Source organism: Talpa occidentalis, unplaced genomic scaffold (assembly GCF_014898055.3).
Source record: "Talpa occidentalis isolate TD23 unplaced genomic scaffold, MPIMG_talOcc4v2.1 talOcc4.7, whole genome shotgun sequence".
Lineage (NCBI taxonomy): Eukaryota > Metazoa > Chordata > Mammalia > Eulipotyphla > Talpidae > Talpa > Talpa occidentalis.
In genome coordinates this window covers 79,397,329-79,469,417 of record NW_023605083.1, presented here as the reverse complement: position 1 = coordinate 79,469,417, position 72,089 = coordinate 79,397,329, and positions in this window count along the sequence as shown.

Here is a 72,089-nt window from a genome sequence, read left to right as displayed (position 1 = left end):
AGTGGCCTCAGTGGCTTCATCTCAGGTTCTGTGTGGTCACAAGCAACTCACCCCATACCCACATCTCCTCTTTCTGGTCCCCATTTTTGTGAATACCATCTCTCTTCCGATCAGCAGTGATAAGTTGGGAGTCTCTACTGAATTATTTTCCCTCCAGGGACACTCATATTCAGATTGTCCCCTTCTCCCTCCCCCATCCTACTCCCCACACATTTCTGTGATTAGAGCAGCTAAAGCCCACCTGGCGCATGCCTAATTGTCTTCAGGAACGTACCACTGTTACCTTATTAAGTCTCAACTCTGAGGCTTGCTGTTGAGAGTTTATAAAACATGATCTCGGTCTATTTCTCCCTATAATCTGTATCACAGAAACATGTGTAAGTCACTGCTCCTACAATATAGTGATGCTTAATTAGTAGTAGTAATATATGCAACTGTGTCATAAGCATGTTACATACACTGTCTTATTAATTACTCACCGCAACCCTGCGGAGTAGAGAGTGTGCAACCTGAGGACCACATAGGTCCCTGGGCTCAGAAGGGACCCGTGCCTGGTTTAATGTTCTGCTGCACTGTGTTGAAATCCTGAATAATTTCTGAATAGGGAGCCTTGCATTTTCACTTTGTCCTGGATCCTGCAAACTATGCAACTAGTCCGGGAACGAGGTTCTGTTACTATACCCATTTCACAGATGTGAAAATCAAGGCATACAAATAACAAGTCCAGGAACTCTTGCCAATATTCATATGTTACACTGAAGGCCTACAGTATGGCATACCCTTATGAGATGCTTATTATGGGCTATCCATTCAAGTCCCCTCTGTTCATGCTCATACCTATCTTGCAAAAGTAGGTGACATTTCCTACCCTTGAAGTCCAATGATTTGCTCACAATCACATGGCAGGTAAAGTGGAAATTCAGCTTGAGTCCTGTCTGACTTCAAGCCCAGTGGTCAACATTGAATAGGGAACAGAGATTCCCCAGAGACCTCTAAAAATAAAGCCCAACTGCACTGTGTTCTGAGACCCAAGGAAGCCTCCTCCTTCATCTTAAGAGCTGTTCCACTCTGAAAGCAGCTTCTCAACATGGGCTGTGGCTGCTGCTTTTCTATGCAATGCAAGGGAGAAACAGAACAGATTGCTGAAGCAATTAAACCATCACATGAAAAACCCAGAGAGATTGGGGTGGGGGAGAGGAGATGCATTTCTTAATGGCCTTTCTCTACATTTAGCCTGAAATGCCTCAATCTCGAACCCTTCCACCAGGCAGGTAGAGGTGAGAGCAGAGAGGGGGCTTCAGCACCACTGGACTTCTGTGCCAGGAAGCAGCCACCTGCCAGCTTGTGGTCCCGTTAGCACCACATCTTACAGGGCTCACCATATGGCAGGATGGGAAGCCCAATCATAAAACAAGCAGTGAAAACCACACGACAGCCTGTCTAGGTGAAATTGGGTGAGATTATTCAGTAAGGATGTCAAATCAACAATGGGGAGCTGGGTGTCCCACGAGGTGCCAGCTGAATTCAGAGGCTACAAGAGGCAGGGTAGGCAATGATATATGGATAATCTTGAGGTCCGCCCTAGTTATGGAAAGGCTTCCTTCCTCTCACTCGCTTCACTTCAGAAGTCAGGCAGTGGTGTGTGTGTGTGTGTGTGTGTGTGTATACTGCATCTTGTGTGCACAAATACTTTTTTTTTTTTTTTAGTGGGACCCTTGCCAGTGGCGGGGGATTGAACAGGCGCTGCAGAGGCTGCGGGCAGCCTCACAACCCAGCGCTCAACCACTGCGCCACCAGGGGAGGCCCCATGCACAAGTACTTTAAAATGGACTTTAAAGAACAGATCTGCCAGGGCCCCACTCCTAGAGATGTTGATTCATTCTGGAGTGGGTCTCAGACAACTATGTTCATAGGAATCTCCCCAGGTAATTCTGAACACAGCCAGCGGAGGAAAAACTTGTAGACATAATGGGCATATAGTGCATTTGGAAGTATGGTCTTTATGTTTGACTTTTGGTCCTTTGCTTTCTGAGGGACTTGGAATAGGTACGTGTGTATCTGGAGCCCTGGTTTCCCCAAATAGAAGGGAGCATGAAATCCTCATTCCTGGCACATAGTCAGTGCTCAATAAATGTTGTAGATTGACTAAATGGATATAGAGATGAGTAAACACCTCAACAAGTGGCAGTGTTGGTTCCTGCACACATGGAGGATCTGCTTGGTTTAGGCCTGGCTGGCCCAGTAGTAAACTCTGATGCAGGAATGAAGCGGTCTGTCTGTGAGTTGGTTGGTCCCAAGAAGCATCAGCAGAGGAACTGAGAGATGAGGAGGGGGAGGGACAGAAGCAGAGGGGTTCATTCCTTGCCCTATTACCACTGTGGACAACTGAGGTGCAGCCCCATTGAGACCTCTGGGAAACCACACAGAATATGCTGTGCATTTATTCTCCAGCTCTCATCGTCACCGGCTCAGGGCTACTCCCGGGACCTTAGGTCCAGGGCACTTCTGTGTCCTGCTGCGGGCAGAATTAGTTGCAAGAGTTTGCTGTGGGGTGTCGTCAGCAGCCAGTGCAAGGTGGGTGCCAAGGTGATGTGGGTGAGGCAGTGAGAGCACCTGCCCCACTGCTCCACTGCCAGGCATCTCTCTGCACTGGGCAGGAGGCCTGGGAGGAAGCCCGCTGGAGACTAGAGGTCCAAGCACTCCTATACCACACAGCTGCCAACACCATGAGGGTCTAGCAGAGTCAAGACCTGTTTATCTCAACTTGCCTGATTCCTCAGCAGTTCTAAGACCAGGTCAGTGTTTCTCAACCTCTGTACTGTTGACATTTGGGCCAGTTAATTCTTTGTTGTGACAGCTGTTCTGGGATTATAGGATGTTTAGCATTATCCCAGGCCTTTACCCGCTGGATGAAAGTAGGACCTCCTGTCGTGACAACCAAAATTTGTCTCCAGATATTGTCAAATGCCCCCCCGGGGTGACAGGTCATCTCCAGTTGAGAACCACTGAGGTAGATGAACACCTGATTCATCCCCTGGATCCTGGCAGTTTCACATTCAGATCTGAGCTGTCGTTTTCTCCTGGCCAGCCCGTGACTCTGCTCGTCTCTTCTCAGATGGATGCTGTGCTAGGAACACATCCAGAGGCAGGCAGGCAGGAACGCAGCTGTGAAACATGCTGTTCCCCTACAGAGCCAAGCCCTGAGCAATAAGTGGGGAAAGTTAAGCAGCAGCAGTGGCATCCATGGTATCAGCACTGATGTTCAGTTGTAAGGACCACAGGCTGAGAAGTCTGGCAGTTCTGGCAGAGCAGCCCACACTGTTATCAGTCCCAGAGATCCATGGGACCAAATATGGAGACAGAACCAAGGAGATGGACGACTGACCCATCCTGTGGTTCTAGGTGCCCAGTGAGGTCGTGCAGCTCTCCTAATGTCATACTTGGAACAAGTGCAGAGACAGCCAGGAAAGGACTCCAGGCTGACTCACTCCAAATTGCTTGCTCTTTTTATTACACCGAGTGGCATCCTGGTTAAAGGGCGGGCCTGAGGATCCCCCACTACCCACCAAGAGAGGAGCCAAGTTCAGAATAAACCCAGGTATTGTGAATCACTGGTGCTGACAGTCACCTCGCTGGTCTTCTGTCCTCCAAAGAAACAGTCAGCTTGATCCTACAGGGCTTTATTCTCCCCTGTCCTGCCTCCTCCGCTCCCTTTTCTTTATGCTTCCCTCTAGGATGCTCATGTAATACGTGCTCACACTCAGTGCCATCCAGTCCTCTGGCAGAAATGATTCACAGCTAAACCCAGAAGCCGGCTAAGCACAGAATCCAAAGTTGGGCGGTGGGGCTCCGAGCCAGCTGTGCTATCAGCACCTCACTACTCCTCCTGCTTTTGTTTGCTGCTTGTCACTACAGCAGCCCACCTGGTCAAAACAAGATAAAGCACCAAGCAGGAGCAGAGAAACCTCTGTCCCTGGGCTGGCACCTGAATCATCTTCAGGAGACCTGAGCAGGGATGTTTGATCCCTGGGAAAGGGTTATGGCAAGTCCAAAGGCTGCAGGGAGAGCATTTTGCATACACATGCACATCTCCCCCACACCCCCCCACACACATACCAGCCTGAAAGTAGCAATTTCACGCATCCCTGTCCTGGCTCTGTCATTCACATGTATAATTAAAATTCCCCTGAGAGATAAGACAGATGAAGAGGAAGCAAGGGATCATGTTGACTGGAATTAACTCTCCAGCAATGCAAGATTGTGTCAGGACCTGTCTATCTAGGTGTAAGGACACAAAACAGAGAACTAGAAAGTTTTTTGACGTGTGAATCTACCTATCTCACGTGTAGTTATGAAAAATCATAATCCAAAGAGATTAAGGTGCTTTAACACACCCCAGAGAGCTGGGACCCATGCTTGGGCACCCACAGGCGGTGCTGTGGTCAGTCAGTAAAGAAGGAAGGGGCTGGAATTCATGGTCTGTCTTCATGTAAACAGGAGTCACGATCCTGTTGACATCTGTAATAATTCTGCTCCAAGACTGACAAAAGTCGCAGAGGTGACAGCAATAGCAGACAGCTCATGGCATTTAGAGTCATCAAGTGCTTTCGCCTCCCTCACCTCAGATGAGTCTCCTAACACTGGAGGGGGCACTTGAGGAAACTGAGGCTCAAATAGGTTGAGTGACAGTGGAAACTCCAAACTACTCATGACAGACCTACAGATGCCCAGCTGATATGATCATATCGTAACCAGCATGATATCCTTTTCTACCAACCAAGGTATAAGAGCTCTTAGGGCCAGGGAGTTGGTTTCTCCTCATTTCTAAATTCCCCAAGGGTCCCAGTGAATGACCTGACACAGTTGGTCATCAACAGACATCTAGTGTTGGGCTCACTCACATAATACATGGCAGAGACTCGGAGGAAGCAGGAAAAAGTTCTTGTGGTTCTTTATAGATTCTAAACTCTAAAGGAGGCATTTTTCTCTTTCTTTAACAACAAAACAAGCAAATAGGGATTGACATTGCTGGAGTGGAAGTGATCTCCAGCCTCAGTAATTCTTCTAAGTCCTTTACTTGACACTGGCCCAGCCCTAGTATTCCTGAGTAGACTGCGTGCTTGGAGGAGTGGCAGAAAACATCTCTTTTCTGGGGGGGGAAAAATAACTTTATTGTCTGAAATTTGCACCAGCCACACCCAATCTGATGTCTGTGATGAGGCCACCACAGCTTATCAAAGATTTGTTTGTAAAACTAACTGCCCCCCAGGGGCCTCCCCACTGGCGCAGGGTTAAAGACAGCTCTATCAAGCTATTGCCAGCCACTGTAGCACAAGCTCGATCCCGGCTGGCCGGGGAGCAATCCACATGGCAGGGAAGACCTCTCCTGCTTCACCTGCTGCTCTCCTCAGCTTGTATTTCAGTCAGTCTGCCTGTTCTGTTCCCCACTCTGTCTTGGTGAATCCTCTCAGTCCCCGCACCTCTGGCTTGCACCCCAGTTCTTGTATGCATGAATAAATCTTTAAAAAAAAAAAAAAAAACACTAGCTGCCCACCAGCTGATTTTGGAGAACACAAAAAGTCCACTTTGATGAGGGCTAAGCTCCCAGTGTCATTACATCCTGTCCAGGCTTGGGCCCCACCATGTACAATATAGAAGGGTTGTAGTCAGCGAGAGCTAAAGGAAAGAAGGCAAAACCTTGTCAAACATTTTCTCTTGAGTCACAATTACCCTCCCGCACAAATTGGGATGGATGGTCCAACATAACTAAGCCTGGTCAGGTGCCCAGCATCAGAGTTACGGTTGGGGCTATCCCTGAATGCAGCTCACCCACAAGGAGAGAAAACCTCATGTCCGAGCCCAATTGCTGATTGTCCAGAGTCTTCCCTGTCCCCTCCCTGGCTTGGTGAGCAGTGTTTCTGGGGCTGAAGCTGGAGCAGAGACCTTCTCAGCAGAGCACCCAGCACTGAGCTTGAGCCCAAGTCTCTGACATTTCCAAAGGAGGAACAGAGGTGGTTAACTTGAAGGGGTCAGAAGTATTGAACAGATACTAAATATCAGAGATCCAGGACTCAGGGAGTCCAGGGAGCACCAGCCAGTTAAGACATCAGTACAGCTGCTGTGGTCCCAAGTCTTCCGTGCGGGAGGGGTGTGGGCAGCTGATTGTGGGGTGGAGATGGAGTAGAGAGGAGGGACAGCTGAGCATAAAGAGCCCTGGCAGAAAGGCCAAGCCTCGGTGTTCACCATAAGAGGCCTTGTCTTGAGGTCCAAAAGCACTGCACTGTCCAGTAAGGCAGGGATGCAAATTCTAGAGTGAAGATTAGGCAGGCGGGAGTGCTCTAATTTTCAATTACTGTGTTCACACCAAATGGAGCTCGCCACTCTCCCTCTACTCTGGGGTATATTTGACTTTGAATCACACGACCTGCTGAACATATAGACACAGAGAGCAGTGACTTGGTCCTGCTCATTCATCCGGCCAGGCTGCCATGGGGCGTGAGCTGCAGCCCAGCATTTACACACAGACTTATTAAAGCAAATAGGATTTGGCCTAGATTGCAAACAGGCCCTCCTTTGGGTTGGCGTATTTGCTGTGATCCTTCCAGCGTTTGCTGCAGAGCACATGTCACCAAAAATGAGCCTGTTGGGCATCTCTGGGTCTCAGAGCTAGCTGACCAGGCCCATTCCCCTGGCCCCCAGAAGTCTCTAAATATTTGCTTAAGACAGGGGACATTCTCCATGCATCATCCTGTCTCCAAGAAAAGACAGTTCTGATTCCCTCCCATAACCTCCTGAAGAAGACAGGTACTGCTTCTATTGAGATCTACTCTCTATTCTCCTAATCTTCTTCCTGACTTCAGGGTACCCATCTGAAAAATGGGCAGATTGCATGAGGTGCTTTTAAGGTTCCTTCCCTGCAGATAGCCTGTGCTCCCTGGGAAGCACTGAGAAGTGGGGAGCTCTCTGGGTTAGGAGTCAGGAGTCCTGAAGCTCAGTCTCAAACTTCTCCTTTCCTTAGTCACAGATCGTGAGTTAATTCCCTCCCAATTCCTGAGGCTCAGTGTCTCAGCTACAAAGTGGGGGCACAAATTCAATGATGTGTATTCCCTTGTCTTAGTGCTTCTTTCCAGCAATCATTGTGTGTGTGTCTGTGTGTGTGTGTGTGTGTGCACAACCTCAGCTGCCCTTGCTTGGCAGTCACCTCCCTATCCACATGGCTGAATTTTCCCCTGGGGTGTCACCCTCCCATGTCCTGCCATGCTTTCGGAGTGTCCATCAACATGTGCTTACTGGAAGGTGGGCAGGAAGCTCAGGCAAGCCCAGAAGCTTCTTCATCTCCAGAAGTTGACTTGAATTGAATGCTCTCAAGATAGAAAGATCGGAGCCTGTCTGTCCATGGAGCGCTGATGGAGAAACTGCTCATGAATTCCTCTTTCCTAGATCCTCAGAGGTTCCCAATTCCTCTCCTTCCTGAGGCCACTGATTTTATTTTTATTTCCACCCATTCATCTGTGTGCCTGAGGCCAGTAAGTCTGCTCAAATTCCACCTTCTCAGTGCAGCTTTTCCTGCTCTCCCTATTCCTAACAGCAGACCACCAGCTTTTCCTTTCCTGTCTGGCTTCATTTTTCTCCATAGTACATATGACCTTTAAAAAATCTCTACTGTCTAACATACCTACATGTTTGTGCATTGGCCAAATCATCCCGGGAGAACATAAGCACCCTGAGGACAGGCATTTGATCTGCTTTGCTCATTGCTGTGTTCACAGGGGTCAGAATGGTATCTGGCACATGGTAGGTGCCCATTAAATATGGGTGAACATAATTAAGTATGAAGTGATGCCTGAAAGTAACCACAGTTGATCTGGGTTCTGACCCTAAATGATATTGTTTCCATTTCTGCCCCCCTTCAATCTCTTTCAGGCTAGGAAACTCTGCTGATAAGGGAGCAAGAAGCCCAAACAAAAGCAGGGATCACAGTTGATAGAGGGGACCCTCTGAGTGGGTCCTGGCCCATTCCTCCTCCATAGCAATGCGGCTTGCTCCTTGCCCTCAGCTTGCTCACACCCCAACTACTGAGTCAACCTCTGGAATCCAAATCACATACATTCAAGCAACCTCAACTTCCTGCGCTGCTTGCTGAGGAAGTCAGAGTTAAAAAAAGGACAAAATAAAGACCAGTCTCAGTGGGCTCGAACCTGAAAATCAATTTAATATACAAATTGTGGGATTTAATTTCTCAGCACCCATGGAATCAAGGTCAAAGAGAGAGAGAGAGCATTTCAGGCAGACTGACCAGAATCTGTTGACTCGACTGGAGGATTGACCCAGCTCTATTCTCTGGCCCCACCAGTAACTCCTCCTATGTCCCATCTTGACCTGGGCTCCCCATTACTGACCTTCAAGGTCTCCTCCATGTCTCTACCCAGGCTCTGCTTCCCCCACTCAAAAGCTCCGAGAAGGTGTGTAAGGTCAGGAAGGGCCACGGAGCAGGTTTTCTGATCCAGCAGACCGGGTAAGGGAGGAGTCAGAGTCCTCAGTGGTTTTTGCAGGTCTTTTATTGGGATTTACCCGGCATATGGCAGGCAGGAGTCCTGGGGGGGCCGGGAGGCTGGCAGTCCTCCCAGCCCCCAGCAAATCCTCACTCTATCTGGGCTCTCTGGCGTTCTCTCTGCTTCTCTTCTTCTCTCGGCTTCCATTCATTCTTGGCTTCTTCTCGGCTTCTACTGGCGTCCCCGTGACGCCGCCCTTAAAAGCCCAGTCTTAGCCCAGATGAATCCCACCTACCTATGCCCACACCCTACTCCAGGTGCCCGCCATCAGGCATGCATTCAGGACCGCAAGGATCCATCAGCTATCCTGATGGCGGGAGGGCAGAAAAGCCTGACATTTTTTCCTTATCCTACAAGGTGAGTGACATGTCCAAGGTCATTGGCTCACCAGGAGGCTGCATTGTTCTAGCTCCACCAGTTTGCCAGAGAAGAGTAGGTAAGATAGATCTCAAATCCCCCTGGATGAATTTGTTCTTGCTATGATACCCTTAAGAACTGGATCCTGAGATTAGGTGGTCTGGGGCAGAATTGGACAGGGGAGGGGAGGGGAGGTGTTGGTGCCAAAGGAAGGATGGAGAGGAGGGGCCTCAGCTCAGTCATGCTAATTTTGACATTTTCCTGGGCCTCTGCTTGTCATCATCAACTTATAATTTAACCTCGTTGTGGAGATGCCTCTGGAATGTCAACAAGGCTTGCTGGAATTTCATTACAGCCCCGCAGCTGGCCCCTGGTATTTCTGATACAAATGATGTGCAGCTGTATTCTGGCCCCACTGGCTTTATCCCCATCTAGCAAACGGCAGTATTAGGCACACTTAATCCAGAGAGATATTCCACACACCCGAGAAGAGGGCTTGTCAATTCCGCCAGGGGCATTTCCTATGGACTGTTCTGCCTGAGCCAATTAACCTAGAGTAATTGCTGAAAAGCATTAGATATGGATGATGGATGCAGGGGACTGACCCTAGGGGTGACTGGAGGGAAAGTGTGGAATAATGAGACTTCCCAGTGTCTGCACAGCGCTTGTCGCTTTCAGAGCACCTCTCTGCGTCATTGCCCTAGCCCATGATGTAGGCTAGGGACCTGGGATTTTTCCCATTTCACAAAAGTGGAAATTCAACCTCAGAGAGCAAAATGATTTCAAGTTCACAAAAACAAGGAAACACAAAAAACGTAGGCACAAACTTTCCACCTAGATGTTGTGCTCATGTATTTGTTCACCCAGCCATATTTATTGAGCACCTACTATGAGCAGGCTTTGTGCTTGGCTGAAGGATATGACCTGGAAGCTTCTCCCACCCTCCACCTCTTATTTTGGCCACCAAAGTTTCCAGAAAAAGCAGAACTCTTCAAAACTGCAAGTACCCAGGAGTGACAATGAGTTTTCAGAAGAGGTGAAGGTCCAAAGACAGAGATAGCTTGGCAAAACGACAGCAAGGTGAGGACAATGGAGGGGAGGCAGACACACGGACATAGAGGAGAGCACTGGAGACAGAGGGACAAAGAAGCATATCCGCTGCCGCCAAACACGCACAGACATGAAGGCAGAGATGGGACCCAGGGCCAAAGAAGGGGCACATAGAGCAGATGGCCAGGAGCTCCTCTCAACCAAACTGGCCAAGGGCAGCCGCTGTGCTAGCCGCTGTGCCTCTCACTGACTATGTGGCCAGGACATACTGTTCAGTCTCTAGACTTGAGTTTCCTCGACTTTAAAATGAGGGTGTGTCACAGCCTCTGCATATAGGGTCACAGACACGGTTAGATGGGGGACGTTCACATCAATGTTTGGAACCACGCATGCCAGCGCCCATGTTCACAGCAAGCTGCAGAGATGGTGAGGAGTGGGTGGGACTGTGGATGAGTCCCCTTCCTGACTGAGTTTGTGCCAGTGGTCGCAGTTTGCCAGGAGAGAGGGTGACCCTGGGCACTGGGTGGCTGATGCCGCAAACCCAACCTTGGGGAGAGGGAAGATGTGGACATGGCGGGAAGGGAGGGGGCTCCAGGTGGGAAAGAGGCGAGGATCTGACCCAATCAGCAAAGTCTAGGTGTGTGGCAGGGAGTGGAGCTCCCCCAGGTACCCTCATTTGCATGACTTCCAAAGATGAGTCTTAGATAAAATCAAAACCTACGAAACCCTTAGGGCACTTTTATAGGTGAAGCATTGGAGGAAGGCCAGGGGCAAGGAGAGAAGTGGAGCACCTTGGTCATTGTTCCGAGGACAGCGGGTTCACAAACCACTCCCTGGGTCCCGGGTCCCCCACCCTTAGCGGCTTCCCCACATGACAAGGTGGGCAGCAGGCAGCAGGAATGCAAGACCCCCTCTAAAGCTTGGCACCCAGGCCATTCTGCTATTCCATTAGAGAGGGCACTGGCCTGGCACTTCTTGGGAACATGAGAGTGGCTCACTGCCCTGCCAGCCACCTCTCTCCTTCCTTCCCCTGCCCAGGAAGGCCCAGTGCCGCAGCTGCTCTGGGCCCGGCAGCAGGTCACAGAGATACTGCTCCTGGGAGCTCTCCACTTCCCTGGGGCAGCTCACAGAGAGGCCATCTGAGCCCTGCCTTGCTTACCTGCAGTCAGCCAAGCTCCACCAAACTAAGGAGTCCTTTGGCAGGGAGCAGCAGCCCTGTCTACCACAACCTCCTCAAGCCCCAGGGTGTGCCCTACATGGCACCTTCACAGTCAGAAGAGATGGAAAGATCCTGCATATTAGAAAAGATGCAAAATTTCAATTCTCCTACCTTTCCCTGCCCCCACTTTTCTTCTTAACTGCCCTTTTATATACTCGGACTAGTCACATTGGTCAATGCGAAAGTAAGTGGAAGCTCAGGGATGCCAAGACCATTTCTTAAGGTGACATAACTTATAAATGGCCTACCTTGACCCACAAGGCACAAGCCACATGTCCTATCTGCAGTCCTTTGCTTCCCTGCCCCAAACAATGGGAACTCAGGGAACTCTGTCTCATTCAATGGGCTTCCGTGTAGAAGAGCCACTGGTGGCCCAAAGCAACTAGCTCTCCCTGTGTCCACTAGGCCTCCTTTCTGTGTCAAGTCAGTGCAACAACAGCCAGTGTCCAAGCCACTTAGTATTCCTGGGAGTCTGAGCTGAGCTCCAGTCAGTGTGAACCTTGCGGATTGTCAAGACAATAGCAGTAAGGGGTGTGGGCTTGAAGCCAAGTCAGATAATATGAAACTAATAATAATAAAAAAAGAGATGAAATACCAGGATACAGGAATGCATTAGAGGACAGACCCACAACACAAGGGCTAGTTGTTGCTGCAGGGGGATGGAAGGACACCTCCACCAGCAGTCCCATATTTTCAGGGCGCAAAAGCCCGAGGACAGACAGAGTTCAGGCAAGTCTCTGCACAGGGAGGAGGGGAGCCAACCAGGACTGGTCTTCACGTCTTTCTCCCATTTCATGACATTTGACCAACATGAGAAGGCCAGAAGTCCCCTAACATAGAGACTTCCTGGGTGAGGTTAGGACATCCAAAAAGGACTAGTGGATCCCAGGAAAACAGAAGACTAGGAAGGAGTAGAAGGGGATTATAAATATGAATATGGGGACTGCAGGGGTTGAGGATAAGAAATCTGGAATGGGGAGGTGCTTTGCTAGAACTGGGGTAGGTGAGCAGCAGGTGGTAGTGGCTGTAGGGATGAGCTATCCAGGCACTTCTTCAGAAAGGAAGGCCTGACTCCCTCTGCTGCTGGGGGCAGTACAGCCTGTGGAGATCTTCAGCTGCCAGCCCCTACAGGATTTGCCTCAGTTGCACTGAGATGCCTGCTAAGACCCTGCTTCTTTGGCAGGATAGTTCATGTCCAATACTGATAGAAAGGAGGGTATTGAAGCCTGAGCCCCTCACCCCAAACCGAGACAGCTCTGAAGGGTCATTCCATCTTCATAACCCCCCACTGTCAGCGAAGGTATCCACAGAGCTGGCATTGCATCTCAGCTTCTCCCTCTGCTGACGCCACCTCCTCCTTTCCCTTCTGCAAGTGTTATCTTCAGCATACTCACCTCCCTGATTCACCAACTGCAAGAAAATCTGCCTGCAGAGTCTCCATCCTGGGAGGCCTAGCCTGTGACACATTATCTCATTTAATACTCACAACTTTATGGCATATATATTATTTTTCTCCACATGTTTTAAATGAGGAGTTTGGTTCAGAGAGGTGCAACAATATCCTAGGTCACACAGCCAGTAAATGATAGTTCTAGTCTGATGCCAAGCCTGCGCATTTTAACCACTACTTTCAGGGAGAGTTAGGGCCAACCAGAAGGCTGAGGATCCCAAGATGCAGATAGGCTTGAGTATTGGGGCGTCCATGGCAACCAATCAAGACCCTTGACATCTAAGTAAATAGGAATCTTGGCTAGATCAGTCCCCCTAGTTGCAGACAGGGCCTGCTTAAGGGCTGACCCAGTTCAGGCCTGAAGCCACTGCTTAGAAATTGCACCAAGCCAATCCCCAGCCGTAATTACCACCACACTTGCAGCACTGGGCTGAGAGCTGGAAATAGCTCTGTATTTATTTACCCTGCAATTACATGCTACATTAAATGCTCTGCAAGAACATGGCGATCACCCTGCAATTAACTGGTCCCTGCTTCCTGGGCAAGAGAAGGCTGGAGACAGTTACTGGGTGAAATCAAGTGCTGCCTGGTTTCTTAATGGGCCTGGGGGTCACCTTGTAACTTGTGCTATTGGGCCTGGCTGGAGGCTACAGCTCTGAGGAGGGAGGCTATCTTAGTTTCTACGAGAGGAGTTCACACCCCATTGGACCTGAGCCAAACTTTGCTGAGTTCTGTGAGAGGCCTGACATATAGGAGCCATCTAGAAGCACCTACTGTCCTCTCCTCCAATGCCTCTCAAAGCACCCCTACTTAATTTTTGGAATTTCTGGATCATCGCTCAACCAGTCTTTGCATGAGCTATTTCCTGTCAGGTTTACCTGGTACAGTACTATGCCATTCAAGATTCAGCTCATATTGCCTCCCTTGCAAACTATTTCTTGAAAGAAGATTATATAGGCCAGTGAAAATCAGACAGACCTGGGATTAAATACCAGTTCCACTGCTTAATAACTGTGTGACTTCTGGCAACTTACTTGGCCTCTCTGAACCTCATTTTGTGTGTGTGTTTATAGCTGTACAGACTCCCTGACATCACATGCATATGCATTATATACATGCTTATATGCTTATATGTACACATATGTACATATATACACCCAATGTCTCATATTTACAGACAGATGATGGCAATATCAAGGTGCCTAGTACACAATAGGTACACATTAAATCTTTGTTGAATCCATGTACCAATGAGTAAACCAACCAATCAAGTCGCTAGAAGTAGTTAACTAGGAGTTAAGAGTACGTACACATCCATATTTATCTCTGTGGCTCCCCATTTAACTTCCTACATATAAACATGTATACATGGTATTCAAAAACCTAATATGCAAACATGATGGTAATTGGTCTCTAGTTGCCTGGAGATTCCAGAGAACTAGTTTCTCAGGCTGTGAGAATAGATTAAGAATGCCAGCAAAAGGCATTAAGAAAAGAGTTAAGTATATATTTACTACCTCTGTCATTTTCTCCTAATTATGTCTTGGCAAGCAGAATCTCCTGGATGAGCCTTAAATCTCAGTGCCTTTAAAAATATAATAATAAATCCATGTGAAGTGGAATGTTCCCAACAGCTGAAAATGCCCAGGAAAGTGTTCAATCAGCGAGGGCCCCATGAGCCAGGCTGGCACCAGTTCCGATTGTGTTTGGGCTTTTGAAACCAGACATGGGGCCAGAGAAGCAGCAGGGGAGCAAGGGACTGTCCATGTCCTACCACTGACACACCTTTGAGTCCAATGAAACTCACCTGGAGATACTGGGCCCCTCACCTGCTGCCAATTTCCCATGAGGCTACCAGAGGAGGAGACTGGGGGTGAAATGTTTGGGCCACTTTTTGGAAGAATGCTTGATCTCTGGATTGTGAAGCCAGAGACCATCCACTGAACACCTTCCATGTCTATGGTTCTCAAGTGGGTACCACCCTGTCCTTGGGGACATTTAGCTAGTGCAATAGGGGTTGGTGCTATTGGCACCCAGTGGGTAGAGGCCAGTGGTATTGCTGAGCATCCCACGTTGCCTGGGACAGTTCTCCACATCCAGGAATTATCCAGCCCAAAATGTCAATAGCGCCGAGATTGAAAACCCTGCCTGCCTGAAATGGGAGGTTTGGGACTGGCTGTTTTCACACTGTCTATTATTGAGTGTTGTCACACAGTTTTCAGACCTCTGTATGTTCTTGTCTTATCTATTTTGGCTTTTAATGACAAGAAGCCCCCAGGCACACACATGCTCAGAACAAATGCACAGGTTTCCTTTATTGCAACTCCGACTCCTCTTTGGCTGTGTTGCTTTGATAGAGATGAGTAGCCCTCACCCGTGGAATATGTGCACACCTACCGCCCGTGGGTACCTGCAGATGCCAGCTCTTGCTCTCCTCTTGGGGAGGAGACTATGCTTCTCTCACCAGTCTCTGTAGGCAAAGCAAGGCAGCATGGCTGGCAGCCTGTTGCTGCTGTATCAACTGACGAGGTGGGAGGGCCTGAGTGACTCCTGTCTACCAGATGATCAGTCCTTATCAGGCACCTTGACTGTGCAGTGGTGATTTCACTCCATTCCACCCCAGGCCATCACCCACATTACCCAAGCAATTATTAGGCCTACTAGTTTCTAAGATTCAATCTCTTGTCTAGAACCCAAAGGTCCCTGGTACACAAAAGAGACATCTTCTGAGAATTTTCTCACATCTGCACAACTGCTCTACAAGCCAGATATCTGTACGCCCCTTACACAGCTGGGGAAAGAGCTTCCAAAGGACTAAATGACTCGTCTAAGGTAACACAGCTAAGAAACATTGAAAATGAGATGCAAGCACCAGTTCCCTTGGCTGCAAGACACATGTTCTTGCCACTACAACTGGCAGCTAAAAGGGAAAAAAGGAAGGGGAGATGGAGAGAAGAGAAGGGGGTGTTTTGAGCTTTACAATAAGGGAGGAAATAGGAAGAGCCATGAACCACCTCTCTGACCCTGACCTCCATAAGCACCAATCCAGTGTCTAACATTTGTGTGTCTTCCCATAGGGCACCAGGAACTCCAGTCTCTAGAAGGAGATACATTCTAAGAAGGAGAAGGAAAAATTGTTTGAGGACCAGCCACAGACACTATGACTATAGATGTGGGTGATGGGCACAAGGGATTCACGGCTCTAAGAGGAGGGAAGGTTCTTAAGAAAAGCCTGGAGCCACACTGACTGGCTTAGGATATGCAGGGGTGTGAGGGAGACCTTCCACCTCAGTCATCTCCAGGAACACCTGTGGAGTCCACACTGCAAGTGGGTATTAGGGGAATAATCTGTACAGAGTAACATCAGCTTCTCTTTACAGGGCCCCTGCCCATGACTTTCGTCTGATTCAGAATTTCTCAACAACTGTCCCCCACAAAGGCACTTTGGAACTTGAATGTGCTTACAGCGATGGTGTGCATGTTGGTCCAGGTGAAGCCTGCCTTGCTGTATCCCTAACAAGTTCCCATGTACTGCTGCTGCTGCTTACAGGCTGCACACTTCAAATGGAAAGGTGTTAGAATACTGCTTCAGCAAGATGCTAACAGGTCCTTAAGGGAAACTGAACGAGTCCAGAGGTGAAATGCTTTGGGAAACACTACATTAAGTTGAAGTATCTGAAATGCCAAGGGCAGGGGGCGCAAGAAGATGTTAAAAGATGTTGAAAGTCTTGATGGGAAACAAGAGATTCCATAGTCAAATACTTTGTGGAGAATGTGGGTTAAATTAAAGGGGATCTCTTTATTGTAGGACTTCAGTGCCTTTATGTCACAGATGTAAATCAGATCATGTCACTCCTCTGTCTGAAGCTGGTGATGTAAAGGCCTGTTCCAGCAGGCACAGGGCAGGTTCATTATAGATTCAGGCTGACGGATAAAGGAGAGTCCCAGAGCCCTCAGTGGATTTTTCAGGCTTAATGCTCTCTCAGGGAACAAGGTACACAGGCACAACAGGTAGGGAGGTCGGCATGCAAGGAGGAAAGCACAGGCCAGGCAGGGGGGTGGCTGGGAGGCAGCCAGGCAACTGAGCTGCCCAACACCCCCCCCCATGAATCTTTATGCTCTTTCTCTAGGCTCTCTCTGTCATTTTCTCATGGTCTCGCTTCTTCTGTAGTCATGCATCCTCCAGTAGCCATTCTCTCATAGCTGTCCTTATATCCCTGGGCTCTAGGCTCAGGTGTGCATACTTGCGCATGCCCACACCCTGCTCCAGGTCTCCACAATCAGGCAGGTGTGCCCTGTGCCCACACTCCCAAGTGCCTAGTGCATCAACACAATCAAGGCTGCAGCTGATGGCCACAGAGACTAGCGGTACAAAAAGCTTGATTAAATCTTTTGCCCTACAATCCTCTAGAGGGGACTTCACTGATTCCTACTCTCCACTGCCCCTGGAACACTGGATAGTTACTCCCCTGTCTCAGGGTCTTTGCCTCAGGTTTTACTCCATAGTCAGTTGGCAATTCCTTTGCCTCTTTATTTGCTCAGATGCCACCCTCTAGATTCGCCTTCCCTATCCATTTTATGGACTATACAACCTCTGGTCTGAACATTTGCAATCCCCTTAACCCGTTTGAACATTTTTTATCAAGGTATTTTCATTCAGCACATCATACAATTTCATCATTTATGTTTATTGTGTCTTGCCTACTAGATAATAAGCCCCATGAGAGCAAGTCTTTGTTTTTTCTCATTCCTGTATTACAAGAGCCAGCTGTACAGTAACTACTCTAAATATTTGCTGAATCAGCAATTGAACAGCCATCCGATGTGAAATTCTCAGTAGGAGTGGAATCTAGCAAGCATAATTCCCCAAAGGCTTCTAACCACAGATACTATTTCTTTCTTATTTCTTTTCCTACAGAGCATCTCAGCATGACCACTATTCCTAAACGCACATTTTCTAGGAAATGCTGCTACAATAACACACCAAAGAGCCAGCCTTCATCCATTTTCCTAAATCCTTCTGGGCCTATTCATATTCATCCCCTGCCAGGTCCCAGGGTGATGAATTCCATAAGTTTATTACCCACAGTATAAATTTATCTTTAAATCTGTAAGAACAATGTCACTACTCACCCTCCCGCAAAGTGCCCCCCAATGCTTTGGGGGAGAAGAGGCCCCAGGTTTCACACCAAGCCTTTTAAGCAATAGGTGCTTCACAAATACATATTTAACCCTCCAAGTAATCCTCTGAGGTGAGTTTTAATCCCCCATTATACAAATGAGAACATGAGTCTCAGAGAGATTAAGTAGCTTGTGGAACTGGAATTCAGATAAAGGTCTGCCATGCTTTAAAATTCAGACTCTCTCCACAACACCCATATGGCAAACTCCACAAAGCAGTGTTTGGCAAATGCCCAGCTGCAGAGTCAGAGACCAGAGAGCTGCCCATTTGTCCAGGGGGGCTTCCTTATTAGCAAAAGCAGCAGCAGCACTAGCGTTCCTTAGGACTTTCTCTGCCAGTCTTATTCTAGGTACTTCACATGTCTTAAGTTTTTTAATTCCTACAACCTTACAGATGAGGAAACTAAGTCACAAAGCTACGGACTGGCAGAGAAGGTTGTGCCAGAATTAGGAAAAGGAAAGGGTCAAGCAAGACACTGCCACTCCATGAGTCTCCGAGCCTCAGGCTCTGAGTGATAACCTGCTGGGCCTTCCTTTTCTCTGGGGTCTTTCCATAACCCCACTCTTTGGGCCTGCCTCCTGGCTCTCTGATGCACCTCTTTTCTTCTTGTAGGATAACTCTCCTAGGGATGGGGACACAACTTATAGCCTTCTCCCTCTGAACCCCCAGCACCCTTCTGGCATCTGGTCTTCCCAAATGCTCCAAGCTGGCAGCCAGGACCTGGCAACAATGGCAACAATAGAGACTAGTAGTTGACATCTGGGTAACCTGAGACTCAGAAGGGTGAGTGACTTCCTAGTGGCACACACTGTTGGTAATAAACCTGGACTAGGACAGAGGCCTTGGAATCTCATTCCAAGACCCTTTAATTCACTTACCAACCAACCAGAAAACATTTTCTGAGCACCGACTATGTAAAGTACCAGGAGCAACCCAGAAGATTCTGCTCTGCCTTCAACTGTCTTACCATTTGTGTTTGTACCTAGTTTCATTCATTTTTTTCTTTTTTTTAAGATGTATTTATTTATGCATATAAGAATTGTGGTACAGGCCAGAGGTCCAGGGGGGTAAGAGGATTCACCAGAGACAGCGTGGGGAACAGAACAGCAGACTGACTGAAATACACTGCTGAGGGGAGCAGCGGGAGAACCAGGAGAGGTCTGCTGCGCCATGTGGGTCACCTCCCTGTGGACAGCTTCATAGTGCTGCGACTTAACCCCTTGTGCCACCAGGGAGGCCCCATATATTTCTTTATTCAATAAATCCTTAGCTCCAGAAATAAAATAATCAAAAAGATAATCATGTCTAATGGAGATATTTAGTTTTTAATTCATTAATTTATTTTCCCCAGTTTCATTGAGGTACACTTAACATAAAACATTGCATTAGTTTAAGGCGCACGACACATGATTTGTATATGTATATATTGTAAAATAATTAGCACATAAGTGCCCTATCATCATCCATTAATTTAATAAATAACACAAATATATTTGTGATAATAAATAGTGTTAAGTGCTAAAAAGAGATATAGTCACAGTTCTATGACAGCATATAATTTATGAGGGAATCAGGAAGAAATATGACCTAGTCTGAAAATCAAAGAAAACTTCCTTGAGGAAGTGGCATTTGAAGTACAATTTAAAGGGTTCTAAGAGTACTTTAGGCAAGAAAGGGATTGAGTGAGAAAGCATGTGCGAAGGGAGCACCGGAGCAGAAAGAATACAGCACAGCTATAGAGCATAATAATATAGTATAGTATAGTATAGGCTATACGCATAACACATTAAATAGTAGGCTTTTTCTAAGGAAAGCAATTAATGTTCATTAAGGACCACTATATGTCCATCATTTATCCTAGCATGTAGTGTTTTTTTTTTAAAGATTTATTTTCTTTATTTAGTTCTTTATTTAGTTATTTAGTTATTTATTTATACAAGCACTGGGTACAGTCAGAAGCGTGGGAGGGTGAGAGAATTCACCAGAGCCAGAGCGGGGTGCAGAGCAGGCAGAAGGACTGAAGGACACTGCTGAGGGGAGCAGCAGGCGGCAGGAGAGGTCTGCGCGCCATGTGGGACCCTCCTCCTGTGGCCGGGAGCAGCCGGGGATCAAACCGGCGCTGCAGAGGCTGCGGGCAGCTTCGCAACCCAGCGCTCAACCGCTGCGCCACTGGGGAGGCCCGCATGTAGTGGGTTTTAATCCCATTTTACAGTTGGAGAAACTGAGACTCTGAAGTTTTAGGCTTACAGAACAGTAAGTATCTGCTAAGTTTGGCCAACCTGCTCAGATTCCTCTTAATTATTTCTGTGTGCCTTTCCTCCTGCTAGTGGGATTTTTTTTATTATTTTATTTGTTTTGCCTCTAGAGACTTGTTCCAACTGTTCTCCTCAGAGACCTATCCTGGTGGGGAGATATATTTGACAATAAAATAGATCAATTTTTGCCACTGCTCCCAGAGACTGATCAGTGCCTGGGAGTAAAATGCCCCCAGAGTGACTTTTAGACAATGAAGCCTGGGTGCAGAAGGCCCCACAACTTGCCTAGGGCTGGAAGCACAGGGAGAAGCAAGCTCCACTCCAGAGCATCCTGGTGGGAGCAGGCTTAACTAAAACTCAGCTCCAGACTGGTGCCTGCCCCACATCCCCCCTTCTCTGTGCTGCCTCCCCATTTTATGTTGGTTTCTCCTGAGATCCTTTTTTAGTAAATCACTCAGACAACAAGTCTCACCTCCAAAACTCTTTCTGGAGAACCCAACCTAAACATAATCCATGTCTGCCTGAATTTGAAACCCTTTCTCTTGCCAGTAAGAAAGGATGATTAAACAGAGCAGCCCAGTTAAGGATAAAATGAGTAATAATGATAAGAAGTTCAAGAGCAAGGAGGAAGGGGAAAGCCTCAAAAGATGTGGTACATATACACCATGGAATATTACTCAGCAATCAAAAAAGATAAACACATGCAATTTGCAGCAGCATGAATGGAGCTGGAAGGGATCATGCTCAGTGAAATAAGCCAGAAAGAAAAAGAAAAATACCAGATAGTCTCACTCATAGCAGGAATCTAGAAAACCTAAATAAGGGACCAGGAAAAAGAATAACTATAAGAAAGAAAAAATCAAAATCAACAAGCAACTATAAACCAGAGACACACTACGGGGGGACGGGGGAAGGAGGGGTTGGGGTCAAAATAATGGGGTTGCAATTGTATGAGGAATATAAAAATAAAATTTAAAAAAAGGAAAAAAAAGATGTATGACATCCCAGTGAAACATCAGAGAATGTGCAGCTTATAAGCAGGCATCCAGGGTGGGGAGCTATATTTGACAATAAAAGCATATTGCAATGCTGATACAGGGTCTCACAGAGCAGAGGGCACTGTGCCATCCCAGGGCGCAGTGGGAAGTAAGAAAAGGAGATCAGGGCCAGACAGGAAAGTTTCTTCAGTTTCAGGTAGAGGAGGAGTGCAAACTGGCGGAAAGAATCTACCCTCAGGTGGTAGACACACCTCAGTTCTGATGCTACGCCCACTCCTGTGCTATGTGACCCAAGGCAGGTAATTCCATTCACTCAGCAGTGAAATGAAGGAACCACTGCAGATGTCTATTTTGAGCATTAAATAAGACTAGCACAATGAAAACCCTGGCCCACTGTAGAGATTCAAATGACACATTTTTTTTTTCTGTAAGAGGATTCAATACAAAGACTTGGATCAAGAAAGTGAAATACTCAAAATAACATTTTGGAGACATTTCTATTATGGCAGAAATGTGACAAACTAAAGAGACAGCTGGGGGTCTGGAGACCTATGAGGAGGTGTTTTCCAGAGACAAGTGGGTTTGGTGATTAAAAAACCCAACAGAGGGAAGCAAACAGCAGAGGGTGAAAGAGGGAAGAGGCACGGACAGCGATATTGGCAAGGACATTAGCAAACAATTGACTTGAAGGAGTTAGAGAGTCTGGAGCCCAAATTGTCTTTGAGGTTTTGATCTAGTGACTGTATAGGGATGAGTGAAGAGGCACTGGTTTGAGGGTGAAGGTAAGGAGGTTGAGTCAGTGTATGTTGAGCTTGAAGTTATATCCGGACATGCAGAGAAGCAGAAGCATCTGGTCAAAAGAGCCAGAAGGACCAAGGTTCAAATCCCAGGCCTGTCACTTACTGGCTGTGTGACTAGCTAAGTTTCCTCTGTGAGCCTCCAATTTCCCACCAGCAAAAAAAAAAGAGAAATATTGGGTTGCTGTAAGGATTGCTGCATATAAAAATGGCAACTCATAAACTGATGGCTGCTCAACAAATGCGAGATTTTTTTTTTTTAATGTTTATATGGCATCTTGGGGGTGGCCGCGGAGCTAATAGAGTAGATTCAGAAAGCGGTGGACTAGAAGGGACAGCTGACACATAAGCACAGCTGAGATCAGTTTCCTTTTGGAGGAAAATGTCCTGTCTAAGACCAACAGGCACGGATGACAAATTTTAAGTTAGTTGACTACTTCTGTTTTCTCCTAAGGAGTACAACTAGATTTAGTTGTACAAACATTTACAAGCCAGATACAGTGGAGAGGGGAGATGAAAGAGAATCAGGACCCCAAACTGTCTTTGAGGTTTTGACCTAGTGTTTGAACGAACAGGGATGAGAAGGGCACATTGAAAAGCGGGCAGAGTGCAATGTGAGAAGACTGCTATGAAGTGCCCAAACCAAGTGCCAGGGTACACAGGAGGGAGGGATTCATTTTGCTGAAAGGATTTTGAGAGTAAATAACTAGAACATTCTAACCTCTCCAAAAGCATTAAACACATATAATTATTGTTCAAATGAAATAACTGAATAAAAGCATTCACCTAGTTATTCAAAGATGATAGCTCAAAGACAAGGAACTCTACCAAAAATCCTAGCCCCAGATTTCTAGATTATGGTAAAAAGAGTACCATAAAGTACGTAGTTCTGGAAGTGCAGGATTCTCTAGGTTTCAACTCAAGCAGTTGCCAAACCACATGGGTGATCTGGGATGTAATTAACCAGGGTCGGTCACTGCTTTTTATGAGTTCCTGGGTGTGAAGCTTGGTGTCGACTTGGGAGAGAAAAATATTTTTCCCAATTAACTGAAATTGAAATAGCCAGTGCAGAGACCAGGATGATGGAGTTAGAAGGAAGAGACATCAGAGAGGGATAGTGATTCACAGAAGGTTTCCCAGCTCGGGAGAATGAGAACAAAGTTCTTGACTCACAGTGTAGCACTCTTTCCAGGAGCCCACACTGCCTCAAATGAATCATGAACTTAGATCTTCCAGCCCACACAGTCACCAGCTGCACACACAAGCATATATATTCCCAAAGTGAGCCCAAAAGGGCCTCCTCCGCATGAAGTCAAGGTCTGCTATGCTCTTGGCAATATTCCACAAGTGGAGTACTCAGTGTCACCCCACAGGGTCTGGCCTTCAGGAGACCACAATGCAGCAAAGAATTCCCTGAGGGAAGGGCCTGTTGGATTCCCCAGTGTTCCACGAAATCGCCTCACCTGATATTCCCTGTCAGCTGAGGCAGGAAGCTCTGTTAATTTCATTAACAACTTAATAAGATTATTAACCACTACCCAGTGGGGGCAGATGTGGTCTTTCCTTTTGGTTATGGGAACACATCCATTTTTCACACAATTACAGAATGAGAGGATCATCACTGGGGCTGCCAATTGTGGGCTTATTAGGAGCAATTTAGACACGAGATTGGATTTTCTTTCTGCACAGAACCTTTTGTTCAAAGCACATGAACTGGTGTTCCTCATATTAGTATATTAATAAAATGTTGTCCACTAGGTACTTGATCTTTAAGTTGGCCCCATGGGGGAAAAGAGAGAAAACAGCTCTGAGAAGCAGGCTGCCTGGCTTCTCATTCCAGCTCAGTGACCCCAGCACAAGCCACTTTGGTCTCTGGGCCTCTGTTTCTCATTATCTACAGAGATGGTGTTGGACCAGGTCAGTACTGAACTAAAGACCCACAGTCTATCCACAACCCTTTAGGAAACCTAGTAGAATTATGTGTATCACTGTGCTATTGTCACACCAACTAGGTAAATTGTGACTTCTCTTCTTTGGGGCAGAATTCTGTCTTCTCAGTATGAAACACCATTTAGTGCAGCCTGATCAGATGCTTTGATTGACTATCAATGACATCATAGGGATTTGGAGACCATTAGAAAAAAACAAAGGCAGCAGGTGGGGGGCGGGGGGAGCAACTGAGGAAATTGATTTCTAAGGGCTGTCTCTAGTCAACTATTAATTTGTTGAAGCTCAGCTTCTCTGACCCTGCCAAACTGAATTACTTCTGTGTTTCCAACACTCCTCACTTAGGATTTCTGTTAACTGTATACACATATGTCTTCTCCCAACAAGGCTCTGCCTGTCTTAAGGATGTGGGGTGAATTCCAGTTATCGTCCTACCCAGGGGTGTGCTGGAGTCACTCACACTGGCTCACAAGAGCCAATTACATGCAATTCTTCCTAAATCTGAGTTCAGTGATTTCATGAAATCCATCAGGGTGGGACTATTTATAGCAGGGAAATTGAAAAGCACTACAAATCAGTACTTTGTTTCTTCCCAGAAAGCTGGTTGTTAAATATTTACTAGAACATCACAGACTGTATACCAAATGCTTAGTTTTTAGGGTATACTAACCACATAGATGAATTTTGATGAATAAATGAGTGACCACAGTCAGCAGACCTAGGGACTGACCGGTTGTATAAGTGAAATAGAAAGCTGCTCATTAATGTGCGTCAGGGTTACAAACAAGACAGGAGGACTGAAACCTCAACTGTACACTAAAGCCACCAGATTACTAGGACAGGGCAGGCTTGAATCCCTAAGATGGGCCTTAGACATCAATGTTTTCCAAATTTCCCCATGTGATTCTAAAACACAGTCAAGTTTAAGAACCACTGACCAAGAGAAAATTCCTAGATGAATCTTAACCCATTTGACACCCATATTCAAGCTCCCCCAATGCCCACAGGTACCCATCATTTTAATGGAGAGAGACTGAGTCAGGAAGAGGGATGGAATTTCATCAGTAATAGCACCCCTTCCTTGTCATAAAGGGCTGCATTTGGAATGGTTTTGACTGGCTCATGTCCAGCATGATGATTTAGTTGGATGGCTATGAAAGAAACTCTTTTAGGTAGCCAGAGCCTAAAGACAGTTTCCCTGCAAGGCACTCATGCAGGCCCTTTACCCCCACCTCCCCAGGCTTGAATGCCACTGCAATTCCTTCCCTCCATAGCCAGCACAACTACTTTTTTCTTTGAGGTTCTCTGGACCTATCTGCAAGACGTGGTGGCAAAAGCATGCCCTTTGAAATCAAACAGACTCTGAGTTCAAGCTCCACATCTATTTAATCGCCATGAAAATTTGGCAAGTCACTTAGGCTCTCTGAGCTGCATGGCTGCCACTGGAGAATGAGTTTGACAACAATGAGATAAATGGGTACAACCTACCTGGCTGTGTTTAGTATTGGAGACTGGAAATGGGAACGATCTGAACCAGGCTGTCAGTCTACTTTGCTCTGCCCTTCACTGCCATTCATTTTGGTCAAGTCACCCGCTTCTGACCCTCAATTCCCCTCCTCTGAAAATGATGAAGTCTGACGGGATGCTCTGGATGAGGCTTTTCAAGTTCTAGAGGAACTTAATGTCTCTGCCTCACATCCAGCATTTATCTGCCTTCCATGGTGATTGATCTTCTTCTATATACAGCCTGTCTCTTCAACCAGATTAGAGGACCCCAGAGAGTGCTGAATGTGCCTTATATGTCTGTCTCTCTCTAGAGCCCAGAACAGTGACCTAAACTTAGACCATTTATCACATTAGGCTCCTATCACCTTCACTCTCTTTGGCTTTGTGAGTGCCTCATAAATGAAGGGGCTAGCTTGAGCTTATTACGGAGCTGTCTGATGAGCCAGCCTCAGGGCTCAGCGCCCCAGCACACCTATAGCTTGCCATTGCTACTTGTAAATTATTCAGTATGTGTCAACTGCCAGCAAGGACCCATGGATAAGTTTTCTAAATTATAAGAATTATGAAATAAATTACAAATGGATTAACCATGGGATTTGGGTAATGTTCTTTCACTTGGAAGGAGGAACACACACACATACAAAAACAAAAAAAAAAAAACAAAAAAACCACCATGTGATGTTAGAAGTAGTCAAAGCAAACCACTGGAAGCCACACCATGCTTGGGGACAAAAGGAATTTTCTCTGCCCCACTCCTCTCTGGATTCCTAAGTCATAAGCGCCTCTCGACAATCTCTACTCAGTAATTGCTTCTTTCCCTAAGTGATGTCAGAGCCAATGTGTTTTTTATTTCCCCTTAAATGAGAATTTGCTAGCGGGCCTGTATTTTTCCTCTCCTAATAACAAGTGACAGCAAAGTGTGAAATTAGCTATAACAAGCACCAAAGACTGAATTTTGCAAACTCCCAAACAAGCTGAGAAATCAGTAGCTGACCCTTAAGATCCTCTGGCATCTAGTGGTCAACTTGACCTTGAACCCACCAGAAGGGGCCCAGATAATCTCCTGGCTCAGACACACTTCGATTTTGGAGTTGGGAAACTGGTGATTCTATAGCTCCTGGGAACTTCCCTTGATGCCGACACTGGTCCATTTGATCCAAACATCCCAAAAGAGGCAAAAGAAAGGGAGCTTCTTGAGAAGAAATTTCAACTATTGGTCCCTGGAGGTGATCCGCAGTGTGATTTGAACTTTTCATATAGAGAAACTTCCTGGTGGTAGGGAAATTAAGGAGATCTTGAATGTGTTAGAGAACTCCACACTCTTCAAAATTGGGCAAGTGTATGAAGTGGGTCATTTTTCTGTGCTCACTTCAAAGTCCAATCCTGACATACTGATCTGCAAGACTTGAGACTCAGAGCACAGCAGACAGAGTCTCCCTGCCCTTCCTCCGCCACCCCTCCCGTCTCGCCTCCTCCCCACCCCCTAGACTGCCAATCTCTCTAACTCAGCCCCACTCACATCCTTCAAGATCCAGACTCTTCTGGGCCTCCCCGGCAGCAGGTTGAGTACAGCACTGTGAAGCTGTCCAGAGCCTCTGCAGCGCAGGTTCGATTCCTGGCCGGCCAGGGATATTCTCACATGGTGCACAGACCTCTCCTGTCTCGCCCGCTACTCCCCTCAGCAGTGTATTTCGGTCCTTCTGCCTGTTCTGCTCCCTGCTCTGTCTCTGGTGAATTCTCTCACCCTCCCATGCCTCTGGCCTGTACCCCGGCTATTGTATAAATTAAAAAAAAAAAAATTAAAATCTTAAAAAAATGTATTAAAAATAATTCACTGTTCTGAAAATGATGCCAACCCTTTCAGGAAGTCTTCTCTGGCTCATTCAAGATTTGAGGTCTCTATTCCTGTTCATGATGGTATCTCAAACTCACAACCCACCCTTCTACACATTGCTTAACAATAGGGTCCTGCAAACCACGTTTCTACTTTACCAACTGACTCCCCATTAGGCTTTGCCAATAGAGAAAACTAGAAGGAGGAAGGAAGGAGGAGGAAGAAGAAACTGCCTCTTCCAGCTGGCTTCCTGTAGGAGTCCTGTCTGTTTCCTCTTTCTGTCAGTATGACCCCAAGTGATGCTCCTCTATCCCCGGACAGTGTAATCCGGTCTCGTAACATCAGTGGGAGCCAGGTCTCAGTTTTCCCCACCAGTTTCAGAAGACACTTCCATGTGCTCCCTCAGAAATACCTGCTTGGTGCTCCCTCCTCAGAAGTCCCAAGATCACATGCTCCCTGCTCCACACTCAGAGCCACTAGCACCAGAAGAGAAAGGCCCCCTCCCCGGAGGACTGAGTTCTAGCTCCACACTTCTAAGTTTTCATTGCTTCAACATCATTCTGTTCCCCTGTACTAGGTGTGGTGGCTTTTTCCTGTAGTTGCTCTAACTTATTTTTCTTTCTTCATCCTTTAAATTACCTAGTTAACAATTTTTCCTAGGTAGTAAACCTTTTAATTTAATTCTCTTTGTTAAAAAAAAAATAGTATAGCTTCTTTCTCCTTACTAGTTCTAGACTGAAACATCTACATATAACCCATGACTTACAGCTATCAAAGTGTGGCTATTATCTATGATTCATCTCATGACAGTTGTTCTTTCTATTCTAGGGACAAAAGTAATGTCTGACTCAATAAACACCAGTGCATTTGTGAATAATAGAATAAACAGAAGAACAAATGATGGCTCTAAGAATCAACAGTTCAAGGTATGATTTGTGAAGCTTCTCCCCAGGCCCTCTTGCTGGGATGGAAGTTGGGCCAATTTCATCCAGGATTGTTAATACAAAAGACCTTGAAGAGCTGTCGAATCATGCCCCAGTTAGTTCATGCAAAGCCCAATGGATAAAAGAACAGACCCTGGAGTTTTAGAATCAAATCCTAGCTCTGTAACTTAAACATTGTAAAACTTTGAGCGAGCAACTTAACCTCTTAGACCTCAGTTTTCCCACACATATGATATGAAATGTAAGACATATTTCAAAGGATTCTTATGTGAATTAAATGGAAAAAAGTATGCAAATGAGGCTATTGTAGTAGATGGCACAGAGTAGAAACTAAATATTTATGTCATTTCTCTTCCCCTCTGCCATCTACCTATTGACTGTTGCTACCTAAAGCATTAGTGAAAATTAGAGACTTCATTTTCCAAAGATAACCAGAAAGGCAGATTGTGATCCGTCTTTATCATCATCATCTTCACCATCATCTCCACCATCTTCATCACCACCATTATCATCACCACAAATCTATCATCACCATCAATCATCAACAACAATCTCTCAACACCACCACCACCACTACCACCACCACCACCATCAAGCTAAAATTTAAGCAAAGCTAGGCACTTTGTATATTTTCCTTTATATACTCTTCAGATCAATATTTTTCTCAGCATTTACTAGTGAGAGAAATTTCAAAGGTTAAGTTATTTTTTTTAAAGATTTATTTATTTATTTATTTATTTGTTTGTTTATTTATACGAGCACTGGGTACAGTCAGAAGCGTGGGAGGGTGAGAGAATTCACCGAGCCAGAGCGGGGAGCAGAGCAGGCAGAAAGACCGAAGTACACTGCCGAGGGGAGCAGCGGGCACGGCAGGAGAGGTCTGTCGCGCCATGTGGGACCCTCCTCCAGTGGCCGGGGAGCAGCCGGGGATCGAACCGGCGCTGCAGAGGCCGCGGGCAGCTTCGCAACCAAGCGCTCAACCTCTGCGCCACCGGGGAGGCCCTCAAAGGTTAAATTATTGCACAAGGTTCCATATGCTGGTCAATGCTGTGAACTGAATCCAGTTCAGTTTGAGTCTAAGATGACCGCGCTTCCCTCACGCTACCTTCTGACCTCTATGAGCAAGAGTCAGACTCCTCCCATGTCCTCCCAGTAAACACCAAAGCCTGTGTGCTATTTCTGTAGCACTGGCACTTGGGCTGACTGGCAGCCCTCCTGGCCTTTCCATTCCTGCCCATATCCACAGCAATGCCTCACCTCAGGCCTGACCCTGTGGGAATCAGAGAGATGCTGGCATCTGTGGCCAGAGTGCTTGAGCAGGCACCTTCCTCAAAGACCCCTTTTTCCTTCCTTCCTGCTCAGGTTAACCACTGGGCAGAACCCTTTGTAAGAGACTTGGATGAACATGTTTTCTTTCTGATACTTAGTGGTAAGAGAAGGACTATAACATGGGTGATGGGAGAAGAGACAGGAACTCAGGCCACCAGTGTATGCTGGTTTTTCTGTCACCATCTTTGGAGCCACCTCCCTAGGAAGAACAAGAGTTCCCAGGAGACAGGGACATAAACTTTATAATTCCTTGGCCACCACCCCTTCTTACCACTTCACTTGGTAAAGAACCAAGCACATGATTGACTTTGACTAGAAGCAGCTCAGGAAGCAGTAGTGGAGAGAGTAAAGGGGACTGGCTTGTTCTGTCACTGGACTGTTTAGACAGGCCATTCTCCTTCTCCTTGGGCTTTGCTTTCCTGCCTTGAAGCACTAATGTGCTGGAGTGGAATGGACAAGAGCTGTAGTGTAGTAGAGACCTGGCTTTGAGTCCAGGCCATGGTCTTTTCTGTGTCCTTATACAGATATATAATCTCTCCATAGGTCAATTTCCTCCTTTGTAGCATGGGAATGAGAAAAGTCCCTGCCACATATGGTTATGATGGACACTGAAGGTGTGCCAGACCTAGAGCAGGCATGGATTGGCCTCGGTGACACAGCCTGGCCCCTTCCAAGCTGTGCTTCTGCTGACATGAATGCTCTCTCAGGTCCGTGCGGCACTCAGTATGTCTCTGCAGATGACACAGATTATAGCGCAGACCCTTCAGCATGACAGTAGGAGGAATGGGAAGAAGGTCGGGGGGAGAGCTCCTGGGGTCACTGATTTTCCCTTTCTTGCATGAATTATTTTCCTTGTGACATGCTGTGGGGCCACAGAGAGGGGTCTGGAGGAGGCACTGAACATCCATGTCCGTGCATGATGCAGATAAATGAGATGTTCTTCCCTTCCGGGGTGGGGATATGTGGCCACCATCCTCCTCCACCGCCCCCATAATCCCCTGTTCATTGTCACCTGGAGAGATTCATTTGGGGGGGGTAGATTTTAGATCCATTTAGATAACAAAGCTAGGAAAAGGAAAATCATTCCGATTCCTACTTCTTCCTTAAACTCACATCCAATGGTCTTCTTCTCTTCCCCCATAGCACCCCACTGATTGCTCCTCTCAGTTCCTACTCCCTCTGAAAAGGTTCAGGTAAGTCTTCTGCTTACCCCCTGAGGGCCCCTCTGCCTCTGGACCCAGCCTGCTCTGACCACTTCCCTGGTCTGCTGCTGGGTGGCACTTCCTGGCTAATTCCCCTGCATATAAATGGTCACTTACTTGATTTTTGTTTTACCTTCAAATTTTTCTAATTGGATATATGTTATTTTTATACTTTTTTAAAAGTTCTTAAATGCTAAATTCAAATCTGATCTTTCCTCACCTTAACCCACTTTACTTTCTCCCCATTATCTTCAGGATGACCCTGGGTCTCTTCAGAACTGCTGCCCACTTTTCTGTCTCATCTCCTAAAGTACCTCCCAAGAGTTCCTGTGTACACATCCCATAAAGATCCTTGCTTTGCTCCAAATCCCTCACCATCACTTGCTTGCCACTCCCCTGGTCATTGTTCATATTGATTCTTCTGCCTGGAAAGCCCTGACATGGTAAATCTCTATTTAGTCCCCAAGACATTACGAAAACATCACTACCCCTAGGAAGTCTTCCTGATTACACCATAGTGGGCCATGATGGCAGAGGTAGCGACTGTGCCTTCTGATGCTGAAGTATCACATATAATGCCCACTGGAGAAAAGACGGAGCTCTAACTGTGATCATCAATTCGCATGTCCCTTAACAACGCATCATGAGACCTTTGAGACCAAAAGCTTTTGTCTTACTTCTTTACCTCCCTGAGGCCCTTCAAACAGGTGTGTGTTCCATGCAGGAATGTACTGAACTCATCGGGTGATTAAGCAGTCATGGCTCTGCCTCCTGGAATTTACAGTCAAGTGGGAAAGTTAGACCAAAAATGAACAGGCTAGCAACTAAATAAGAAATTTAAATGGGAAGCATGTTATCAAGGATGCAAATGGCACCATGATAAAAACTAATGGCTAACGGGTAGAAAGGAGTTAATTAGGATTCTCCTTAGAGGTCTCTCTGAGATGATTTTTTTTTTTTTTATAAGCACTGGGTATAGTCAGAAGTGCGGGAGGGAGAGAGAATTCACCAGAGCCAGAGCGGGGAATAGAACAGACAGACTGATGAAATACACTGCTGAGGGGAGCAGCAGATGCAGCAGGAGAGGTCTGCACGCCATGTGGGACCCTTGCCTGGGCAGCCCAGCGCTCAACCCATGTGCCACCAGGGGAGTCCCCTCTGAGATGACTTTTAAGCTGGAATCTTCAGGATCTGAAGGAATCACCCAGCTGAAGATCTGGGGAGAGCTTTCCAGGAGGAAGAGTCAGCACATGCAAGGGTTCACGGGATGGAAAGAGCTTGGCATGTGTGAGACTCCGGCAGAAGGCCGGGCGGCTGCAGCATGGAGAGCAGTGCTGAGCACAGGAGGAAGGGATGGGGAGAGAAGGGGGTGCAGAGCATGAATTTATCTGAGGTGCCGTGGAAGGCATTGACATGTTTTAAGCTGGGAAGTGACATAATTGAATTTGAGTTTTAAGTGATGACTCTGACCTTCAAGCTTCTCACCTGAAAATGGGGTTATATAACACATATTTTTCAGGGTTTTCAGAGATGGGAGCCCTTCTGGAGATGTTGACCTCTAAGCTAAGATCCGAAAAATAAAAAGACAGCCACATGAAGACAGAGGGCATGCTTCCAGTATTTGGCATATAATGTGAATTCAATCATGGGGTTTTGTTTGGCCGATTTTCTTTTGTTGTTTTTGTAGTTTGTGTTGCAGATGAATGTACGAATAGCTGAAGATTTGCTCAAGGTCAACACGATAGGAGTGATCTTTACTTATTGCTGGCAGCTAACACAACCTGACCACTCAGTGCTGAACTCCACAAATGGAAACAGAGTGCCTTGGGAAGCGGGCCACTAGTTAGAGCCATCAGGTTTGACGGCCTCCTGACAGGAGAGGATGTGGCAGACCCCCGTGCAAAGGGCCCTTGAACTAAACTGAGCAAATGGCTCCATCTCAGGGAAGGTAAAGAAAAGCCCAGAAAGGGGAAGTTGAAGGGGTCAGAACCAAAACTGGTGGTTAAGTCTGCTAAGCTACATCTGGAATTCAGTCCCCTACACCAACTCGTCCAAGGGGACGACTCCAGCATTGAAGAAAGAGTCCGACGGGGAGCCTCAGAGCTGACTTTGGCCAGACTCACACTTCAGCACCTTTGCTGTTGTTAAACTAGCCGCTCCAGGGAGATGGCTGAGCTGGCGGAGTGAAGGGAAGTGCGTGCCCCTTGACTGCCAGCCTGGCCCCCAGCACTGCTCACTCAGGCAGAATAAGCACATCGCCAAGTTCTAGGTTGGAAAATGCTGGATGAGCTATTTGCACTAAAACTGAAGGTAGTGCTCAAGGGCCCAAAGACATGACCTTAACATGGAAGGAAACTCAGACCCTGACGGGAAGTGAATGGCCCAACATCACTGGGAATTCATGGCTGAGCTGGCCTGGGAGCCGGGTCTGCTCACTCCCGGCCCAGCGCTCTGCCTGTGCCAAACCCCTCTCTGCACTGCTCTGAGACCGCAGCCTGGCTCCTACCAGACCAGGCATGGCTAAGGTGGTGTCTTAGCTTCCCCATCTATCTTCTTCCCTGTTCTCATTAGGAGGTTGCCAAAGTCACCAAATAGAGAGAGAGAGAGAGCAAGAGAGAGAGAGAGAGAGAGAGAGAGAGAGAGAGAGAGAGAGAGAGAAATAAAAAAACAAAAAAAGAAACACAACAATAAAATGTTTGCTTACTCTGGGAGCACACATGCTTTACAATTGCCCATTAAAAGAATATTTTGTATGTCTCACATAAGAAGAACCTCCCACATAACACACATACACACTCATCCCCCACAAACAGGCACACACACACGAAAGCAGACAGAGAGAAGAGAAGCGAGGTGTGGTCTTAGAACTAAATTCCTGTCTCACTGAATTTACCAGGCTACATGGCCTTGGTTCAGTCTTCGAACACACTATTCCTTTGACTTTAGGTTACTAGGTAGCTAATCCACTATATACTCTTTAAGCCTAGATAGGACTGGGGGTCGGGGGGACTGTGTGTGTGTGTGTGTGTGTGTGTGTGTGTGTGTGTGTGTTCCTCATTTGGTTCTTTTTGGCACAATTGATGGAGGCAGGTATTATTCATCCCACTTCACATTTACATTTATATTTAGTTATTCCCCAAATATTTATGTCACTACTTTGTGCCAGACACTGACTGCGTAGGGCCTCTGTTCTCAGGGAGCTGACATAGCATTGGAGAAACTGAAGACCGCAGAGTAGGAGTAACCTGTCCAAGTTTGTTCAAGAGCAAGCCATACCTTGAGCATGAGTCTTTTTATTCCAAATCTATGCCATGAACTTGTGTCTTCTTAAGAATAAAGACTGAAGCTAGGACAAGACAATCTCCAGAGAAATGACTCATTCATCCGCCTGTCCTTCAGCATCTTAGAGCGAGTCTGCAGCAGGAGGGTCATCTCTCCTTGCAAGAGACAGGCCTTGCAGCTGCTCTCTGTAGCCATGGCATTATCAGAAAGCAGAAAAAGATCAACAAGATGAACTTCTGTGTGTGTGTGTGTGTGTGTGTGTGTGTGCGCGCGCGCACGCTGGAGGGGAGAGAGGATGATCCAACCCCAGCTGGGCCTTGGACTCAAGTGCCTTTTCAATTCCTCTGAAGCATGGAGAAATGTGCTGAGGAGTCATAACTACCTAGAGATTTGCTATTGGGACAAGGGGAGGACCTCCTCTCCCACACATGCACACTTCATCTCCATGTTGGAGTGAGAGCTCCAGAAACCCCAAATTGCTCTGGCTGGAGCACTGAGCAGGCCTGGCCTCAGCACCAAACATCTAGCACCTATGACTCTTTCTTACTAAATGGAAAGACCCCAGCTCTCCTGCCCACCCCAAGCATGTGTACTACACAGTTTGCAAAGAACATCTGTATTTGTTTTTCAATTGTGAACAGATTGTCATCTAATTGGGCAGTGGAAAGGGTGGCGAGAAGGGCATTTGGGCAGGCGGGGAATATCTGACCAGAGCTTCACACTTAGATGTACCTCAAATTTAGTGTTTTGATTTCCAAATGAGGATCCAGCTACATGGATCTTGCTATTTCAGGGCATTTGAAACATTGACTCACTAAATGCAAATATTTAGCACAGTCTACCATTTTTTGCCTGTTTTATGTCTTGTTCATAATCCCTCAGAATAGAAAATGGGGGTGCTCAGGGCAATTAACTTTGAGAGATCCTGACAATACCTCTCAGAAGTCAATAGAACAATGAGTATCACCTTCACTTCACAGATGGGGAAACCGAGATCTAGTTACCAGCTCAGAACCATCTAGAAGAACAACTGGGTTCCATGTGGCTGGTAGCACCCTAGAGATTCCCCCAGACTGTGTTGTCAAATATGGGAGCAATCAGCCATGTGTGTGTGCTTGCAATGTGGCTTGTCCAAACTGACAAGGGCTGTAAGCATAAAATACATATCAGATTTCCAACACATTGTGCAAAATAGAATGTTAAATATCTTGCTCATAATTTCATATTTATTACATGAAATAAATCATGTATTTTTACATGAAATAAATTGCATGAAATAAATCATATATTTTAAATCAAATATGTATTTGGATATATTGATTAAATACATCATTACTACTAGTTCTACCTCTTCATTTTCACTCTTTTAAAGGCAGCTATTTAAAAAAAAATTAATTACACAGGGCACTCACATTATATTTCTTTTTTTTTATAAGATTTATTTATTTATTTATACAAGCACAGGGTACAGTCAGAAGCGTAGGAGGGTGAGAGAATTCACCAGAGCCAGAGCGGGGAACAGAACAGACAGACTGACGAAATACACTGCTGAGGGGAGCAGCGGGTGTGGCAGGAGAGGTCTGTTGCGCCATGTGGGACCCTTGCCAGCGGCCGGGATAGAACCAGAGCTGCAGAGGCTGTGGCCAGTTTCACAGCCTAGAGCTCAACCGCTGTGCCACCAGGGGAGGCCCTCACATTATATTTCTATTGGCTGACGGCTGCTCCCAGGGAAGACATGCCATTTGTCCTAAGTATGTGTTGGTTATATTGTTAACAGAGGTCATTCCTGCTGAATGTTTAGAAACAACCTTGGTTCTTTCAGATCAACTCTTGCCCATGTCAGTGAAAATGACCTGAATTTGGGGTCTGTTATAGGCTAGAACCTTCAGAACCCCCAGCCGTGTTTCTGAATTCACTGACATTCATCAAACGAGGTCAGGGCAGTACATTCCCCCCAGGGAATGGGGGTGGGGGTAACATCTTGGCTGAGACTGTCATACTAAATGCAGGCTTACTCCTTATAAATCACCTTGATGTGCACCCAAATTAGATGGCCAAATGAAACACCAGGCGGAAATGAAAATCCAGCTGTGACGATGGCTTGAATCCTCTCCGACCAGCTATGTGGAGGGGGCTTGTCTCCCATGAGCTGTGAGCTCTACTGTTTCGTGGGAGGTTCCATGTACCTGATCCCTTCCCTGCATAGGTAGGCAGCACTGAGTCATCCCTCGGCTGCTAGGGTGCTGGGCACAGGGCTGGGTGGGGACCCTGGTGACCTTGTCATTTCTCTCAGAGTATTTCTCGGGGCCCAGGACCAAATGAGTCTCCTGGGTACCTTTGATCATGCAGCCTGGGAATAATATTTTTACACAACCAGAAAAGTTCTTAGAGGAAAAATAGCCATCCTTTGTGGTTGAACAAGCCACAAAGATCCCTGTGAGGAGGACCTTGTAGGGTGATCTGAGCCATGTATCCCTATGCTGGAAGCCCAAGACAAGAAAATTCACCTGGAGCTCAGGGCCCAGCAGATTTTGTCTTTTGTTTTCTGTGACCTTGAGTGAGTTCCTCCATGTCTCTAGAGTTGAATGATGCCTCTTTGAACAACTTGGGAGATGTTGATCTAGATGATCTCTTTTTATTTTTTTTATAAATTATTTTATTTTATATAATTCCTACATCATTTTTCATTTTTGCATAATGTATGAATTTTCATTTTGGTTATATTCCCCATAAAATTCCCACCCCCCCCCTTATTCTGACCCTAATCCCTCTTCTCCTCCCCCCGCCCCCCCACTGTAGTGTGTCTCTGATCTATAGTTGCTTGTTGATTTTACAATAGCTAAGCTATGGAAACAACCCAAATGCCCCCAAAATAGATGACTGGATCAAGAAGATGTGGTACATATACACAATGGAATATTGCTCAGCAATCAAAAAAGATAAATTCATGCAATTTGCAGCAACATGGTTGGAGCTGGAAGGGATCATGCTCAGCGAAATAAGCCAGAAAGAAAAAGAAAAATACCGGATGGTCTCACTCATAGCAGGAATCTAGAAAACCTAAATAAGGGACCAGGAGAAAGACTAATTGCAATAAAGCAGATGATCTCTTTTTAAACCTGATCCATGCTCATTCCAACACACACAGAGACACACAAACACACAAACATACCCATACACAGATAAATGCACACAAGCACACACATAAATGAAAGCATGCACAAAGCACACACACAGATACAGAAATACATGTGCATGTACAGAAATACATACACACATATACAGACTCACACCCATACAGACCAATGCACAAACATATTCCATGAAAAATATGACACATGCATCCATAAAAACACAGAAACACACACAAACATTCATTTGTACATACAAGCCAAACATACAAAAATATACACATAAACCCATAGATCCAAGCACAAACATACATATATAGACATACATACACACATTAACATACATATCACCCACATAACCAACTGCATTCATGTGATTACAAAAACCTGAACAGGGGCCTCCCTGGTGGTGCAAGGGGTTAAGATTCAGTACTGTGAAGCTATCCGCAGCCACTGCAGCACAAGTTCGATCCCTGGCCAGGGAGGTGACCCACATGGCGCAGCGGACCTCCCCTGTCTCATCTGCTGCTCCCCTCAGCAGTGTATTTCAGTCAGTCTGCCTGTTCTGCTCTCCACTCTGTCTCTGGTGAATCCTCCCACCCGCCCCCGCATCTCTGGCCTGCACCCCAGCTCTTGTATGTACAAATAAATAAATCTTAAAAAATATAAAAATTAAATTAAATTAAATATATATATATATTTAAAAAAACTGAACATTTAACCAACTAAATACCCAGGCTCTAAAATCCATCATGACCCATATTCAGAGGGCTGTGTCTTGGCCTCCAATTAGACACACACACACACACACACACACACACACACACACACACACACACACACACGCTATAGTCCCTTCTGTTTTATGCCCATCTTCTCCTTGACCCCGCTCCCTCCCTCCCTCCCTGTCACCCACACTTTATGCCCCAAATCACTCCCAAAGACAAGAACAACACTCTCTGCCTTGCATGTAACTCCACACATCTGGGTCGCTGGCAATACTGCCATTCCTCAGCCCAATCCATAGCACTGTGCTTTCTATTTCCCCCTCCAATTGCTTCTTCTCTATCACCCACAAAGGTACATCCGGTCTCACATATCATAATACTCCCCCACCATCCTCCCTGCACCCTCTCCCTGTCCTGTCAGCTAAGCCCTGAATGAGAGGTGAAAGCCTTGGTCTCCATCTCCAACCCCCCCAGCACTGCTTAATCCTCTGCCTCTTGAGCAAGAACGGAGCTGGCCAGGGTACTCCAGTGGCCAAATGCGATGTACTCCTTTGAGTCCTCAACTCACAGCCTTTTTGGTATCTTCTGGCCCCAGTGCTAACTCCATCTTACCCCTCCTTCTCTGAGTGTTCCTCTTAGCCTTCATCCTTTTACCCTATATGTGCTGGGGCCCAAGGTCCTGGCCTCTGCCCTCATGCATACCTGAGCCTCAAAGATGCCATCCCAGGTTCACAGCTGCCTGCTAGATCTTCCCTCTTGCATCCTGCAGACACCCGTGTAAGAGCAGACTGAACTCACTGACACTGCTCTGCTCCACCATCTTCCCTCCTTCGTTCTCTCTGTTTGGATTGTTTGCACCACTCTCCCCACCTGGTTCCATACCAGGAGTCTGGAAGTCAGTATAGATTTCCTTCTCATCTCCCTTAACCCACTGGATCCAAGTGGTCATGAGAACCTGAACACTTTACCTCGACCTGCACGCCTATGCACTGTGGCCATGTCCAGAGCCCTATCTGATGCCTCCAGTTGTATGTAACATGTCATCCCCTGGCTGCCATTCTCCCTGAAGGACACAGTCCAGGAGATTTAGACACTTTGAAATCTCCCCTAGTTTCTTGCCCTCTCTGGCCCTTCCTAACATATACCCAAGAGGGCTGCCATTCCTGACTATTTCAGACTCCCAGGTGGTGGCACCTCTCCAGCAACTGGCCTGAGTATATCACACAGGGCAGCCCTCCCTGCTGTGCACCCCATTAGGGACGGTTCCCTAATCAGCCCTCCCAACCTCCAGGCAGGTTAAGGACCCCTGCCCTGTGCTCATAGTGTCCTGTATACATTTTCAACACAGCCCTCATGCAATCCAATATCACTCTATGTCTGAAGTTTTTCCTGCCCACAACCTTGAGCTTCTTGTGGCTAGAGACTGATTTATTTATGAATTCCCAGTGACACACACATTAGCGATAAACAAATGTTGAATGAATGAATGAATGAATGAACAAATGAACAAGGGAGACTAACTCAGCCCAGGGAAAGATTTCAGGTCCTGCTCAGAGTCCCGTATTTCGCCTAGGAAGGTCAACCTCTAGTTCCGGTTCTTGGTGACACCTAGCAACAGTTGCCATGACAACTGAAAGCACCATTTTCCCAGGGCAATGTGCCCCCGCCCCCCTCCCCATTCTTTCCCCACCTGGCTTGGCAGATCAGAGGAGGCAGCTCTCATGCTTTAGGAAGCAGCGGGAAGGACAACCTCTGTGAAACAGCTGGTCATGTGGCTGGGGCACAAACCCCCTGGGGCAGGGGTCTTGAAGAGGAAAAAATTGGATTTGATGGAATCAGATGTGCTTGGAAGCTCCAGGCAAAAGGACGGGAGACAGGCAGGCCAACTGGCAGTGGCACCCTAGGGTAACCAGATGGAAACTTACAAGAGGGGTTCCCCTGTTAGCAGGGAGACATGGGGGTGGATACGCTGTTCCTTGGCATGGGTGGAGTCTGCGGCAGAGTTGGGAGGTTGGAGAGAGTAGACCTGAGGATACACTGTACATAATGTGCTATAGAGTCAAAGTGCTCTGCCTTCCGGGTCCACTCCCTTCAAGATCCTCAGCAAGGACCATGCACCAGGTCCCAGCTGTCCCTGAGGCAGCTCCAGGCCAAGTGTTTATATGTCCTGCAGTTTCTAACATCAACTTTTAAGAATCATCCCCTTCACACTTAGAGTTCAATGTCAGCAATATCCCCAAGGGGAGAGATTGAATGTTTTAATCATCACTCATCCCCAGTGGCTCACACAGTGCCTGACACTCAGATGTGCAATACGAAGTTTATGAATGAATGAAAAGCTGTGCTGGGACAGCAAGAGGGCAGTCACAGGGTGAGGAGGCTGGGAAGAAAAGCCACCCAGGGCCTACTCTGTGCCAGACACATTGTATGAATGGCTGTCCTTCTGGAAGAAGAAACTAGGGGGCCTCCCAGAGGGCTAGTTGTTTGCCAAGGTCATGGATAAGGGAGTAGAGGCAGGATTTGGAGAGATCTCTGGCTGCCAGGCCTGTGCTCCATGCTCTACCCAGAAACGAGCAGGGTGACACCACACACTTTCTCAGACCTGGTTTCCGAGTCCCGCCTCCACCCGCATGGGCTCTCTAGGCACAGAACACCCACCTGTCAGGTAGGCAAGATTCTTTCTTTCTCTGCCCTTGTCTCCCTCAATACCTGGCCTTGCTGAATAAGAGGTGCTGAATACATTATTGCTGGAGGAATCCCAGGCAGGTCCAAGCTAGTCTTTCCAGCAAGAGGACTTGGAATAGTCATCACCCCAAAGGGAAGTGAAACTTCATAAAGATATTCTCCCCTGCTCATTCTCCGCTCCCATCATTCTCCTCTCCCAGAAGTGCTCTTGGTTCATTCCTGGCACACTATAGGATCTGGATAGCATAGTAAAGTGATGCCTACTTATCAGGTGTGCATCGTGTGCCAGGCACAGTGCTCAGCAACTTATGTGAATTAACCTTTTTCCTGCTCTTCATAATCCAAGATGAGATAGTTCTGCCCTTATGCCCTTTCTGCAGAAGAAGAAATCAGGGAACTGGAAGTTTAATTTGGCCAAGGTCACACCTGGCTACCAAGTGGCAAAGCCCCAGGTGTGAACCCAGGTGATCTGGCTAGAATCTGCACCCTAATCCTCATGCCCACGCAACCCTGCCTACCTCATTTGGCAGCAAATTTCTGTGCACTGAATTCCCCCACCCAGAGCTAGTGACCTTGACTATGCCATGTAACCTCTGAGCAGAATGCAAGACAGAGGGTAAACAGGGAAGGATTCCTAAATAGGAACTAGTTTTACCAGATGGTGGCCAGCTGCTAGTTCAGCTCAAAGGCACCAGGTATAGGCTCCCAAGCACCAAATTTGGCCCCAGCCAGGCAGAGATTAAGCAGCTACAGCCAGTCCCAGAATTCCTTGGGATTGAATGTTTGTATATTCTCAAATTCATACATTGAAGCCCTAACCCTATGGTTTGGAGGTAGGGCCTTTTAAAGGAGGTAATGAGGCCACAAGGGTAGATCTCTCCTGCTGGCATTAGTGCTCTTAAAAGAAGAGGTGATCTCTTTTGTCACCAGATACTGAACCTGCAGGTATTGTGGTCTTGGATTCCTGGCCTCCAGAACCATGAGAAATGAATGTCATTGTTGTTTAAGACACTCAGTCTCTGGAATCTGTTATTGGAGCCATAACTGACAAGGTACCACCCTAACTGCCCATCTAATCCAAACCTTGAGGTCCAATTTTGAAAACTGAACCCTTGAGCCTTAGTTTCCTTAGCTCTGAAATGGGATCATCACAGTGCCTCATACTTAAGTGTGAAGCTTCAAGGGGGAAAAGCATGTAGAATGCTGGGCATAGAGTGGGCAATCAATTAGTAGTCCCCTTTAGTCCCTTACCCCTCCACCTAAATTCCCCTGGAAATAATAGCCCTCCTCTTTACGCAAGTAAATATGGGACTAGACTGGAATTAGGGTGACGGCAAGGCTGTGACTTCTAAACGTCAGGGCAGAGACTCCAGTCCAGTACTCTGTGGGGGTTTCAGGATGCCACCAAGGCCTGAGCTCATAGCTGCATCTCCCAAAGGCAGCCCACAGCTGAGCCCCAACCAGGAATTCAGACCAAGGAACACTATGTGTTCCTATAGGGGTGCCATTTGGCCAGACCACATCTTTCTGGGGCCTGGGGCAGGCTCTGCTGTGGAGGGCCCTCTCCCTGCCTCTTGGAGCCTGCTGCTCCCACATGCCTCTGGGGATGCACTAGAATTTTCTACGTCTTTGTTATTTCAGAGTCCTACCATTTGGAGAAAGCAACTATCCTTTTATGACCACAGAGGCCTAAATGGATGAGACAATTGTAACTAATTCCATACTGCTTTCATAATGAGATCTTCTTAGTACATCTTTGGTTTTGGTTTTGCCAGCCTCTTAAAGAAGAGGTTGAACTTCTAAGAGCATTAAGTTAGAAGTGTTATGCTTCTAAGTTAAAAAAAATAACCAATATAACATTCCAATAGTTACACGCTGCTGTACTCATATTAAATCTCTCTAAGACTTAGTTTCTGCTTGTGTGCAAAGGGAAGATGGCCAATTCACATCATTATTATAGGGTTCAATGTAATATTGTTATCAATGGTTACAAAACCCTTTTCATGTTGAGTTTCAAGATAAAAGTACCTGACAAAATGCAAAATGAGCATGCCCTTTGATCCAGAATATGTGAGCAATGTCAGTCGGTATGTAAGCAAAAACATACCATGATGTGCTTGTATGTATATTCAGAACTGGAAACAATACAAGTGTCCTTCACAAATCCATCTTTGCAGTGAGGTTCCCAGGTAATGGAAAGGTAGTTGAGATAATCAGTGGGGAAAAAAACACCAAATGTTTTGCACCAAAGTTCAAAACAATACATATAATACAGTTGGTTGCTGCAAATACAAAAGGAGATAGTCTTAGATATTGACATAACTATAGATATGCAAGCATATATGTAATTTATCTTTACTGGAAGGATCCAGAAGAAACTGCTAGCAGTGTTTACCTCTGAGGAAATGGATTAGAGATCCAGGTGTGGAAGAAAACTTTCCCTTTTGTTTTTCACCTCCTTGCAGTGCTAAAATATCTGTACCATGTCTACATACTACTTTTAGATAAATGGGAAAATGGATCACAGATAGATAAAAATGGTATTTTTCTAAATTTGCAGAGTCTAAGATATTTATCAGGAAGTTTAACATTTTAGTTTATCAGAATAAAAGGAAAACCAGAGATGTACCTCGTGGTTTCCGTTATCTGTTCCCATGTTAAAACCACCTGAAAAAGCAAAGGCTTACAACAATAGTGGCTTATTTGTCATGGTTCCACGGACGGCTGGGCAATGAATGCATCGCCATCTGCTTCCTCCCCACTCAGACTGCAAAGAATCCCTTCACATGCTCAGGGGCCTTAGGCTCAGCCTGCGGAGCATCCTTTGAGCAATCAAGCCCCAAGGCCATGGACCTGAACTTGAGTTATTTTTACCTCCTCTCCAGATTTCACCAGGTGCAACTGGCCTTGATTCACCTGACTTGAGACATCGGACTCAGGAGACAACATCCTACTCCAGTTTCATTCTTTGAGAGTAGGCCCTTGGGAACCCCATCTTTGACTTCTAAGGCCTTAATTTCCTTAGTAATATCATGAGGGGCAATCAGATTCCAGAGTAGGGGTGGAGAAGGTCAACCTGGCCCTCCTCTAATCCAATCAATTTCAATCATTGCCTATGCTGGGATCTTTCTATATTTTACCAACTTTATCAAAAAATAGCATATATCCTATAGTTCATCCATTGAAAGTATATCATTCAGTTGGCTTTATTCACCCATTACCACAGTGGAACATCTTTTAAAACAGGCCTCGGGCCTCCCTGGTGGTGCAGGAGGTTGAGCACTGCACTGTGAAGCATCTGCAGCCTCTGCAGCAAGGGTTCAATCCCAGCCACCCAGCGAGAATCCCACATGGCATGGCAGACCTCTCCTGTCTCGCCCACTGCTCCCCTCAGCAGTGTATTTCATCAGTCTGCCTGTTCTGTTCCCCGCTCTGTCTTTGGTGAATTCTCTCACCCTCCCGCGCATCTGGCCTGTACCCTGGTTCTTGTATAAATAAATAAATCTTTAAAATAAATAAATAAATAAATAAATAAATAATAAAATAAATAAACAGGCCTCTCGACTTACAATAATGATGATGATGATGGTGGTGGTAGTGGTGGTCATGGTTTCATGAATTTTAAATCACTCACTAGAAAAGACAGTTTTTAAACGTGACTTTCAGCTGTGGCATTTTGGAGGCCTGTGCATTCTCTCAGGTGATGGTGAAGGACTATGTTAGACTGGGGAGCTAAACTGGGGCAGGGAGAGTGGTGGGCTGATCTGCATGCCCTTTAGGACAAGGGGCCGCCGCTGGCCTCCTGTGTGGCAGCTGTAGCAATGGCAGCTGCCAGAGGCAGGGTGTCACACTCACAGAGACTTCTGCAGGAATAACATTGACTGATGTAGTCACCCTCCCATCTCTCTCCCAGGACCCACAGCCAAACACGGTGTTTGTTAAATCTGGAGAAAACCTACCTGAAGCAGGCTGAAACAAATAAATGTACTGACAGAATGGGTGACAGCGGAACAGAGCTCTCTTGTAGCTCACCACCCACCTTTCCCACAATCTTGGAGCTCCAGATGAGCACAGAGAAGAGTCACCAGGTGGGGGACACTCGGGGCGCCCTTCCTCGTCTGTCAGCCAGTTGGTGACTGGGCTCCTCTGAGCATCAACCACGGAGGCCAGCCCACTGCGACAGGACAAGATGCAGGCTGGGTTATAATTTCACTTTGCAGCTTGCTGGCAGCAGAGACTTGAAGTCACATAATCTCCCTGTACCCCTGGCCCCTCCACTGTAGAAACTGCGTCATGGCACACACCTCGGATAATAATGTAAAAATGTTGGGCACACAGTCGCATTCAACAACTGTTACCATCTCTCCACTACCAACACCACCAGCAGCAAATTGCTATCACCAAGTATCATGTAGTCATCACCATCAGGGCCACCCATTTCTGTCGTCTCCCTACCAATATCACCACTAACTCCTCCATCCCCTATCACATTCCACCATCTTTATCATCACCCTCAGTATACCCCACCCCAGCCATCAATTTCAACTATCATTCTCACCCAATCACCCCCATCCTGTCACTTTCACCCCATCACCATTACCCCAGGCCCCTCATTCTGTGTAAGTGCTAGACTTCAATCTCTCCAGAATCTTTCCACCTTGTCTGTGACTAGTCTGTCACCAGCCCCTAGTCTTTCAGACTTCTGCTTTACATTTGCACCCAGCACCACGTAGCCTGGACCCCATCTTAGTCCACCGCCCACAAGAATGAGGTCCTGCCCATAATCTGATTCTTGTCAGTCCCTTTCCCTTGAGTAACCGAGTCTTGCCAATAACTGGGCAGTTCTTTCTGAAACTGTGCCTGGTGTGGACCTGAAGCAGGAAACTCTTGATGCCTTAAGCTCCTGCTGTTCCTGACTTTCTCCCTTCCTTCCTCTAAACCTGTTGTGGAACCCTGGTTGATTAGCAGATGGGATCAGAATTCAGTTTGCAGCAAGGCAGAGATTCACAACATTGGGCTACCTGTGGAGATCTTTCAAAAATATGAATGCCCAGGCTTGGTCCCAGAAATTTTAACACAAATGATCTGGGATAGGGTCAGGTGTTTGTATTTTTAATGCTCCCTATGTGGTTCTAATATGGATCTGGCTTGAATACCACTTCCCCAGGGCTTTATAACTAAGACTCTTTGCTGTCTCTGGTTAGTTTCTTTTCTGCTGTGTTTAACTCTAAGCTGATTTTGATTGCCTGCCTCCCTCGCTGGAAGATCCCAGCCTGTTCAACTTCCACCAAAACATTAACAACAGCAGACCTGATCCCTCCCACTGTTCTCCAGCACTGGTCACTCCAGGGCAGGACCTCAGGTGCAAATTCCCTGTATCTGGGTATCTCTTCCTGCTCAACTGCATACTCAGAGCCAAGAGTGTTCCCTAAATGAGATTTAACTGGGAAGTAAAATGGTTGATTGCTCTGATATAGATTATCCACCCTTGAAATTTTCTATGCCTTTTAATAACTGTTATTTATTTACCATTTACCATGGGTCAAGCACTATGCCAGACACTTTAACTCTGCAACCCAAATATAATCTGGAGTCCTGTCTTTCTGTAATACCCTATGAAAGCAAACCCAGCTCAAAAGCCAACAGAACTTAAGTCATTATAGGGCCTCACTGGTGGTGCAAGGGGTCAAGCACAGCACTGTGAAGCTATCTGCAGCCTCTGCAACATGAGTTTGATCCCCGGCCAGGGAGCTACCCACATGGCACAGCAGACCTCTCCTGTGTTCTTGAGAGAGAGAGAGAGAGAGAGAGAGAGAGAGAGAGAGAGAGATTGAAAAGGAGCCAAGAGGGCCTCCCCTGGTGGCGCAGGCAGTTCAACGCAGCGCTGTGAGGCTGTCCGCAGCCTCTGCAGCACTGGTTCAATCCCGACCGGCCAGCGAGGCTCCCACATGGCGTGGCAGACCTCTCCTGTCTCACCTGCTGCTCCCCTCAGCAGTGTATTTCATCAGTCTGCCTGTTCTGTTCCCCACTCTCTCTCTGGTGAATCCTCTCATCCTCCTCTCAGCAGTATATTTCAGTCAATCCTCCTGTTCTGTTCCACTCTGTCTCTGATGAATCATCTCACCTCCCACACCTCAGGCCTGTACCCCAGTTATTGCATGCATAAATAAATAAATCTCTTTTAAAAAGTCATTATAATCTTTACTGATCTCCCTTTTTTTTTTTTTGCGTAGAAGAACTGGAGTGTAGGCCTGAGGTACAGGGGTGAGAGGAATCACCAGAGACAGAGTGGGGAGCAGAACAGGCGGATCTACTAAAATACACTGCTGAGGGGAGCAGCGGGCAAGACAGGAGAGGTCTGCTGTGCCACGTGGGTCAACTCCCTGGCCGGGGATCGAACTAAGGCCAGGGCAGTGATAGCGCTGAGACTTAACCCCTAGGCCACCAGGGAGGCCCTTTACCAATCTCTTGATGTGATGTGAAGAAGTAGTCAACTCACAACCCATAAGAACTCTTTTTAAATACTCCTTTTAGAATCCTCTTCCCTCATGTCATACCTTGTAGCTTCCTTTCCCATACCTCAAGTTGTTCCTCAGCCCAAAGTTTACTCCCAACTGAGCCCTTTGCTTCTTTTCCCTCTCCTTTTACTTCTGCTTTTATTTTTCCTTCTCCTATGTAATTCTTGGCTCCTTTTCTTTTTCTCTTTTCTTTTTTCTTCTTCTTTTTTTAAAAGATTTATTTATTTATTTATACAAGAACCGGGGTACAGGCCATATTCACGGGAGGGTGAGAGGACTCACCAGAGACAGAGTGGGGAACAGAACAGGCAGACTGATGAAATACACTGCTGAGGGGAGCAGCGGGTGAGACAGGAGAGGTCTGCCACGCCATGTGGGACCCTTGCTGGCCGGCCGGGATTGAACCAGTGCTGCAGAGGCTGCAGACAGCCTCACAGCGCTGCGTTGAACTGCCTGCGCCACCAGGGGAGGCCCTCTTGGCTCCTTTTCAATCACTCTCTCTCTCTCTCTCTCTCTCTCTCTCTCTCTCTCTCACTCACTCACTCACTCACACACACACACACACACACACCCTCAGATTCTGCTTCTGAACTGCTTCAAAGGCTCAGGCACTGAGCTGGTAGTTCCAAAGACATTTTTTTCAGTAGGTAAATAAGGGCAACTGGGGTCAGGGAGGATGGAAGATTGTAAACACATAGTTTAATAAAAAAAAATAATTTATCCCTAAGGATATAGAAATTAACTAATTGAACCCTCACCAAAGCAGGTATTATTATCCCCATTCCACAGATAAGGACACGAAGGTTCAGGGAGACTAGCCAACTTTGTGGGGACAGGATTTGAACACCTGCCTCTGTTTCCCTGACTTCACAGAAAAGCATCCTACCAAAGAGTCCCCCACATAGAAACAGCCTCTTTCTAACCCTTCCTGTTCCCAGTCATTGCCGTTTATCTCAATACTACTTAGCAACTAATGAGGCAGGAAGGGTTAATTCTAGATCTCCAATGTTTGCACAAATGGGTTGTACAGAGTTCCCCTCTTTATAGTTAAAAGGATCTTGTTTTTTCCCTTCCATTTCTTCCTTTTAGGCAGCCCATGAGCAGGATGACGGCCCCACGGGAAGGGGTTCCTGCAGCAAGGTTACTGTCGATAGCATTAGCAACTTTGGGCTGTTTTCTTTCCATTTGCTTTCCCTCCTGGCACTAAAAGCTCATTAGGGCTCTGACAGAAGAGAAATGGCTGGAGTGGGGGGAGCGAAACTCTGCGTTTCCCAGAAATTCTGCTTTGGGCTTCTATTGCCGGTTTCCTAGCAGACTGGACCTTCAGAGGCGCCCCTACCCCCAGCAGAGACTGCACAGAGCCTGGCCAAGGTGGGGGGCACAGGCAGAGCAGACTTGATATCCCTGCAGACCCATGCAGCACCTTCACACAGCACAAGGTGATTTCAGACCCCTTTCTTGTAGTTTAGAATCATTCACACCCAGATAAGGCTGCAAGTTACCTGCGTGCTATCTGGGAAGCCACAGTCTGCTGAGCAAATGAATAGTGTAAATGAGGCTGGGGAGTGGGGGAGTGTTTAACCTACTTAAAAGAGTCTTTTTTTCTCAAGCACTTTAGCACCTTTCCTTTGCACAGACCAGAATGACTTGCTGAATGCAAGCCATTCCAAGCTGGCCAGCGGGATCCTCTGGGGTCCCGTGGTCAGCACTATGTTCTTGCTGCACAGACCCTGGAAGGGTCAAGCACCCTCTCTGCCTCTGCTCCAGCAGAGACTGAGTCCCAGCTTCCATACCCACTCTGCCCAAGGCCACTCAACACTAGTGCGTTGCTCCTTCTGGAACTCTAGGGTATTATCTGGAAGGGAAAAAAAAATCTGAATAAATGATTCCTGAGATTCGGTGCTTCCTTTGCATACACTTGTTTGTTGTTGTTGTTGTTTCTCAGCATCACAGAGTGTTTTATAAATCTGATTAATTCCACCAACATTTACTGAGCATTTGCCGTGTGCTGGGATTGTGCTAGCACCCAGATAATCCCACCTTCTGGTGACCCAGTAAGGCACATGCACATTCACACCCAAACTGACAGGCATGTTCAAGGAGACCCAGGACCCACTGACTGCCTCCTTTAGATGAGCTGTAGGATTCATTTGTAATCCTAAAAATGTCCTAGGAAAATGCTTTCTTTATTAAATATTGTTTATTTCCCACTGTTAACTGCAAGACAGTATGAAGCCGATGCAGCAGGAGGCCAGGAGTCAGATTTTTTCCTTTTATATTTAAATTTATTTATTTATTTATTTATTTATATTTTTACATTCCCCATAAAATTGCAACCCCCTTACTTTGACCCCATTCTCTCCTTTCCCCGCCCCCCACCCCCCATAGAGTGTCTCTGGTTCATAGTTGTTTGTTGATTTTGAGTTTTTCTTTCTTAGAGTTATTCCTTTTCCTGGTCCCTTATTTAAGTTTTCTAGATTCCTGCTATGAGTGAGACCATCTGGTATTTTTCTTTTTCTTTCTGGCTTATTTTGCTGAGCATGATCCCTTCTAGCTCCATCCATGTTGCTGCAAATTGCATGTGTTTATCTTTTTTGAATGCTGAGTGATACTCCATGGTGTATATGTACCACATATTCTTGATCCAGTCATCTATTTTGGGGTATTTGGGTTTTTTCTAAAGCTTAGCTATTGTAAATAGTGCTGCTATAAACATAGGGGTGCAGGTGCTCTTTGGAATTGATGTTTCTGTGTCCTTTGGGTAAATACCTAGGAGTGGAATTGCTGGATCATGCGGAAGCTTTATGGATTAAAGAACTAGACATAAGACCTGAAACCATAAAATATATAGAAGGAAATAGAGGCAAAACACTACATGACATGCACCTTAAAGACATCTTTACAGACACATCACCCAAAGCACTGATAGTGAAGGCAAAGATAAACAGCTGGGACTACATCAAATTAAAGAGCTTCTGCACAGCAAAAGAGACAATAACCAAAACAAAGAGAAACCCCAACAACTGGGAGGAAAATTTTTGCACACAACACTAATGATAAAGGCCTGATCACAAAAATCTACAAATTTATTTATTTATATATACTTTGCATCATTGTTCATTTTTATACGATATTTGCTTTCTCCTCTCAAGTGGAGTCCCTTGTAAAATTCCCACCATCAGTTCACCCATACACCATTACCATAGTCCCTTGTGCTCTTCCCTTCCCTATTTTGATCCCTCTCCCTCCCTGCAGAATGTCTCTGATTTATAGTTGCCTGTTAATTTTTTTTTAAATTTTTTCCTGATACTTTATGTGGTTACCCTCTATTCCCCCTATAAGTGAAACCATCCAATATTTTTCGCTTTCCTTCTGACTTATTTCACTGAGCATAATCCCTTCCAGCTCCATCCAAGTTGCTGTAAATGGCATGAGTTTATCTCTTTTGATTGCTGAATAGTATTCCATTGTGTGTATATGACACATCTTCTTGATCCAGTCATCTATTTTTGGGCATTTGTTTTTTTCCATATTTACCTATTGTAAATAGTGCTGCAGTGAACATACGGGTGGAGGTATCCTTTTGAATTAATGTTTTTTTGTGTCCTTTGGGTAGCTTCCTGGGAGTGGAATTGCTGGATCATACAGTAGCTACATTTTCAGTAGTTTGAAGAACCTCCACACAGCTTTCCTAAGTGGTTTGACCAGTTTGCATTCCCACCAGTGGTGTAGGAGAGTTCCTTTTTCTCCATATCCTCTCTAACACTTGTTGTTGCTATTTTTTTTTTTAAATACGTGCCATTCTCACTGGTGTAAGATGCTATCTCATTGTGGTTTTGATTTGCATTTCCCTGATTATAAGGGATGTTGAACATATGCCTGTTGGCCATTTGCATTCCTTCTTGGAGAAATATGTTTAGCTCTTCTGCCCATTTTTTTGACTGGGTTGTTTACTTTGTTTTTGTTGATCTTTGTGATCAGTCCTTTATCAATTGTACAGAGTGCAAAAATTTTCTCCCAATCAGTAAGGTGTATCTTTGTTTTGGTTAATAAATCTTTCTTTTGCTGTACAGAAGTTTTTTAGTTTGATGTAATGCCAGCTGTTTATCTTTTCCTTCACTTTTTTTTTTTTTTTTTTTTTTTTGCTTTAGAGGATGAGTCTTTAAAGATATTACTGAGACGTATGTCATGTAGTGTTTTGCCTATGTTTTCTTATATACATTTTATGGTTTCAGGTCTTAATGTTCAATTCTTTTATCCATGTTGAGTTGGTTTTAGTGCATGGTGTGTGGTAGTAGTCTAGTTTCATTCTTTTGTATGTGGTGGTCCAGTTTTTTCAGCACCATTTATTGAACAAACTGTCCTTCCAGTGCATATTCTTTGTTCCTTTGTCACAGATCAGTTGTCCATAAATGTGTGGCTTTATTTCTGGGTTTTCTATTCAATTCCATTGGTCTGTGTGTCTTTTATGTTCTAGTACCATACTGTTTTAATTCTTATGGCTTTGTAGTATAGTTTGAAGTCTGGGCATGTGATAGCTCCATTCTCCTCCTTTTTAGTTCAGCAAGCTTAGGCTATTCGAGTTTTTGTTTTTGTTTTTTTTTTTTTTTTTTGGTGGTTCCATATATTAATTTAATCAATATTTGTTCTATTTCTTTGAAGAATGTCATTGAGTTTTTTTGGGGATTGCACTGAATTTGTGAATTGCTTTTGGTAGGATGGCCATTTTAATCATGTTAATTCTTCCAGTCAATGGGCAGGGGATGTCTTTCTATTTCTTTGTATCTCCTTCTATTTCTCTTAACAATGTTTTGTAATTTTCTTTGTATAGGTCACTCACTTCCTTTGTTAGGTTTATTCCTGAGCATTTAATTTTTTTCTTTCCATTGTAAATGGGAAGGCTTTCTTAATTTCTTCTTAAGATAGGTTGTTTGCATATAGGAAGGCTACTGATTTTTGTTGATTTTGTATCCTGCTACTTTACTAAACTGGTTTATTATTTTAATTAGTTTTTCTGTGGAGTTTTTGGGGTTCACTATGCACATGTTCATATCATATGCAAATAGTGAGAGTTTTACTTATTCTTTCCCTGTTTGAATTCCTTATATGTCTTTCTCTTGTCTTATTACTCTGGCTAGGACCTCCAGTATTACATTAAAAAGCAGTGGTGAGATTGGACATCCTTATCCTGTTCCAGATCTTAAGGGAAAGCCTTTCAGCTTTTTGCCATTGAGGATAATATTGGCTGTGGGTTTGTCCTATATGGCTTTTATCATGTTAACGTATGTTCCTTCTATCTGAGAATTTTGAGGGCCTTCATCATAAATGGATGTTGCATTTTTTCAAATGCTTTGTCAGCATCTATTGATATGATATATGATTTTTATTTTTATTTTTATTGATGTGTTGGATTACATTAATTGATTTTTGAATGTTGAACCATCTTTGTGCCTCTGGAATAAATTCCACTTGATCGTGGTATATTATCCTTTTGATGCATTGTTGGATTCTGTTGGTCAGGATTTTATTGAGGATTTTTGCATCAGCATTCACTAGGAAGACTGGCCTGTAGTTTTCTTTTTGTGTGTTGTCTTTGTTTGATTTTGGTATTGGTGTAATGTTGGCTTCATAAAACATATTTGGTAGTATTCCTTCTTTCTCAATTTTTTGAAAGAGTTTGTGTAGGATAGCCACTAGTTTGTTTCTGAACATTTGGTAGAATTCATTTGTGAAGTCTTCTGGACCTGGGCTTTTGTTTTGGGTGTGGATTTTAGGAGTCAGATTTATTCTAGAGCTCACTTACTAATCCATAAGCCATGGGGTCTTGGGCATTTAGTCTTTTGGGGCCTCAATTTCCCCACCAACAAAATGGCAACAAAGATGTCGCACTCAGTATGTCAGCAAAATGGTGGGAGGATTGCAATAGGCTGTGTACCTAAAAGGACTTCAGAGAGTATACAAACCTGTTCAAATAGAAAATCCTGGAGCTCTTCTACCCAGGACTGTACTGTCACACAAGCTGGACAACTTTGGCAAAGGCTTCAAGGCTCAGTCTCAGTTTCCTTATCTGTGAGATGGGAGTGGTGGCTTTGATCTCACAGAATTCTAAAGGTTAGAGACATTCCATTTAAAGGTTAGTCTATGAGGGCTCACTGCACAGAAGGGCTTTGTAAATGGTAAGTGAAAGCAGCCATTGGGCCATTATTGGATTTGGAGCCCGGCAGTAACAGTTTGCAGGTATTTTCTGCAGAAACCATGGGAGGTCTTCCTCCTTGCTCAGCCACCTTCACCCCTGGACTCCTCAGCAAGGTGTGTATTCCCAGCAGTGACACGTCTGCCCTGAAGTCTAAATGAGAACCAGGAACCCTGCGGCAGCTAGAAGTGCAGTCGCTAGCCATGCATGAAGTTAATTTAGCTTCTGTAAATGTCTGGTGGTTTGGGGAACAGGAGGCAGGCTTGGCCTGCACAGATGAGCCGTGCTTTGCCTTGGAAATGATGGGAGTGAAATAGCCCTCCCAGACTATGGGGTTTTATTCCCACAGTGACTGCACCAGAACCAGGGGAGGTACACTGTTATCTTGGGTTTGTTTTTATCTTAAGTTGGAAAGGTTTCCAAAAACAATCATTTCATTGTTTTTCTACTCATTGCTAACTCAATAAAAGTGGTTCGTTTAATTAATTTTGTTGTTTCTCAATGTGCTATCTTTGAACTAAACAGAAATGTGCTTTTTATTCTCCATGGCTTTTGCAGCCCCCAGCAGAGTTTTTCCTCAGCATCCACCAACTTCCCAAATGCCAGAGGTGATGCATTCTCAGAGATCACTTGGGCCTATCTACCTCATTTCGTAGGTGAGGCTGCTGAGACCCGAAGAAGCATAGGGATGCATTCAAGGTCCCACGTTGAGTTAGAGACTGAGACGGCATTCAACCCAGCCAGAAAAGGCTCGGCACTGCAGTTAACATCTGAGCTTTTGCAGGGACTGCACTAGAACATGTTCTCAAAGAACTGCAGTGGCAGAGAAGTGTTTGTTGCTGTCCTCTTTTAACAGATACACATTTCTAGATATATATATATATATATACATACATATACATATATATATATATATACACACACATATACACTCACACAGAAGGGGTGATTATTTTTACAGCTGGAGCTATTCTCCCACTTAACAATGAATAGATGAGTTCCTGGATATTTTGCTATAAAGCAAATTTCTATTTCATCCACCCCTTTCTTCCTATTGATTTTCCTCATAAAATCAAAGCAATAGACTGTTGTAAAAAGAAAATTGGCCTCTGGATTTAATAAAATTACCCAGGAATGTAGCAATCTATTCTAAATACATGTTTAAGTTAAAAACGAAAGCACTCCAATGAAATATTAATAAGAATCCTGAAAATATTAACAATACTTGATGCTGAAAATCATAAAGCAAAAATAGGTAATAATGGAATCCAACACTGAAAAATGTGGCAACTTTATATTCTGCCTCGCCCAACTTGCTACTTTTTCTGCACAGGTGAAGAAGCATTCCTCAGAAGACTAGGTATTAGCAAGGTTTGCCCTCAGCTTCAGCACCTCCACGTTTTCACCGGAAGAAATTCTTTGAAGCATTCTCTACTTTCCCAGTCATTAAATTCTCTGGAATCTTTCCAGACGTCCTTACCTGGTTATATGGTCCTGGTTTTCCTGCCATCACCAGGTAGTTTTATAGATGGAAACATCTTCCCTCTGTCCCTGCAGATTTCCCCTCTTTCAAGAAGCTTTCCCTGATTTATAGAGTCAGATTTTATCTGTCTCTCCCTGGCCGAAACAAACTCTTCGTCTGTAACTCTCTCAGAGCCCTAAGAGACTAGAGAGATAATATTTCCTGCAGATACTACTCCTTTTGTATTTTACAAGTGTGTTCAAGAATGTGACCATGCCTGTTTCCATTTCAAGGGGAGAGAAGTCATGAACCTGAGCCTCTGGCTCTTTTGCTTACACACCCACCATTGTCTTGATAATGTCTTTGTGTTCTCCCTTACCAACTCTCTCCCCTAGTTCAAGGCAGGTGTCTTCTCTCTTTCATGCCCTGCTGAGTCCCTAGGACCTAGAACAGCCCCTGACCCACAGCAGGCTCATAGTAGACCCTTAAGGGTTGGATTTCTTTTTTTTTTTTTTTTTTTAAAAACTTATGCTGTTTTTTTTTTTTTTTTTTATAGAGGCATGTTTATTTATTTGTTTGTTTGTTTGTTTGTTTTATACATGCACTGGGTACAGTCAGAAGCGCGGGAGGGTGAGAGAATTCACCAGAGCCAGAGCAGGAAGCAGAGCAGGCAGAAGGACCGAAGTACACTGCTGAGGGGACCAGCGGGCGGCAGGAGAGGTCTGCACACCATGTGGGACCCTCCTCGGTGGCCGGGGAGCAGCCAGGGATCGAACCGGTGCTGCAGAGGCTGCAGGCAGCTTTGCAACCCAGCGCTCAACCGCTGCGCCACCTGGGAGGCCCGTTAAGGGTTGGATTTCTGAAAGCAGGTGCAGACTTGGGTTTGTTTCATATCTTCACCTTTAAAGTATGAATGCGAATAATAACAACTATCATTCCATATTTTTATTAATTTCCATGAGATCATTCAATCTTATTAACAGCCTAGGGAGGTAAGTATTGCTATCATATTCTACTTTACAGGTGAGGGAAATGAAGTTTAGAGGTAAATGAGTTTACACAGCCTGGAAATAAAGAAGCAGACAGTCACCAGTACTGAATTTGGTGTGCCTGTGAATGTTAAATTTCAAAATGCAGGAAAGAAACTGAAAATAATAGACTCCCAGTGGGAGAATCTACTGCTCTCTGGCATTAGAAGTAGAGGTATTTTTGGTCTAGAGTATTCCCCAAGACAGCCCACTCAACCTCTGAGGGGGCAATCCTGTACCCAGGCCCCAAATATTAGCAGCAAATCTAAAAAGCCTCTCTCCTTTCTTTCATTCCTAAGATATGCTCCAGAGAGATTCTATTTTTCAGCACACACATTTTAGAACATATATTGTTCTAGGAACTGTATTAGCAGCTGTGGCTGACACAGAAGTTTCAAACATGAGTCCTGCGCTCAGGGAGCTTATAGTCTGGTTGATGCGTGAAGATGTTTCATCTGAGTTAACCTTGCTTCACACATATTGCTTCCAGCTATGGTTTTACTCTATTAATAATGCATGAATGCTCTCTCATTTACATACTCTAGTAAGAATATTTTTCCACCAGCAGCCATTAACCATAGCTTCACAGGAGGAGATGTCAGGAATCACAGAAATATTGGAAGGAGTTTTGGACCAGATGAGAACTAGTTCCCACAGGTGTTCCTGGAGAGGAGCATAGATCTTCCATGAGTAAATGAAACCTTCCCCGCTCCTCTCGCTATTGCTGCCCTGAGCTCCTCACACGCACACACTGCAAGTCATTTTCAACGATTAATCTTCTTGACTTCACCTCCTACCAGTGTCTCCATTGCTCTCAGCTCTGGCCACTCAGCCCACCGCTGTTCCTCAAACATACCCAGCGTGCTTCTACCCCAGAGACAGGGTCTTCCTTCTGCCTGGAATATTTTCCCCCAGATAACCACGTGGCTCACTCTCTTATCTGCTCAACCTTAGAGTCTCCCTAAGCATCCCTGACTGAAAACTTAAACTACTCTCCACTACAAGGAATTCTTAAACCTCCCTCCTTGGCTTTACTTTCCTTAACACCATTTTTCCTCATTGGACAAATTATAAGGTATAGACTTGTCCATTCTTTATTGTCTATATTCTAGAAGGCAGGATCTACGAAGACAAGAATTTGCATTTGTTTTCTCTACTGCTGCCACTCTAGTGTCTAGAATGATACCTGATACAAAAGCAGAAACTGAGCATTTGTTAAAAACTCAAACCTTTGTTAAATGACTGAGTGGATATCCCAAGGAGTGTGTCACACTATGGCTTTTAAAAAAGATGACCCCTGTCATCATTGAAATGGGTATAGTTCTCCATGGTTCATGAAGCATACAGTATCAACAATACCATTTATTCTCTATGTTATTAATGGAATTTAAATGCTGATGTCATGATAAATGGAAAAAAGTAGGGTCTTTAGGAGGTAATTAGGGCTAAATGAGGTCATAAGGATGGGGCCCTGCTGATCTGGTAAGATTGTAGCCTTTTCTTTTTAATCATATAATTTTTATTACGGTAATGTTTGGTTTATATCACTGCACATTTTAGGAGTAGGTTCACACCTCTTCAGGTTTATGCTACCTACCACCAAAGCACCCATAATCTTCCATGATAGGGTATTGTCCTCCTCTTCGGGCCAGTCCCCTCCTTCTTCATCTAGTAATCTCCATTCTACAGTCAGATTTCTAGGTTTGTTAGTTTTGCCTGTTCTTTTGTTTCTCTATATTTCACATATAAGTGAAATCATCCAGTACTTGTCTTTCCCCTTCTGACTTATTTCTCGTTACTTAATCCCCTCCAGTTCCATCCATGTTATTGATCATGAGCATTTTTTTGTGTGTCTTTTGGCCATCTGTAGGACTACTTTGAGAGGTGTCTATTTAGCTTTTCTGACAATTTCTTGATTCGGTTATTTGGTTTTTTTTTTTTTTTTTGGTTGGTGAGTTCTTTGTAGAATTTGTATATTGGTCCCTTGTCAGATGCATGATTTGCAAACATTTTCTCCCATTTAGCAGGGTGTCTTTTCATTTTAACATTAGTTTATTTCAGTGTGCACAAGTTTTTTAATTTGATATAGTCCCATTATATTTTGGGTGGTTTTGTCCCTTATCATAGTTGAGTGCAAAAAGACATCTCAGAATCCAATGGCTCAAAGTGCTTTGTCTATATCTTCTTATATGTGTTTTATGATTTCAATTCTTTTTTAAAATATTTTATTTATTTATTTATACAAGAACTGGGGTACAGGTCAGATGCGCGGGAGAGTGAGAGGATTCACCAGAGACAGAGTGGGGAACAGAACAGGCAGACTGACGAAATACACTGCTGAGAGGAGCAGCAGGAGTGACGGGAGAGGTCTACCACGCCATGTGGGACCCTCACCTGCCAGCTGGGATCGAACCAGCACTACAGAGGCTGCGGACAGCTTCATAGTGTGGTGTTCAACTGCCTGCGCCACCAAGGGAGGCCCTTCAATTCTTTTCTTATAAAGATTGATGTATTTATGCATACAAGAACTGGGGTACAGGCCAGAGATGTGGGGGGGGGGCGGTGAGAGGATACACCAGAGACAGAGTGGGGAACAGAACAGGCAGATTGGCCGAAGTACACTGCTGAGGGGAACAGCAGGAGAGACAGGAGAGGTCTGCTGCACCATGTGGGTTGCTCCCTGGCCAGCTGGGGATCGAACCATGCTGCAGAGGCTGCTGATTGCTTCATAGTGGGTTGCTTAACCTCTGTGCCACCAGGGAGGCTCATGATTTCAATTCTTATATCCAAGACTTTAATCCATTTTGAGTTAATATTTGTGTATAATGTTAGACTGCGATCTAGTTTCATTCTTTGCATGTGGCTGCCCAATTTTACAAACACCATTTGTTGAAAAGACTTTCCTCTCTCCATTGTATACTACTGCTATTGCTAAAGTAACTATCCAAATATGTGTTGGTTTATTTTAGGTTTTCAATTCTATTCCATTGGTCTGTGTGTTTCTATTCCAATACCATATTGTTCTTATTACAATAGATTAATAATATAGTTTGAAGTATCGTATGTAATACCTCTGTTCTTGCTTGTCAGAATTCTTTTATATTTGGAGTATTTTGTAGCACCATATAAATTTCATTAATGTTTCTCTATTTCTTTAAAGAATGCCATTGAAACTGATAGGGATTGCATTGAACCTACATATTTCTTTGGGTAAGGTGGTCATTTTAACAATGTTAATTTTCTAATCCGTGATTTTGAAATATATATATATATATATATATCCATTTTATTGTGTCTTCTTCTATTTCTTGTAGCAATGTATAATTTTATTGTGCAGGTCTTTAACTAAACTCTTCTGTTAATTTCTTCCTTAGGTTTTTTATTTATTTGATGTGATTATAAATGGGATTGTTTTCTTGATTACTGTTTCCAGTTTGGTATTTTCATGTAGGAACACAACCAATTTTTTGTATATTGATTTTGTAGCCTACAACTTCACTGTACTGACTTGTTGCTAATAATTTTTAGTGGAATCTTTAGTGTTTTTTATGTATATTATCATGTCAATATTGTACCATTGTAAGAAGACAAGAGCCCTCAGCAGAAACCTAATTGGTCTTGATCTTTCTAGACTCTAGAAATGTGAGAAATAAATTTCTTTTGCTTGAGTCACCTATCTCTGATATTTTCTCATCACAGCCTGAGTAAACTAAGATGCCCCACAGATTTGCTCATTCCATTTTCAAGATGCAGCAGTTGAGGCTGTTGGATCTTGAAGAACAGCTAAAGAGTTTTCCCCAAGTTCATATATGTAGTGATAAGTCTGCTCTCATTCTACTGCATCAGGTTACATGACCCAATGCATTGCCTGCCACCCCCAAAACTCAAGCCTTTTATGCCCCGCAAGCTCTTTCTTTCATGACTATGTCCCACTACAAGTGTCTACCGGCAAAGGACCTGAAAAGGAGGTAACAACATTTTTTTTAAATTTTATTTTTGTATTCCCCATACAATTGCAACTCCCTTATTTTGACCCCAATCCCTCCTTTCCCTGCCCCCCACACCCCATAGACTGTCTCTGGTTCATGGTTGTTTGCTGATTTTGATATTTTCTTTCTTATAGTTATTCTTTTTCCTGGTCCCTTATTTAAGTTTTCTAGATTCCTGCTATGAGTGAGACCATCCGGTATTTTTCTTTTTCGTTCTGGCTTATTTCGCTGAGCATGATCCCTTCCAGCGCCATCCATGTTGCTGCAAATTGCATGTGTTTATCTTTTTTGAATGCTGAGTAATATTCCATGGTGTATATGCACCACATATTCTTTTTTTTTTTTTTCCCGCAGATGTGAAAAGATCTTTTTTTTTTTACATTAGATTTTATTTTTTTTAAATAATAAATTTTATTTTTATATTCCCCTTACAATTGCAACCCCCCCATTCTGACGCCAATCCCTCCCCTCCCGCCCCCCACCCCCAAAAAGTGTCTCTGGTTCATAGTTTTTTATTGATTTTGATTTTCACTTTCTTGTAGTTATTCATTTTCCTGGTCCCTTATTTAAGTTTTCTAGATTCCTGCTATGAGTGAGACCATCCGGTATTTTTCTTTTTCTTTTTGGCTTATTTCGCTGAGCATGTATTCTTGACCCAGTCATCTATTTTTGGGCATTTGGGTTTTTTCAAAAGCTTAGCTATTGTAAATAGTGCTGCTATAAACATAGGGGTGCAGGCGCTCTTTGGAATTGATGTTTCTGTTTCCTTTGGGTAAATACCTAGAAGTGGAATTGCTGGATCATATGGAAGCTCTATGTTTAGTAGGTCGAGAAATCTCCACACAGCTCTCCATAGTGGTTGGACAAGTTTGCACTCCCACCAACAGTGCAGGAGAGTTCCTTTTTTCCACACCCTCGCCAACATTTGTTGTTGCTAGTTTTTTTAATATGTGCCATTCTCACTGGTGTAAGATGGTATCTCGTGATTGTTTTGATTTGCATTTCACTGATTGCAAGTGATGTTGAACATTTTTTCATATGCCTGTTGGCCATTTGCATTTCCTCTTCATAGAAGTTTCTTTTTAGCTCTTCTGCCCATTTTTTGACTTGATTATTTTCTTTGTTTTTGTTGAGTCTCATCAGCTCTTTGTAGATTTTTGTGATCAGTCCTTTATCATTAGGGTTGTGTGCAAATATGTTCTCCCAGTTGGTGGGGTTCTCTTTGTTTTGGTTATTGTCTCTTTTGCTGTGCAGAAGCTCTTTAATTTGATGTAGTCCCAGCTGTTTATCTTTGCCTTCACTATCACTGCTTTGGGTGATGTGTCTGTAAAGATGTCTTTGAGGTGCATATCATATAGTGTTTCGCCTATATTTCCTTCTATGTATTTTATGGTTTCAAGTCTTATGTCTAGTTCTTTAATCCATTTTGAGTTGGTTTTTGTGTATGGTGTTAGATAGTAGTCAAGCTTCATTCTTTTGCATGTAGCGACCCAGTTTTCCCAGCACCATTTATTGAACAGACTTTCTTTGCTCCAATGCATATTCTTTGCTCCTTTGTCAAAGATTAGTTGACCATAAATCTGTGGGTTTATTTCTGGATTTTCTATTTGATTCCATTGGTCTGTGTGTCTGTTCTTGTTCCAATACCATGAAGTTTTGATGATTATGGATTTGTAGTTTAGTTTGAAGTCTCGGAGTGTGATGCCTCCATTCCCTTCTTTTTTTTTTTTTTTTCCAGGAGAGCTTTGGCTATTTGGGGTTTTTGGTAATTCCATATGCATTTCATCAATAGTTGTTCTATTTCTTTGAAGAATGACATTGAAATTTTTATTGGAATAGCATTGAATCTGTATATTGCTTTTGGTAGGATGGCCATTTTAATAATGTTTATTCTTCCAATCCATGAGCAGGGGATGTCTTTCCATTTCTTTGTGTTTTCTTCTATTTCTTTTAGCAGTGTTTTATGGTTTTCTTTGTATAGGTCTTTTACAACATTTTCAAACACATCCCCTATGGCATGGAAATTGCAAGGGCTAATAATGAATAAGTTGCACATACGACCCCAGAGTTCACATTTTAATAAGAGGACAAAGATTTAGAAAGATTTTAATAAAAGGACAAAGATTTAGACTTCTGCCTTTCTCCTCACAATCTTTACTCTTCTAGTGCCACTTTCAAGTCAGTTTTGTTTATCATCCATCCAACCAGCCAGTATTTTTCAATTTCTATATATATGTTAACACTATCCATGCAGATTGGTTTTATTAAAGGGGCTCAGCAAGGAGAGGTTAAGGTGGTCAAAGCAACACTTCTTGAGTTTCCTGTGGGTCAGGTACTATGTTAATATCTTGAATTTGTATCCTCAGTTATCAAGTCAACTTTATATTCAGTCCATCTACCCTTTCCTTAGAGAGAGTGAGGTGACTTGCTTAAGGTCATGATCCTATAAGCCATCATCACTGGACTTCACAGCCTGAGTTTTCACCATTCCATGCTGCTGCAGAACTATGATACTGAGAACTGTGAATCTGAGCTGCTTGGGGGTAGTATCCAGACACCCTCCCCCCATCCCATTCACACTTCTTGCCCTTTTAGAAATAACGAGCACCTGCCATAACTGAGGCAGGGAAGTAGGTTTGAGGGAGAACCACCTAGGAAGCAACAGCAACAAAAACATAACAAGACTGAACACCCTGAGTCACTCATTGTGCGATTGTCACAGCTACATGAGAAGGAAGCCACTGTTCTTTTCACTGTGTTCCGATGATAGAACAGAGTAGGTAAAGTAATTTGTACAGGATCACATAACACCTGCATGACAAGGTTGATATTCAAGTGCTGCCCTTTCCAAGAGACAACCCAGGCTAATGGGAAGTGGGAAAACAGAGCTATAACAATAGCAAATACCAAATAGGTCTACCATATGTGACGAGAGGATCTATTAGTGGAGAGGTGGGGGTGGAGGCTGCAAAAAAATGAGGTGTTTGTAGCACTCTGCAGAGTCAGGAGGGACTCTGATAACTCAAGAGCTGAACCTGAGCAAGGGGGAGTAGAGTATATAATGCATCCTTTAGGGTTCTAAGTGCTATACCAAGGTGACTATGGAAATTCTGCCCCAACCACCTTGGCTGAGGACAGAAGAAAAGACCAGATAAAGAGCCCAGGGGGGTCTCTGAGAGTGGAACCAACAGTCCTGATGATACATAAGCAAGCCTTTCAGCAGAATCCTCAAACATATTTCTATTCAATCACTCAGATGTGCCTTACTTGATTCCCAAGAGGCGGAATGGGTAAAGGGAGACAAGGCGTGTAATAGAAAGAATGAGAACTTTGGCATTAGAGATACTTGTTATAAGCTTCATCTCCCCCAATTTTAGCTCTGGGGCCCTGAGGCATTGCTCATCTTCCTGAGCCTAAGTTTGGCAACTGTGACAGGGGACATTGCCCTTCCTCAAAAGGTGTCAAGGAAGGAAATAACATAACAATACAACATACAGGTGTCCCTCAAAACCAGTTATTCTTCCCACCTCGCTACTGGGATAATACTTGGCAGAGGAACTGAGGAGAAAACATAGAATTATAATGCTTCTTGTTGCTTTTAGGAACCTATAGTTTAGCTGGAATGCAGGAGACTTAGAGAACAAAAAGAATGAGCAGAAAACAATAAGTCAATCTCTGTCTCTAATATTCCTTCCTCTAGTCCATGTTATGGAAAACACCTCTCTAAAACAAATCTGACTATGGTGGCCCTTATCACCAATGGACTATTCCCCTAGGGATATCCTCAACAGAAAATGTCCAATTGTTCAGTAAAAGACATTAACATCATTAGTATTAGAGATGTGTCAGTAAAATCACAGTGAGATTTCCTACAGTTATTAGAGTCTTAAATCAAGAAAACTATTCATGAGTGTGGATGTAGAGCACTGAGCTCTTATACACTGCTGGTGGGAATGTAAAATGATGCAACTGCTTTGAACCAACTTAGCAGTTTCTTAAAAATTTATACATACACCTGTTTTATGCCCTAGATTTGTCACTCTTAAGTACTTACCTAATAAAAATGAAAGTACATGTCACCCAAAGACTTGTGCATGAATATTCACAGCAGCTTCATTTAGAATAGCCCTAACCTGGAGACAACTCAAATATCCACCAACATGTGAATGTTAAGCTAACTGTGGTAAGTTCAGAAAATGGAATACCACTCAGTCAGAAAAAGGGGAAACTATTAGCACATACATCAACAGGAATAAATCTCAAAATAATTGTGCTGCATGCCAAAATCAGTATCAAAAAAAGTACATACTATATGGATTCCATCCATCTAAAAGCCTGAAAAATAAAAATTGGTACCTGGTGGCAGAAAACAGATTAACAGATGCCTGGAGATAGAAGCAGGATGTGGGGAAAATAAGAAGGCAGGATTAAAAGAGGGCATGAGGAAACTTTGGGGGTTGTGAATTTGTCCACTCTCTTGTCCGTTGTGATAATATTATGAATACATATAAGAAGTGTATGATCTATATGTATAAATAATATATCTAAAATATGTTATATAGTTTATATAAACACCCATTTATATAAGTTATTTTATATAAATCCTTAAATATATATTTAATATAAATATGTATTGATTACATTCTAATTTATATATCATTTATTATTTGTGTATAATTAATATATAAATATATTTACATATAAATAATTTATGTGTCAAAACTTATCAAATTGTGTGCCTGAAATATATGCAGTTTACTGGTAATTTATACCAATTATAACTCAGCAACTCTTTCTTTAAGACATGTCCAAGAATGTTTACAGCAACTTTATAATAGCATCAAGCTGGAAACATTATAAATGTTCGTCAACAACAGACTAAATGCATGTTGTATATCCATATAATGGAACACTATAAAACAATGGACATCACAAGCAAGGATGAATCACATAAATCAGACACAAAGGAGTACTCTGCCTATGATTCCACATGTAAAAAGCTTAAAAACATGTCTGAAAATAAACTTGTGGTGTTAGAAACTAGGGGAGTGGCAACTTTTTAGGAAGAAGGGAGGGAAATGATGACAGGGGTGTTAGGGGAGCGCCTGGGGTGATGGGGATATGGATTCCTTGATCCAGGCAATTCACTTATAGCTGCACTCTCTTGTGATAATGCATTAAGCTACAGGCTATATGTTCTCTGTTTTATCCTATATGCATATAGGACAAATAAAATAAGCTTATTTATTTTTAAAGATTTATTTTACTTATGCATACAAAAGCTGGATTGTAGGCCAGAGGTGTAGGAGGTGAGAGGATTCACCAGAGACAGAGTGGGGAACAGAACAAGCAGATCTACTGAAATACACTGCTGAGGGGAGCAGCGGGCGAGACAGAAGAGGTCTGCTACACCATGTGGGTCAGCTCCCTGGCCAGGGATCGAACTCCTGCTGCAATGGCTGGTGACAGCTTGATAGCGCTGAGCTTTAACCCCTTGTGCCACCAGAGAGGCCCAATAAGTTTATTTTTTAAGGTTATTATAATGCTATGTGATAAAGGGCAGTGTTGAACTTGGCTGAAAGAATATGGCACGGGAGAGGACAGAAGATGAAAGAAGCTGGGGGTGGAGTGGGATGGAGGCAGATGGGCCTAGAAATAATGTGATTAGAAGGACAAATGAAGGGAACAGGAGGTTGTGTATTCAGGAGTAAACACCTGGGCATGTTGGGCTAGGCAGGCATTTTCCCAATCCTGCACATATAGAGTGAATTCAAATATATACATTTTACAACTTTGCATTTGTTTAGTGCTCCATAATTTATAGTTTGCAAGGTTGTGATCACCCCCTTTAATTCACACACACAGAGGGCCTTCAGCAAATGTTTGCTGGAATAAACGCAAAACACTGTCACCTTCACTAACTCAATGATTTCTCACAAGCGTTCTGCAGACAAGCAGAGCAAAGGTTGCTAGTTTCCTTCCTTAGAGGAGAAAACCAAGGCTCCCAGGAATTAAGAGGCTTTTGCAGATGGGGCCTAAGCCTGGCCCCATGATGGATGCCCTGTGCCCTGGACAGGGATGGAAGCAGGAGCCCAGTGCCCTCCCCCAGGTACGGTTCCACCTCACCCAGTCATGAAAGCAAACATAGGTCAAGCCCTGAGTCAGGAATGGAGAAGTGCATGGTGCAAAGTCTCACTATCACCTGTGGTTGGTTTTTCTCTTAGCTTATCAGTGACCTTTTCCTATTTCAAAGGCACACATACCCCGCCTGCTGAAGACACACAAGATGCAGTAAATTATCTTTGTTTTTACAGATGCAATAGCTCATACAAAATGAAAGTGGGCAATACCCTTGAATCTCTCTGTCTCTGTCTCTGTCTCTCTCTCTCTCTCTCTCTCTCACACACACACACACACACACACACACACAGAGAGAGAGAAAGAGAGAGAGAGAGAGAGAGAGAACCGGAAAACCTAAAGGGAAAGCAGCAGCTAGTAGCCTGGGAAGAATGGAGGAATTTGCTTCCAGAGGATGCCCAGGTAGAAGCTAAGTCGTGCTGTCCCTGGTGAGTGTCTCTTAGCATAATTATATCCCCAGAGAATACAGACTTCCAGATGGGCCTCAGAGCACCGTTTACATACAGTATTTTAGACCAATAACATGGTTCTAATGAAGCAGGAAGGAAGAACAAGAATAATAAAATTAAAAAGTCAAATTTCCGTCCTTAATCTCCAAGGCTACAAATAGGATGTGGCTGTGGTTCAGAGGCAGATGGGGGATGGGGGAAAGAAATCCACTTCAAAAAAGGTTCCAAGTGTCTCTTACAGAGCCAGTGAAAAGGGTGAGCTTTAATCCCAGTTCCTGCAACTCCTTGGAATGTAAGGACAGAGGGAATCCAAAGAACCAGAAAAAGAAACTTTGAGCTTATCTGTCTGCTTCCGCATCCCACTTCCAACTGGGGAGGCGCTGGGGGATGTGGCCTTTAGCGGACCCATTTGTTTCTGGGTGAAGGTGTGGGGTCCCAGGATGTGTCCAGGGTCCCTGACTAGAGACTTTTGAGCAGGTGAGTCCTCTTCAGTCACAACATCCTGTCTACTGAGACTTGACTTCCTTCCTGGGCTGCTGCTCAATTTTTGGGCTCCCCACAGCTCAAATGCCTCTGGGAGACTATTACTTGGAGTTGTTCTCATTCTTCTTTTCAAAATATGTTTTGAAATGCACTCTAAGGGTCCAAAGACAAATGGAAATTCTGCCCCTGCGCTCAGGAAGCTCATGGCCATGTAGGAAGTCAGGCAAGGGAAAATATTGTTATGGTGTGTTCCGTGCTCTGATAGTAAACAATTCATGAGATAGGGTTGGGGTGAAGGCAGGTATGGCACATGTCCACTTCCTTCCAGATCATGGGAACCTGTGTGGACCTGCCCCAGCACTAACACAACACAATCCCACAAGCCTCCAGGGAGGCATTGCTACTCTCGTCCTTGTCCCCTGCTTCACAACCAGATGCACATAGTGTCAGAAGCATATCCACCCCTCCAGAGTCAAACAAATCAGTAACATCTATAGTTTTCTCAGCTATGCCAGAAAACCGGACAAGGGTTCTAGCATCTGATTGGAGATGGACATTCATGGCTGCAACCCAGCACCCAGGTCGCCCACAAGGCTTGCATTTCACCTTTCGTAGATGAACTCTCATCAAAGAAGACATAATCTTATTTGAGATCTGAGATCTACAAATCTTCTACTTCCTGACAGTGCTCCTGGAACTCCACCTTTGGGTTCACTGAATTTCAGTGTTTCCCAACCACTAATCTCCACCTCATGCCTTCAGGCTAGCGGCTTCCCCTGTATGGACTTTGGCCTGACCTTCTGTAAAGGGGGGGGGGGGCTGGAGAGATTGCACAGTGTTCAGGAGAGGCAGAGTCCTGAAATAAAACATCAAAGGCCAGTTTACCTCCGGCTGAAAGCCAGGTTAGCCTTGGAGGGAAGAGGGGCAGGGAGGGGAGGACTGAGATAGCTCCTACTCAACACGGTCACTGACACCACCCATCAAGAGATGGACTTCAGATTGGCACCTGGGCCCCGTGGTGTGACCTGCAGGGCAAAACTGGCATTTTTCTCATTACCACTTAAGCAGCAGAACCATTAGAAAAATGTGGTGGGTTTACCAGCCTGGACCAAAAGTTGCTGCCTGTGGGCAGCCCCTCAGTCAAGCACCAGCCAGGTTGAATGGTCCAGTCAGTAGGTGTCCAGGGTGGGGGGCCCTAGAAGTGGATATAAGGAAGTACAGGAGCCATCCCAGGATCCCAAGACACCAATCACCAGCCTAGATTCTCCACACACTGTACCTGCTTCAAAAAGAAGAAAGAAGCTTCAAGCAGCTGACCGCTGAAGACAGAGAAGCCGAGAGTTTTTCAGGGACTGAGAGACTGGGCCTGCCTCTGGTCTTATCACTACTGTTGCCTGGGAAGAGCACCCTGGCCCTGGACCTGTTGTCTCAAGAGAGCTGATATTGGATCATGAGGCCGCCTTTACTGTTGTCTGTTCCAGCATCCAGAGCTGCTCATCTGGACTTTCAGACTGTTGCTGCAGCTGCTGCAGCAGCATCTCAGCAGCCCCACCTGTGAGCACCTCTGGCTGCCACGCTCCAGAACCTTGTCGGTGGGACGGAGCTATCTTGGAGGAACGGCCTTTTGTTTGGGACTTCTGACACTGTGGACTCTATCTAGAGAGAGATAGATAGCTGGACACTTGTGGCCTTAGTAACTGTTTTCCCTGTTTAATACATTCCATTGTTGTTCCCTGCGCTGGAGTGGTCTTGTGATTGTGCACATGGGTCAAGAACGCACAGACAGTGGCCTGTACTCTGTTGGGCACTGTCCTGGGGTGGCTGGATGGTACCCGCACAGCCCTGCATAAGCATCTCCTTCCTTTGGGTCCGTGCTGCCTGCAGATCACTTTGGTCAATAGAACATGAGGGAGTGGCACTGTCCTAATTGGGATTTAGGCTCTTGAAGACCAGAACACTCTCACCTTAGCCCTTGGAGCTCTGAGCTATCTCCTGAGGGCAAAAGGCCTGAACGGCCTGCTGGAGTGACCAAATGTGGATAGGGGGAGACTGTTAGCTTCCACTGTTCTAGGCATATCTACTATGCCTAGAGGTAAAGGAAGCCATCTTGAATTTGCAGGTATGATTAAGCCTCCAAATATCTGCAGCCAGATGAGTAGGTAAGGTGAGTAAAACTTCCCAGATGAGTTCTGCCGGATGTATCAATTCATGAGTAAATAAATGGTCATTATTTTAAGCCACTACATGTTGGGGCAGTTTATTTTACAGCAACAGGTGTCAGAGATGAACGCTGACTGTAGCTGGAGGCTTGAATTAGGGTTAGGAGCTCTGGGGTGTGCATTAAGTAGTACCTGAAGAAAACAGATTATTGAAAATCTGTTGTCACAAAGACATTTCATTGTCACAGGATGTGCTGTCACAGGGATTTGCCAGTGCTGGTTGGCCGACCCCATGCAGATGTTCCCTCCGACACAGGATCAAAGCCAGCTTGGTTCTAAACATGGAGGGGTCAAGTGTCACCCATAAATGCCCAATTATTTCCATGCTTCCCTCTTGCCCTCCATCAATCTCTGCTCCCACTCTCACTCAAAGAACTAGATAAGGAAAACCATGGAAACAAACGGCTTTATGTAGTACTGAATGGGAAACATAGCATCTGGGGCTTAGAAAAGCAAAAGCTGCTGTGTTGTTAATAACATTTTATGTGTGATTTTGCTGTGTTTGATTATTGAAGAAGAGTAGCACAGACTCAAATCTGTTCTTTGTGGCCTGAGGGGTCAGTTTCTCTTATACAGCTCTGTGTTGGCTGGATTGACATCTAACTGAACTATATATACTCTTCAAATCCTCCCTCTTAATATTTATCACAATAGCTACCAATTTTTCAAACTTTCCATGACAGTCATTGGGCTGCACTATTTATTTATGCTATCTCACTGGGTCCTTATAATAAGCCTTCCAGGTCATACTCATAGCCCTCATTTTTATAGATTAGAAAAATTGAAACTAAGAGATACTGAATATTATCTTATTATCACTAAGTTGTAGAATCTGTATTCAAACTGAGCTGAAAGACTCCAAAGCCTATGTCCTTAACCATCCCCAAAACTAAATGTAGCTCCCAGTCCTGACCATTTTTTTAAAGATTCATTTATTTATGTATACAAGAACTGGGCTACAGGCCAGCGGTGCAGAAGGCAGGGGGTGAGAGAATTCACCAGAGCAGAACAGGCGGATCTACTGAAATACAATGCTGAGGGGAGCAGTGGGCGAGGCAGGAGAAGTCTGCTGCACCATGTGGGTCACCACCCTGGCCAGCCAGGGAATTGCACTCATGCTGCAGTGGATGGTGAGAGCTTGATAGTGCTGTCTTTAACCCCTGTGCCACCAGGGAGGCCTCAATCAGTCCTGACCATTGTTAAGACCACTCATTCATGCATACATACAACCATGAATTCAACACATAAACACATTTATTCAACATATATTTAATGATCACCTACTTTGTGTATGAACAGGCAATACACCAATAAACAAAAAAGACACAGTCTCTACCCTCATGGAACTTACAGTCTCCAAGCCATAGATGCTCACTATGATCTTCACCATAAGCCACACTTGGTGGAAAGAGCCTCAAAGTCATATTGCAAAGAGCATGGATATAAGCAGGAGTGGAAAATTGTAATCTCTCTGAAAAAGTCTTCTTTTAAGAGAGTCTGTCAAAGTCTTCTCATGGTTCACATCTTCACACATGTGACTAACGTATTTCTGAGCCTCCAAAAGAAGATCACTCTACAGTGTTGAGGGTCAAGGCTAAAGCTCATTTGCAGGGGCATGAAAGAAAAGGAGAAAAGGAGTTGTGCAGAGAGATTACAAAAGGAACCCAAATTTTCCACTCCTTCTTATAACCATGCCTTTTGCAATGTGACTTTGAAACTCTTTCTGCCAAGGGTGGGTTACAGTTAAGGTCAATATCTTAGAATCCTTTTCCACATTTTAACCCCACAACCCCCAGCCCCATTTGATTCCTGATTCTAACACTCTACTCCCTGACCCTGAATTTGATCTTTGCTACAGTTTTGGCATAACAGACACATTTCCCAACACAATTTCTGCCATAGTATTCTGAGTTACCTCTCCACCCATCTAGCACTGAGAATTTTGCATGTCAAGGGAAATAAAAAATAGGGAAAGAAGGAGAGAGACTGAAGGGACCAAAGAACAGTGTTGCAAAACTTCAGATGAAGAGCCCGTCAGTGAGACAACATCAAAATGGGGTATCTTCTGTAACTGCTCCCCATCCCTCTCTGTTGCTGAGCATTTTCTCTGATGCTCCTGTTCTCGCATGCCCCTGTAAATAAGTTTAGCCTTGACCATCAACACTCTAGAAAGATCTTTTGGAGGATCAGAAATACATTAGCCACATATGTGAAGATGCGAACCATGAGAAGGCTTTGACAGCCTCTCTTAAAAGAAAATTTGTGCAGAGAGATTACAAAAGGGGCCCCAATTTTCCACTCCTGCCTATATCCATGCCTTTTGCAATGTGACTTTGAAGCTCTTTCCACCAAGGGTGGAGTTTACTTCTCCACTCCCCAAACATAAGGTGGCCTGCTGATTTGCATGATCACAAGAGTGCACTAAAGTGACTCTATGTCTGTTGCATTCTGCCTCTACTATGAGTCTGCAGCTCTTAAGAATCAGGTAATATTCCAAGAATTGGAGATAACGCTATTAAAGAAACAAGCATGGTCCCCTCCTGGACTGAGTCTGTATTCTACTGAAGCAATAAATGATGGATAAGAATCTGGGATTTTACAGGGCAGAAAGAACCATTATTCAACCTCAATGCTTAAATCCTATGCAGTATCTCTATTTAGTGTCTGAACTTTGCAAAAACAGGGAGCTTACTATGTGTCAACACAACAGTTCTGGTTTAGATAGTTTCCTACTAGAAAGCCTTTTCTTACAGTGACAAAGTCTATCCATCAGGAGTGTCCACATTTTGATTTATGCATCCTCCTCAAGGCCACATGAGCCTGTCTACCTATATGTCTATCCTGAGCTGTCTTTCCTCCCAGACAAATCTTCCTTGTTCCATTAGCTGTTCCCAGTGTCTTGATTTTGAGGTTTTGCCTCTCTCCTGAAATTGCTATCTTATTTTTTAACATTCTTTAAAAATTTATTTCACATAAAGAAACTCAAAACTTATCAACTTAATATATGACCTCAGGCATATGATATCTCTTCCTTGGGCTGAAGATTCCTAGTTTAAAATGAAGAAATTGGGGCTTCCCTCTTGGTGCAAGGGGTTAAGCACCGCACTATGAAGCAATAGGAAGCCTCTGCAGCATGACTTCAATCCCCGGCCAGCCAGAGAG